A 72,089-nucleotide genomic window follows, 5' to 3' on the forward strand; every position below is an offset into this window, starting at 1 on the left:
ATCCTGTGCAAGGGTATCACCTACATCGTATTATTGGTAGCATTATCCATACCGTGTATACTCAAAAATAAGGCCGCCATCGTCAGGAGCACCGCGCTGCGCCAGCTCCCACAGCCGCCGCCAGTCCAGTCCGCCGTGAAGCCGCCCGGCTGCCTCAGTCCGCCGTTGGATTTATGCCCCCAGCTTCGACATGCCCACGTGCTGAGAGAAGCTTCTTAGAAGCTTCTCTAAAGAAGCTTCTAAGGGGGCTTCTTAAGCCCCCCTTCCCACTACCTTTTCCCCCATGAGTCTATCCACACCCCCCCGGGGACTTTGAAGAGAAGGAGGCGACATGGGAAGCCTTCATAAGCCCATCTTATCCCGGAATGCAATTCCCCTTTCCTTTTTGATCTCACACAAGCCATGCTCTAGGCGGGTTTTAAAGGCCCTCCCACTACATTGCCCATCGGTCTATCCACACACACCCCCGGAACTTGAAGAAAAAAAAAGGAGGTGACGAACCTTCTCAACGATTTTCCATAAGCCTCTTGGCCAAGATCTTGTAGAGAAGAAGAAGAGAGGAAGCCCATAGAAGTCCTTCCCCACCAATCCCCCCAAGGCCGGTCCTTGGATTTTTGGAAGAAGAAGAAGAACTCTAAAGTCCTATTCTTGCAAGGCCCATTCGCAAGAGCCCTTTTCCGCGGACATCATCGTAAGGCCCACATAATCCTTCCTAAAACCGGATTTTTCAAGGTGGATTACAGCTCTCAAATCTCCATTGTCAAGGGGATCTCATAAGAACCGTAAGGCCTTCCCAAGGCAAATTCCGCAAGTCGGAACTTCGGACAAGGAAGCCATATATCAAAGAGAGTTGCGCATACAAGGGAGGCGGGCCAAGGTCATAAGATTGCAAGCCAAGGCCAAAAGTTGAAATCCACAAAGGCTAACTGGAGATCGAATTCGCGATGGTCTCTAAAAAGATCACAAGGTGCGATGCGGGAGGTTCACCCCGAGCATACGTGGATATTTCCCGGAGTCCGCAAGTCCAGGTTTTATCTATTTGGATTCCACACAAAAGTATTGAATTATTCACGATAACTTCACGGATTAGAGGCACTCATGCATGTCAAATGCAACTAGTCAAGTTAAATGCAATTAGGACATGAATTGGCTATTTGAACATTATTAGAAATAGCTTAAGATATGGAAATTGATCATTGGTACGTTCAAAGGAATGAATGAAAAGAGCATAAGGTGTCTATGCATTTGTAGGACCTTATTAGCAAGTTTCCTTTTGTGCATTCAAAAGTGATGAGCCAAGGACAACTGTTGCCTCATCACAAGGTTGAAATTATTGAGGTACACCTTTTTACTAGGCATGGAAAGATTAATGGCATGTCCCATTTTTAGATAGATCTTCCTTGTAATGATTCATGAGGAAAAGTTAACACCCATGAGATGTTATTCGAAGAGGAATAGAAGGGCACAAACATGATCTATGGACTTGCAAGAGGCTTGATTATTTGAGGTAAGTCCTAATAGGACCTAGGGAAGTTAGTGTCCGGATTATCAGGTATTTTTGCTTTGCCAAGGAAAGATGGGGTTATTGTGAACCATGTGATGCGTTGAAGCAGTGAATCGCATGTTTACATGTATTGGTGTAGTTGTAACTATTGTTCTCCATTAGATCTAGTTTATTACCTTTGGGAAAGGTTCATCCTTGTCGCAAGACAGGTATATTGTTGTCTAAATCACATAAACCACAAGGGATTCATTTAGGCATGGTTCAGTCGATATGATAAGTATCCCAAGTGCTAACTAGGGTTTGGTGCGGCAAGAATTCGACCTAGTTTTACATTTTTTGCCAAGTTAGAACCGCAAACCCTAAGATCTTACACACATTCAGAATATCGAGTCAATTGGGTGCTTATGCATGAAATGATCTAGGGTTTTATCCTAAGGATCATTCATTCTAATGATGAAACTCCGACGGAGTTGCATATTTCTAGAACCATGGGCCAACCTAATTAGGAATGGGTTGAAGGATACCCAATAAAACCCTGTTACTCGATGGAGGTAAACTCCGTGATCGGGAAACGCTAAGCAATGGATAGAAGGATTCCGTGGAATAGATGCAATACTTGTGCACAAAGCCGCAACATTGTATAGTCTTGAGATTTGTCCACAAGAGAGTTTTTATCATCTCTCGAAAATGAGGTTGACAAGTTATTGAAAGAATTTAACTTACAAGAGGATGACTAATCATCCTGTTACTCACTTTTCTTGGGGATAATTTGCCAAGGAAAAGGAAAGTTAAGTATTTGCCTTGAAGAAAATGACCAGACAATAAACTGAAGCGACATGGTCGCTGGAACCTACCACAACAAAACCTAAAGTATTGGTAGAGTATGACCCTAACCCAAGAATGATAGGAATCTTGCCAAGTTGCAATTGATTCCAGATCGAATGCAGGTTGCATTCGGAGAAAAGAAGTCACTCCTTAACAGTTGCCAGCTAAACGACCATTGAAATTGATTGTGCTTGTAACAGTTTAGAAAGGACTGTTTGCATTGTTTGCTCAATGAACCAAAGGATGAAAATATATCTAAAGCTTCAGGTTGGTGCCTGAGAGGCAGCTTCAGTTACCCCCGACTGCCTGCCTGACCCTAACCAAGGGGGTTGTTAACCGCGCCGGGAACGTGGACCGAACCCGCCGTGAGAGGTCTCTCCGTTGAGTTCTACTTGGAGCAGGAGGACGCTTGGGTGCCAGAGGGGGCTCTGGCCGTAAATCCCTCGCCTTCCGGGCCCTGCACAAGAGACTAACGTGACTCGGGATTGGATCTCGAGGCCCGCATACTAGTCTACGGGCGGAAACTTGGATTAGTAATCACTGAAGGATTACTGGATAGCCTTCGGGCGGATTATGAATACGCCTACGGGCGGGAACTCCTTGTATTTCAAAGATAAAAGGATAAAATGATAACAAAGAAGTTGTTTGACATTGTTTTCTTTATGTCCTGTGATAAGATTACGTGAAGGAACCAGTGCATAAAAGGGTTAATCAAAGAAGCTGTTTGTATATGTCAAACTAATGTGGTAGGTAATTACATAACTAAAACAAACCGAGGAAAGTGCGGAGGATGGACCATGGGTCCGTCCTATGGATGGGTGGTCCCGGTTAGCCGGGAACTTTTCTCAAAGTCTTCGACGAACAGCAGGATGATAATCAGCATCAAAGCGAATAACGAGGATGATGACCTAGACTTACATCCTACCCGATTTACGCTGTTTTAGGGGAACGGAATGGGACTATGCCTTGTGGCAGAGAGGTCGAGCCTTGCATCCCTCTCGTTTCCCATTCTCCTTGAACCAAGTGCAGCGCGAATCCGCTTCGGTCCAGGCGCTTCTGCGTAAAGTAGTTCGCTCGGGTCCGACGCTAGTTGTTGATAGCTATTGACCAAACAGGAAAACCCAAATTCAGGTCGATCCTAAGTGGGAACGGCCAGGATACTTCCGCTACGTGGCAGACTCGGGAAGACCTAGATTGCAAAACCCGTAACATTCCATGGAAGTGTCGGGTGGAGTTTTCTAGACAACCTTTCCGATGGACTGCTAAGACGTGTCCTAGAGGGTTCCAGTGGACACGTTACAAAATTGGCAAAACCCATGTTACTTAAAAACCTGATAGAGATAACATCTCATCGGTTTGGAAAAAATTAATGTTTTATAAGCTTATCATACTTGGCTTTAAACAATTACAAACACATTCTAAAGAAAATGCATATAAATTGCCACTTAGAAAAATATTCTAAGTAATATAATAATTAACTATTCAGTGAAAATGCTCTTTCACTTGAAGGCTGAGTAGGACTTGTGGGTACCGTGTAATACCTGCACTTGTGCTTTTGCAATGAAGGGTGTACCTGTAAGAACCTATAAATGCCCTGTAGTGCCCTGTAAAATCCCTGTTTTACCCTATTTTGGTCCTGAAGATACTTAAGCCTTTGGAAACTCTTCAATCTTCAATTCTCCACTCACTATACCTATGTGAGGGATAAAACGGCATGACAAGCTCCCTACACGGGCTCAGAATCACCGGGAGGTAGGCAAAGTTCCCCCCGGGTCGGTTGGTTGCACCCCTTCGGGATCTTTGATAGTGAGGGAGTGATAGATGACTTTTGATGTCGAGAAGTGCTTAAAAATAGCCAGAAATTACAATATTAGGGGAAAAATAGACTTCCTCAAAGACGGCGGTGGCAATCAATACAATTTTAAGCGGCAATGCCCGGAAAGTGCTTAAAAGAGCCACTGGATGGAGGTCGGAGAATTTTTATAATTTTTTGGCACGACAGACAAGACCCTGGGAGATGCCCAGCAGTGGAAGACTTCAAGACGGACGGCCAAGATTTTTTAGACCACGATTCGGGTACCAGACGTGGAAAAGGGAGTGCCCGGAAGGCCAAAGGCCAAAATGCCAAGTGAAAATGGACTTTAGGAGAGCCCAAAGGGTATGACTCTGTGGGGCTCCCTTTGGGGAGCCCAAAATCAAAAAACGTGGGGGGGGGATTTGCATTTTTTTTACGCAGGCTGAAAGAAGGCACCATGGATAGAAATGGAGGAGATATGGGTTCTCGAGGGGGTCACCTTATAGAACATGTAATATACCACATGATTTCAAAAGAAAGGGTATTTTTATTATGTTGACTTACACTTTTTCAAAAACAGAAGGGGTTTATAAAGGCACCTCATGTAAAATTTACATTACGGGTATTTTTATTCAAAAAATTTCAGAAGCACACTTTTTAAGGGAGCCGGGGGGGAGGAAGGGGTGTGGGGTGTGGGGTGGGGTGGGAGGAGGATGGGTGGGGGGAAGATGGGGGGAGGGGATCAATACTTAAAGGCATATATATTCTCATGAGACAAATATTTACAACTAGCATGGGGGAGGGGGAGTGGATTCTATCATAGCTTCTCATCAATATGAATTTACCTTGTGTTCACATTAAAATTCAGAAAACTTCCAAGTTTGAGGATTATAGGCAACACACCATGTGCTTTTGTCGGGTGAAGCAAATCATCCATAGTTGTTTTCTCTCCTTGCAATTTTATTAGCCTTTCCCTTTAGGGCATATGCTAGTAAAATGGTGCATGGCAAGGTGGTGCATGGCTCCAAAAAATTAGCCACACTTTACTCAAGTTAAGTGGCTTATTATCTTGAGTAAGGTGGCCCATTTTATGAGTTAAACTATCATGGATAGTGGTCAAAATAGAAATGGTACAATGGTGTAGTAGTAAATCGCATCTTAGTATGGATAGCACCCCCCCTCTCTGTTGAGAGTGGAAAAAGACTGAATTTTTGACTTATTTTTGTTGTTTTTGAGGTCTGAATGATTGATTTTTTATGGATTTAGAGTTATGTATGGTTGTTAATGGAAGTATTTGAGAGTATTTTGGATGATATTTATTATGTTTTGGAAATCCATGATGATTCTCAGTGGAGATATGAAGCTCTGCGGCAATGTTCTGATAGGTTCTGTTTGGTTCTGTATAGCTTCTGTTTTGCTCTGATTGTCTTCTGTATGAAGCATGGATTCATGATTGATGAATATTGAGATCTTTTGAAAGCTTATTGAAGATTTTTTGATAGTATGGAATGATTTGAGTATGAGTTATGAGGTTCTGATGACCTTCTGTAGAGCCTCTGTAGAGCCTCTATCTCTGCTCTGTCTCTGTACTGTAGCTGTACTGTAGCTGTTCTGGTGTTGTACTGTAACTGTTCTGTAGACCTTCTGTAAGTCTTCTGTAAAATGTATGTGTGAATTTGGGAAAGTTTTCTAACTTTTTAAAAGGGATGAATCTAAGTTCAAAAGAGCTAAAACAAGTGGAAGAAGCAACTGCTGAAGACTGAAGAGAAGACTAAGTGACAGTGACAGTAGTGAGCTGTGAAAAGACACTGTAGTGGCTCTGGTGACTCTTCATATCAGGCATACCTCTTGGGAGGTGCATCCACGACCTAAGAAGGATTATTGAGAGTTATTATGAGAGCATTGTAGTGAGGATATGATGTACTATTGATAGAGAGAGAGAGAGAGAGAGAGAGAGAGAGTCAGAGATAGTCAATTGTATCAAAACATTGTAACTGTATGTGAGAGATTGAGAGAGAGAACTATGAAGACGTTGAAGATGAATACTATGTGATTGATTTTAATTTAAAAGATGGTGTATTCTTCTATGTTCTTTGTTATATTAATAAATTCTATGAATATGTTGAAGATTATGGTTGATTCTATCAAATCCGTGGGAGAAATCTACTATGATGTTGCATGAAGAATTGCTGTTTTCTTTGTTTTGATGATCAAAAGAATGAAATAAAAGCTTATTGATGTTACAAGATAGATTTTCTTGCAAGAGAATTCCCTTTTCCTTGGTGTTCCTCTTGGAGCTCCATGTTTTTGGTGTGCAGCCGGGGAACCTTGCCATCAACAAGCACCAAAAGAGGCTGAAAATGAAGGAAATGGCATTGCCAAGAAGAGGAGAATTCAATGGATGTTTGCAAAGTTCCTTCTTCCACTGAAGAGTTGGAATTTCTCATAATCAAAGCCACTTTCCACAAGAAGTTCATTCCACAATGGAGGAAACATATCACCATCATGATGCATGCTCTATGTGGTGGACTGTTTCCTCTTCCTGTTGTAGCAGAAACTTGCATCTTGGTGGCAAATTGTTTGGGAACAAACTAAAGAGCAGAAATAGAGAGAATGGCCATCCATGGAATATTTGGCATTCATTGAGAAGTTTTCATACATCATCAAGTGGGAGATTGTGAAGAAGCTTCAGGAGTCGTGGTCTGTGGAGGTTCACAAAGACAAGAAGGAAAAGAGTTGGAATTTGTTCATGGATGCTCAACAGCAAGATACGTGGGATGCTTGGTGCACTGACAATATTCTGTTTGTCCAATTAGCAACCCACTGGAAGTTGGTAGACAAAGTGTTTTTCACAACATACACTGTTGAAACCCTCAGAAGCTGGCATTATTATAATGACGCAACAACGATCCTAAGAAGAATGAGTTTTGATACTTTTAGAATGGAATATCTCCCCCTCTGTAGTGGTTTGAAAGCCGAGTTCAGAGATGTTGAAAAGAAGGAAGTAGAAGAGATGTTGGCCAGAGAATCCATGAGAGACTGAAGCCCTCTCTGATACTATCCTGTTGAGTCCAGACCAACCGGTTGAAGCCAACCCCCTGATGAATGACGCAATAAAGAGGTAAGCATTGGAACGAGTCCAGAGATACGTGAGAAGAGAGAAGGAAAAAATCAAAGCTGAGAACGAGCTCGCAGTAGAAGCCTCCTTTGATGCCCTAAAAGCACTCTTTACAGAAGTCCCCATGGAGACTCAAGGTCCCCTTCCTAGTTAGATCCGTCCTGCAAATATTGATGACAGGCCAGCAAATGTGGTCCCATTGCCAGTTTTTAAGGGAGAGTACAATGAAAACCCTGATCTTCATGTAGCAGAATTCATGGTAGCATGTGTGGCTAACAATACCAGAACCCCTGAGCATTGGTTAGAAATATTCTCGCCACTTTCAAGGGCGCGGCGTTTCAGTGGTACGAGAGACAAGCAGCAGGAACTTTTGGCACATGGGACGATTGGCCTTCCTCACTAAATTCAGGTGTGAAGGTTTTGAAGAGCAGATGCAAGAGGAGTTCATGAACCTAAGTCAGTCCTCTGGAGAAAGAGTAGAAGCTTATGTCTCGCGAATGGAATCCATCCTGAAGAGATGGACTAACCATCATTTGGATGAAGAAATTCAGAAAGGAGTGTCTCTTAGGGGCCTACAACCAGAAGTTCGCGAGTTCGTGGAATTGAGAAGACTAGTCAATCTGCAAGCTGCAGTGGAAGGTGCAAGATTGTATGACGAAGTTGAAGCAAGGCTGTCAATGACTCCAGGAAGAGAAGTCTTACCTCCTCCCATGCCTGGAATGGTATAGCCACCAAATGCAGTCCCAGGGATAGTTCCCTACCCCTATCCCCAGATGCAAATAGTGCCGTAGTATAATGCACCTAATCCAATGTGGTCATCACTGCAGACAAGAGTGCCTCAAATGATGGTTCAACCACAACAATAGTGGCCTCAAATAGTTCCTCCAATGGCAACTCAACAACAGTACTGGAATCAACAACCCCAAGTCACAACAGGAGCTCTAAATCAAAGCCAGAACAGAGGACCTTCTAGATCGACCCAACCAGTCTATGCAGTAATTACAGACGCTTCCCAAAACCCCACTACAAGTACTTCAAGAGGTAAAAATCTGAAGGATTACTTATCCAACTCAGTCGCAAGTATTAAGAAAGAGCTTCTGGATGTGATTACAAAGTAGCAACAGACACTGAAGGTGAATACCACCAATATATCCACTCCTGCAGGAGCTGGAAAAGACGTGATGCGCTCTAATACATGGTGCGGAAAGTGTTATCAAGCGGGACATTTAGCCACTGAATGTACCCGAAAATCAACCATTCCTGGAGCCTTCTGTTCCTACTGTTTGCGGAAGAACCATACAAAGGATATTTTCTCTCTGAAAGAGATGCATGAACGGAGACAAAATGATGAAAATGCAAGATTCAACTTGCTAGAATCCAAAATGACAACACATAATATTGGACCAAAGCCTAGGAAATTTGGTCCTAATTTCGGTCCAAGGAGGTTTCCCTCTCAAAGTTACAGAGGACGACAGTCTGACGATGGTCAGAGATGAGAGGTGGAATGTTATAGGTGTGGAGAAAATGGACATATCTCCCCAAATTGTCCAAACCCTAAACGATCTGTGGATTACAAGCCCTTATGCAGTTGATGCAAAGGTGAAGGCCACACTGTAAAGGACTGTCCAAGTCCAGCCCCTGTAAAGGCCAATGCCACTGATAGAGCCAACAGAAGGTACAAGAGCCTGCTTCCAATTTGGTAGAGTTGGAAGTTTCTATTGTTATGTGCACCAAGAAGAAGGAACCAGTTGTTCAAAATTAAAATGATTCTCCTGCTAAGACTATGAAGTTCAACCTACCTACAGAGGGATAGAGCAGTACAGAACAGAATAGTATAGTACAGAGCACTACAGTGCCACATAAAGCTACAGACATAGTCCCAGAGACAGGACCAGAGGCCCACGAGATAGAAGATACATAAGCACTTCCAGAAATAGAAGAAGTGCCGATGCTACAATTGTTAGCAGAAAAAGGAAAGATGAAAATAGGTGTCGCCCCATTTCCTAGTCGATTGGAGAAGCGTGTGGATCCTATTAAAGATTATGACTTGGTCAAAGACCCAGACACTTTTAAATCAAACCTAACATTCCGACAGTTGTTGATGTTGTCTGCCAGCTTGCTGAAAGAGATTCAAAAGTATCTTGACAAGAAGACGTGGGCTAAGGATTGCTCCTTCAACAGCGACCAAGACCAATAAGGCCCCGGAGCCTATAAAGGAAGTAGATGTGGCTAATGTCTTTCTAGATCCTAGAACCCCAAAGATTAGTGTATGGATAGAAGGATGCTTTATTTCAGATGCATTAATTGATGGAGGCTCATCAGTAAATATAATGACAGATGTGACAATGAAGGACTTAGGGTTGCAAGGAATTCAACCTACACAGTGGCTTATCAGATTGGCAGACCAAAGCAGAGTCAAATCATTGGGTATCCTCCGATACGTAAAAACAACCCTTGCAGGAAGAGACTATTCGCTGACATATTTGGTGGTTAAACCAAATTCTTATGGGACCTCATACCCTCTGCTATTGGTAAGACCTTGGCTTTTTGAAGGAAGAGCCTGGATGGACTGGTTCAAAGGAACCCTAACCCTAGGCAGAGGACCCAACAAAGCAGTGTTGAAGCTGTATGGATCACAAAAAGGCAATGGATCCACATCCATTGAAGTCATAACTGACTCCTCTAATGAGGTAACAGATGGTACATCAGGAGATGAAGAGGATGTTAAGAAAATCTTTCCTAAGAAAACAGAGGCATAGTCCCTAACAGTGGGCACTGTAAGCCAACTGCCACGGGATGTAAAATCCTTGTCCATGGGTGAACACCTCCTGCCTCAACTAGAATCAACTTTGGAAATCACCTCTCACAGTGAAATAGAAGCATGGATATATTGTTCTCCCTGTTACGTGACAGTCATAGAGACAGAGCAGAGACAGTATAGAGGCAGTGCAGATACAGAACAGAGACAATACAGAGGCAGAGCAGATACAGAGTGGATATAGAACAGAGACAGAGCGGATACAGAGACAATAATAGATACAGAGCCATAGCTAGAGGCATAAGCAGAGTCAGAACTGGTGACAGAAGCAGAAGCAGATGCAGAGGCAGAAGATCTGTTCTTCTCCTATAGAGCCACTGCAGAAGTAGAGATAGAGCCTCCAGAGAAAGAGGATGAAAATGATGAGGAAGAAAATGAAGCAGGTTATGCAAGTGCAGATGAATAATTTCCTCTGATAGAGGATGATCTTGTTGATGTCCCTATAGAGACCTCAGAGGCCGAATATCTCAGGGTACTAGATGGAATGACCAAGTATGCAGAATCTGTATAAGCAATGGATTAAAATCATAAAGATTAAGTTCACCAATGGCTCCTATTGCCCTGATCGTTCAGTCCAAAGAAAAGATGATGATGATGCCCCCTGCCAACAGAAGCCAAAGCCCTCAGAGCCACGGTCTCTAGAAGGTCCGTGCTATGTGACATTCCTGGACGCATCTTCTGAAGATGAATCCTTGAGTCTTGAAGAAATCACTACTCACACAGAAGCAAACAAAGCTCTGATATCCTTCCAGTAACCTAAACAGACGAATGAGTCATCTGTTCAGAAGGAGGACACTGGTCTAGTGGGACATCAAACAAGGATACTACTCTCTTGAAAGAGTTAGACCTCTATCCAGAAGCAATCCGTGGGACTTTTATCCGTGAAGTGGAAGGTGAAAGACAAGATACTGAGGGTACTGAACGTCACCTGAAAGTGGGTCTCAATCTTCTAGAAGAAGAATTAGTGATCCTATGAGACCTACTCAAGGAGAACTTAGACGTGTTTGCTTGGCCATATAAAGACCTAAAGGGGATTGATCCCATAGTATGTCAACATCATACTGATCTAGAGCCTGATGCCAAACCTGTAAGGCAAAGACAAAGACGGATGAATCCTAATTACTCTACTCTGGTGAAGGCCAAATTATTGAAACTTCTTGAAGAAGAGTTCATCTATCCCGTGGCTAACAGTGAATGGGTTTCGCCCATTGTGGTAGTACCCAAGAAGAACGGGAAACTTTGAATATGTGTTGACTTTTGAAAGCTCAATTCTAAGATGAAGAAGGATCATTTCCCTATCCCTTTTACAGACCAACTGTTGGACACAATGGCAGGCCATGAGCTTTATTTCCTCTTGGATGGATTCAGCGAATATAACCAAGTCCAAATCGTAGAAGAGGACCAATCCAAAACAACCTTCACCACAGAATGGGGGACCTATTCCTGCAGAGTGATGCCATTCGGGCTCTGTAATGCTTATGCCACCTTCCAATGAGTAATGATGGCTGCCTTCCAGAATTATCTACATGATTTCATTGAGGTGTATCTTGATGACTTTTGTGTCTATAGTTTGATCCGTGAGCACTAGGGATACCTAGAGCAATGTTTTGACAGATGCCGAGAGTATGGGATCTCTCTCAACCCCAACAAATGTGTCTTTGGCGTCTCCTTATGAGTTCTATTGGGCCATATTGTCTCGGCACAAGGGATTGCAACAGACCCGGTGAAGATTGAGAAGATTGCCGCTTTAACAGCACCAACAAACCTCAAGCAATTGAGAGGATTTCTTGGCCATGTGGGCTATTATAGAAGATTTATTGCACATTTTGCAACTAAGGCAGCCCCTCTGTACAAGCTCCTAAGGAAAGAAGTTGATTTCCTTTGGACGGATGACTGTGAAGAAGCCTTTAATACCCTAAAACAATGCGTGATCCAAGCACCTATTTTGCAGCCTCCAGATTGGACGAAGGAGTTCCATGTACACACAGATGCATCAGTTGAAGGGCTAGGTGCTGTCCTATGTCAAAAGGGCCCCTCTAAATTAGATCAACCGATATATTATGCAAGCTGAAAGGTCATTAATAGGAAATGGAACTATACAGTGACATAGCTTGCGTGTTTGGCAATGGTGTTTGCACTTGAGAAGTTTCGACACTATCTATTGTCAACGCATTTCAAGTTCTACGTGGATCATGAAGCCCTGTCCTTTCTTGATGAACAAAGCAGATGTTAAAGGACGACTGATGAGATGGTTGCTCCTATTCTAGGAGTTCGACTTTGAAGTAGTCACTAAGCCTGGTCGTTCCCATGTCCTAGTTGATCATCTATCACGGATCCGTCAAACAGAAAAGAGGAACAGGATGATCCAGACCTTCCTAATGCTTCCTTGTTTCTAGTTGAAATAGTTACTCACTGGTATGCAGACATAACCAATCTCCTAGCAACTCAACAATATCCTCCTGGCATCTCAAGCCGTGAGAAGAAGAAGCTTCTGTTAGAATCAGCCCCCTACACTTTGTTAGGCGGTGCAATGTACAAGAAAGGCAAAGATGAAGTGCTACGAAGATGTGTTGTAGGAGATGAAATCGGCATAGTATTGAAAGCATGCCATGACGAACCATGTGTGGACACTTTGCAGGAGAAGCAACAGCCATGAAGGCTTTGTTAGCAGGATACTGGTGTGGCTGACCCTCCATAAGGATGCATATGATTATTGCAAGAGATGTGATGCTTTTCAGCGAATGGGGAAACCCATCAAAACAAGTGCCATGCCACTTCAACCCATTCTCCCCCTAAAGCCGTTTGAGAAGTGGGGGATTGATTTTGTGGGTCCCATTGATCCCCCTACTAGACGGAAGCAGAATAGATACATCCTAGTGTGTACGGATTATGTCACAAAGTGGTGTGAAGCTAAATCCCTGAAGCGGGATGATGGTAATAGTGTCGCCCTATTCATGTACGAGAATATCACCACCCGTTTTGGCAGTCCCCTCGAGCTGGTAAGTGATAGGGGTACTCATTTCCTTAACAAAATCATGGAGGAGCTGACTAAACTGTATAAGATCCGCCATCGTAAGTCCACTCCTTACTACCCCAGAGCCAATGGCCAAGTTGAAGTCACCAATCGTATCCTCTCTGCTCAATTCCGACAAGAACGATTGCTGCATATCGTCGCGAGACTAGGACGATCGACTTACAAAGGCCCTCTCGGCGTATAGAACCTCCCATAAGGCAGCAATAGGACAGACCCCTTTCCAGCTAGTGTATGGTATAGAAGCTGTCTTTCCTATTGAGCTAGAATTGCCCTCTTTGCAGGTGGCAGTTAAAGGATGCTTGGGAGATGATGAGTCACTGCAACGTTGTCTCCTGCACTTGGAATGCTTGGATGAGATACGATAGATAGCCTTACAGTGCATGGAAACCACTTAAGCGCGATGCAAGGCCTATCATGACAGTTTCATCAAGCATAAGGAGTTCAAAGAAGGTGATCTTGTCCTAGCCTATGATTCGAGATTTGCAAAGTTTCCTGGCAAGCTCTAACAAGGGTGGATGGGCCTGTACAAGGTACTGGCCGTCAACCCTAATGGCTCTGTTCAGGTACAAACCATTGATGCCTCTGATGATCCTTTCCTCATCGATGGCTATCACTTGAAAAAGTACTTTCCTCCCTGGGGATCTTGCCAATCACAGTCGACCTACCCTCTCCCTTTTGGGCGTCGCACTGTCCTTCTTGTCGTTCTTCTGATAGCCATTACGATTCTCCTCATGAGGCGGTCTTGTTCTGCTACCCCCTCACAGAACCATCTCAACCAGACATTGTTCTCTTCTCGTCTGATCCAACAACGGTGGCAAGGTTGGTCCTGATATATGGTATTTCTACCATTCTCTTTCTTAAGAAGAAAAAAAAACACAAGAAGAAAAAAAAAGAAAAAAAATAAGGAAAAAGAAAACAAAAGAAAAGAAAAAGCAAAAGAAAAAAAAAACAAAAATGTTATGGGAGAAAAGGAAGAAATTCCCTATCATAGCAAGCCTCGTTCCAAGAAAAGGTGGAAACACCCTTGGGTGGGAAGCTGACTCTGGAAAAGATGGCAACACCCCGCAATTCAGGAGAGCTGACTCACCAACAAAATCTTTCTGGCAAGTAATTTGAAGCCACCTCCCTTGGTGCGCTGTTTCTGCAATATCAGTCCGTCTGCCCTTCTTAACAGACGACTCTTCTTACAAGTCATTGAAGTACGAGACTTGTTGGCTGCCTCCCTAGGTATCCCTCGTTCTCAAGATCTTGACGACAACAACAGCTGACATGATCTTCATCACCAACCCCTTGAGTGATATGAGCTTTCATCCTAACATGATGGGGATGTGAGTAAGGGCTGCCCTTTGTATCTATCCAAGTGTGAGACAGAGGATGGGGTGAGTGACTAGTCTTTCCCTTTAAATCAAATGAGAGGTGAGTTGTGTGAATAGAGTGTTGCACGCAGGGATGGGCCTCTCAATGCATAATGCACGATTTGTTTCTGTGCACTGCACCATAAGGCTCCGTCGCCTTCCTTCTTGCACTATATGCCGACACAGGGTGGGATGCACAGTTGCACTATCAAATGCGCACAAGGCATACAACCTCTGCACAAATGACAATGAGGATTACATCAATGGGTTTTAGGAATGAGCTAACCTCTATATCTATCAACAGAGCGTGAGACAGAGGGTGGGCCGAGTGTGACTGGAGTTTCTTCAATCAATTACTGAGAGGTGAGGATTGAGGGACGTTACGATCTTTGGAGTCAGGTATGTTCCCATTTCCCTATGCACCCACAGGCTGGGTTTCTGCCATTAGCACAGGCATATCACTCTGTTCTATACACTGCACTACAAGGCTCCCTGGCCTTCCTACTTGCACCTATGCTAGACAGGGTTGGACGCACTGATGCACCATCAATTGTGCATCCTGGCATACTCCCTCTACATCATTCCTTTGTTGATTCCAAAACCAAGTGTGAGCTCTAGGATTTCATCCTTATTTCCTTGAGTAATATTAGTCATGGGGCGAGTGCCTGCTCTTTCAATCCATTTGAGTGATCGTGAGTTGAGTGTAATATCCCTCGTCATCGACGAATTTCCTATGATTCCTTCAACCAACTACCTCCCTAGGTGCTGTCGCTTGGTCCCTGCCACGAAGGACGAAGAACATGTGTTGTGAAGACACCTTGTTACCTCTTGCAGCCGACGACGCCTCCAGACGCAACCTCGATAGTCGACATTCCTTCTCGATAATATGGGCCAAGTTTTTCTAACACTACACCTTTTGTTTGTAAGTACTGGTCATGTTTTAAGTGTGGGGATGTTTGTGGTTGGTCTGATGTGAGGGACCAAGTCCTTTATGTTTGGTTTACCCTTCCTGCTAAGGTCTTAAGTATGGGGATGCGTCCCTGCGCGTCTATGTTGCATACCCCCATGCATACACCTTGTTTTAATCATGCATCTATACCATGACTTCATTTACCTTGATGCGGTCCCTTCCCCATCCTTATGTTCCATTTTACCCTGTCCTAGGGGTTGTTCCTTAACCGTTTGCCCTTATTCTTGGTTTTGCGCTTCTTTCATACGAACGGACCTTACGTTCACTAGAAGCTCAATCCAACCTTACAGCCCTGTTCATCCCTTTGAACTGCCTATTTTTCCCTTTTACCAACCCCTGTTCCGACGCACAATTCTCAAGTTATTAATTTTTGAAGTAATTCTCGTAAATGGGACAGTTTTCCATGTGAACACATCTTTGTTGCTTCGGAACCCTGATCTGATGAGTTAGTCCTATCTTAATATCTCTCCTTGATATTTTTCCTTTTTATTCCATGTCCTTTTGTTGCACGATTCATCCGTTATTAATTTTTCCGGGTTTTGGAGTCTTTTTTGTGTCTATTTTTCACATTTTTCCATGTGAACCTGCCCTATTTTCACCGGCATTCCAGTTTTATTTGACAACCGTGTCTTGCCAGCCTTTCCCCCACTTTTTCTTTTTCCCTCCCCCCTTTTCCAACTGTCGGATTTTTAGTTATTAATTTTTCCGAGCATTTTTTAATACATTTTTCGTGTTTTTTCCATGTGAACCCCTCCTAATTTCCCCCAAACTGAGTTTTGATACACCATTCTTCTAAATCCCTTTCTTCTGGACATTTTTCCTTTTTCCTGCCTGCTATTCTGATGCAAGATTTTTCCCGTATTAATTTTCGAGTCCATTTTCAGGCCCCTTTTTGGGGTTTTCCCCATATGAACGCGTCCTATCTCGATCGGAACCGTTTTTTGATGTGATAGGGGTTGTCGGACACCTTGTTCTTAACACTTTTCCTTCTTTTCCTACTTCATTCCAATGCGCGGATTTTCCGATATTAATGCTCGTATGTGTTTTCGCATTTTTTTAAACATTTTTCCCATGTGAACACCCTGATTTTGTCCTGAAACCAGTGTTGCATGTTTCCAATATTTTCTCCTCGTCCCCCAGCCCATTTTTTCCTTTTACGGATTTTTGATCCGACAAACGGTTTGACTTTTATTAATTTTTCTTTATTTTTCCCGTTAACTGTGTTTCACGCCTCGTGCGTGAATGCACCTGTTTTTGGTTTTACACACCTCGGGATGCCCCGTGGCATCCGTGGCTCGCGCATCCCTGTCCCTTACCCCTCATGCTAAAAAATGGTGATCAAAGAGAGTGAAAGGAAGGCTCTAGTCTTGACCTAAAGAGTCCCACCCCAACGAGATTAAGTCTTGACCCAAAGAGTCCCACCCCAACGAGATTAAGGCATTGTGCCAAGGGTGTCACTTCGGACTACTCAAGGACCTAGGAGGATCACGAAGGTGATGGATATTTTCTTTGAGTTGCCCAAGAGGTCACCCCAATGAAATCAAGACATTAGACCAAGGGTGTTGCAATGGATTGCTCACAAGCTTGCAATGATCGTGAAGGCAATGATTTTTGTTTGGTGGATGTTTGTTTGGTTGACTTGGCCCAATAGTTCATACAAAAGTGAGACTCAAAGTACAAAACCACAATGAAGGGTGTGGATGTAAAGAGTAGACGAGGGTAACTGCCTAACTAGTGTGGTAGTTGCTTGGGATCTTGTATAAGCAATGAATGCTCATAATGCTCCACTTGATGAGGTAAAAGGAAACATGATGCTTAATGCATGGTTTTCCATTTGGAAGAGCTGAGTTTGAGAAGTGGTCACTATGGTAGTATCATGTTTAAATTTGAATTGTACAAAAGGGGCCATGAAAATGCACATTCGATTCAAATTTCAGATTTATAGAGGGGATATAAATACTGCCTTAAAATTTCACAAAAGGGGTATATAAACTGGTGAAATTTTTTTAAAAAGGGGTTTTTAAAGTATCCTTTGAACGCACGTTATATAGTGTGCTTCTATAAGGTGACCCCCCGAGTATGGGTGGTGGGGCCAGAGAACAACCCCCCAAACTGATCTTGGGCATGTTCATCTTCCTATCTTTGCTCTCTATCGCTCCAATCCGCTCCTCCAATGGATGCTCGGTTGTGGAGATGCAGATCTAGTCTTTCTCTCTCCTCCCTCTCTCTCCTGCAAATAGAGGCAATTCATGTGCAAGAAATCAAGAAGAAGAGGGGCTGAAGGATGCTTGTCCGGCCGTGATTGGATTGCTTCAAGATGAAGACGAGGCTGAGCAAAGAGATTCAACACTGAAGAATGGTTGCTGGTTGGTCCATGGGCTGCCCAGAATATTTATTAAAAAACCTGCAATACGCAAGACATGCGGTATGCTCCAATTTTATGAAGAAATTTGCTTGTTTTTGTTGTTTCATGGTCCAAATATTATTCATATGCGATGAATTTTTGTTTTAACCTTTTTTGCATCATGTTTGAGGGCTGTAACTACAAAAATGCAGAACCCGTCCGCAAAATGTCATTTTTAATGAAAATTAGTGGTTTTTTCCGGTTTTGAGTTGGGAAAAAGGGGTGGAAATGGCATAAACTCAGAGAAAATGTTAAGCTTCAATCCAAATAATAAGACAACACAAATAAATCAGAAAATACCTATTTTCAATGAATGATAAATAGAAAAACTAGTGAAAAATATGAAAAATTCAGGTTTTCGTGCTAAAAAAATATGGAAAAATAAGATTTATGTGCATGAATGTTTGGCGAGGTTAAAGCATGAGGTCAAGCCTCAATTTGGCCTTGTCCTTTGTGTTATAGTACGTGTTTATTGGTTTTTACATACAAAAATGACACAAAACAACCATTTACACCTATGCAATGCAACAACACCTAAACGGTGAGGGGAGGAGGAAGTTTGTGCGACGATCTAATTGCTGAAAAGATACAAATTCTGATTTCCCTCTTTGTGTATAGCATTTAGGGATCGTTCCATAATTAAATATAGGTGACTACTAGCATGAAAGTTCTGGTACTACGGAAGGGTGGTCCCGGTTGGCTAGGAACTTTTCTCAAAGGATTTGACAGCGAGGTAATAATGACTTAGAATCAATAGGGCTAGAGTCCCGATTTATGATGTTTTAGGGGAACAGAATGGGACTATGCCTTATGGGCAGAGAGGTCGAGCTTCGCATCCCTCTCATTTTCCATTCTCCTTGAACCAAGTGTAGTATAAATCCGCTTCGACCCTAATGTTTCTGTGCAAAGTAGTTCGTCTGGGGCTCGATGCTAGTTACCTCCTACGAACTTGACCATTAGGGAAACCCTGATTCAGGTTGGTCCTAAGTGGGAATGGCCGGAATGCTTTCGCTTCGTGGCAAACTCGGGAAGACCTAGATCGCAAACCCCGTGACATTCCTTGGGAGTGCCGGGCGGCGCTTTCTAGACTCTCTTCCTAATGGGCTGCTAAGACGTGTCCCACAAGTGGATAGGGGGACACGTTACAGAACTCTTCTTACCCACGGATACGCCTATGAAGTAACCTCTGGCCATACGGGTTGATCTGAACTCCCCAAGTCGGCAAAGCTAATCCCCCTTGGAAGAGGAATTCGGGCTAGTGTGCTTTCCTTTTTTATCCTATTTGGGAACTTAGTATATTAGAATTTTGATTTGATTCAATTAACTTTCTAGGTGCATCAAGCTAAACTTATATGCACAGTTACAATCATAAGAAATTATTCCTCAAGCAATATTTCTATACAAATAGAGAGCAATCAGAGTAAGATCTTAACTTAGTGGCAATTCTTTTCAACTTGGTTTTCTTCCTAGCTTCTTGGATTTCTTCTAGTTTTCCTTCCGATTTTCTTTTTTAAGTCCCCTTTTCGAGATCTATATTTCGATTAGTCTTTCTTCCTTGGATCTTTCCTTAGTTATCATGCAATCTTGCTCATAACCCTTGTTAAAGGTTGGTTGCTTGACCTTATTACAAGTCTTAACTATTTTTCTAGACATCTATATATTGTAAAATAGTTAAAATTCCTCCTAATTTGTGGAACTATGTTGGAATCTTGGGATCTCAACTTTTTCTTAGAAGCTATGTGAATTGACAAGGCGAGTATGTTCGCTAAGAATTTTAGATTTAGACTATTATTTTCAAAGGAAAGTTATATATTTCTTTTGGTTTTACCTCATGACCTAGGGCTCATGTTTCACTTTCTCATGCTAGCAAAGTGTATCCTAGGTTCAAAATAGTTAGGCACTCAATTTAATAAATTTTTATGAGCTATGTATGTGATTTAATAATTTTGACTTAATTTATAATGATAGAATTTCCTCTAAAAATAGTACTTCTAATCGTCAATTTTATTAATATATTTTAATTATCTTAATTCACTTTCTATGATCTATAAATACTAAAAAACTATTTTTTATGTTTACATGATTTATCAACACTAAGAAAAATATTTCTTGATATTTACATAATTCATTAATACTTTAAAAAATATCCTTCATGTAAATTTCGCTTTGCCTTGCGTTTATCCAATTTGTAAAATGCTAAAAGAAATATTATTGATGTAATTTTTACTTTTTCTTACATTTACATAATTTGTAAATGCTAAAAGAAATATTCTTGATGCAATTACTTACATCTAATTATTACTAAGATTTGTTGTGGATTTTTAAAATGACCTTTCCAGAATAAAAATTTGATTTTCTAGATGCACTTTGTTTACAAGCAGTTTAGAGAAGCATGTATTCAATGCATCACGATGTCATGCAATTTATCCTACTATTCATAATTTAAAAATCTACATTAATATCTCTTACTTATTTCAACATTTCATTTCATTTTAATTTTTTTAAAAAATATAACTTCTTTATCAAATATTAAAACTCTTTTATTTATATTCATAATCATGTATTAAATAAATGCTAACCTACGAAAGAACCTAGTTTTGTGTTGTGTGTGATGGCATGTCAAGGACCGTATATTCATAACTCCCATGCTTTCCACTCGAGAGTAGCCTCTCTTCGAGGCCATCACGAGTAGGGAGTCTAAGTACGCTAGCTTTGAACTTTGACATCTTTGATTAGGAGTCTCAAATGACTATGGGAATTTCTTATGATATATTTTTATTAGAAAATTTTTCCTGTCTATATTTAAACTTTAAAATTTATTATATTCAAAATATGATTTTTATATTAATGATCTTTAAATTTTAAGTTTTTACTTTATATTAAATTATTATTTTTAGTAATATTTAGGATTAAAAAACATAAAGATTTTTGTGATCTTAATGTCATTTTAGGTTTTTATTATCTTATTTTTTAAAAAATAGTTGGTTTGAAAAGTTTATTAAAATTTATTTTGAATATTTTTATATAAAAAAATATAATTGAGCTATGCTTATATGAATGAAAACTATGTTTTGACATTGAATCATTATACAATCAATTTCAAATCATTCGTTAAAAATTTAAATATTATTCATAAATAATTAAACATATAAATCTCACAAGGTCTAAAACAAAAAATTAGATATGGTAATTTGAATGTATAATAATATGTTCAAGAAATAATCAAACTAAGATACACATATATCAACCTATATAGTAGCTACCGTAGTGATTATTTTTATTTTATTATTGGAATAGATATTGTATTGAGAATGGTCGTACATGTTGCATACTTTTATGTTTACTTGATTTAATATTTTTTTAAAATAGTAACACTTAGCCTTTGTTTATATAAATATGTTTTTATGTCTTTTTTACAAAAATTGAAAGAATGGTAATATTTCAATATGACATTATAAAAATTGGTAACTAATATTTTGTTAAGATTTAACTACGTTTTTCAATTAGCAATGATATTTTATATTCTTAGTATGATGCTTTTTCTTACTTTTCTTTTTTGAAGGTGTTAAAAAAGTATATACGAGAAAATGTACTACTATTGAAGCAAATAAATATTTATCAAGTAGGTTATAGTTTATAAATGCTATAAAAAGATATTTATGACTTTAAATAAGGCTCTTTTATCATCAAAATTAAACTTAATAGTTTGTTTAGTTGTATTAGATTCTTAAACAATATTATATTGTTAAAAAATTAGTTGTCAAGTAAATTTGAAAAAATGGATGTATTATATCTATGTATTAGTGGTCCTATGTATGGTATAAATGAAATATGACTTGTGGATGTTATATAAAGTTACTTGGGACTTCTAATGAGGCCATTGCATCCTTGAAATTAAACTTTCTAAGTGATTGTAAACAAGGATTCATGTACTGAAGTTACTCTATGCACCATAATCTGTTTTTCCTAATGCCATTAGACATGATCATATGGGTAAGAATAGAAAAAGTCTAGTGTTGTTTGTAAAGAGTGATATTATTGGTGCCAATACTAGAAATGTAACAAATAACTTTGTTATTCTACCCATAAAACCTTGCTATGGTATCAAGGAGAGGGCTGAGAGGTGAGAGAAAGAAGAGAAGAAGCGAGAGAAAAGAGGAGAGAACAAGTGACGAGGAGAGAAAAATACTAGGAAGATAAAAAAGAAGAGAGAGAAGCCATGAAAGTTGAGTACAAATAGGTGAGATGAGAAACAGTTACAATTGTATTATGATAAATATGTCAAAAGTTACATGTCTCATGTAAGAGAGGGGGATTTAATAATGGGGAAATACTAGCTACACTGGCTGGTATACAAGGTGTTAGGGACTTGATTTTTCACCATCAGATTATAATACAAGTCTCCTTTCATCTTCAGCTCCTTCTCCAAGCTCTCATGGCTTCTTTCTCTCTTTTTCTAGTCTTTCTCTCTCCTCGTCACTCTCTTTCTCTCTCTTCTTGCAATCTTTCTCTCTCTTCTGCACCCTCTCTCTTTCCTCTCCTTCTCTCTCTCCTTCCTCCTTCATTACATCTCATAACTTTTATATCTATGTAAATGTAACAAGTTATTATTAATAACTCTCTCACTAAAGCATGTCTTTCGAGGTTCTTACAATCTAGCCATGCCCAAGGGTTTTCATTACCTACAAAAATAAATTTACAATAGCAAAGAAGGATGGATGAAATAGAGTAGTACTCTGATTTAAGCTATACAAAAGATAAGAAGTGTATTATGAAGAGCTATTAACTTAAATGAAGACATAAAGGAAAGCCTTTGCCATATACATAATCTAGATAGCTTGAAAAGAAATTGAAGCCTTCAAATATTCAACAAATAGACTTTGTAAAGAATAGACACCTTGCTGTAAAATAAAAAAGGCCATGCTAGATAAAACTACCATAACTTCTAATAGAAGTATGCAATAGGGCATGCCACATATCAAAACATAGCTATTGAAGAGTACTTTGAGATTATGTAGGTGGCATATTTCTAAAAAATAGGTAGATGAAAATATGTCTTAAGCTAGAGTGTTGTCTAGACCTTGTTTATAGCACAAGTGGCTCCCATGTGACTATGTCTCAACCACCAATGCATCTCGTAGATAGAAAAACTCATCCAAAATAGAATATAGTCCCCAAGAAGCTTCATCAGGTAGTGAACCCTTATACTTGAGCAAATACTCAATGATGGAGCTAGAGCAAAGCTTCTTCTCACATTGACCTATGATCTCCTTAGAAATGCACTGAATAAGTCCTTCATCCATAGGAGGCAGCTCATCAACTATTTCCACCTAGGTACCATAAAATGGTTTGAGATGACTAACATGAAATATATCATGAATCTTAGTGGAAGAGGGACGTTCTAATCTATATGCCAAGTCAACAATATGCTTCAAGATCCTATAGGGTCCATAAAATCTATGAGCAAGTTTGTTGCTTGATCCATCCTTTAAAGTAGAATATTGAGACTTGGGTACTTTCATAAAACTAAATTTGTCTCTTGGAACTCCAAGGGTTGCCTCTTCTTATCAATACATACCTTCATTTGATCTTGAGTTGTTCTAAGATTCATCTTATATTGTTGAAGAAGGGCATGCATTCTTTCCAATGCTTCATTTCCATGAGGGTTAATCTTCTCACTAAAAATAACTGTGGATAAGGACACCTTGTAGCCACACATCACCTCAAAGAGTGAAACTCCAATGCAAACATGAGGTGGATTTATTATAGGAAAACGTAGCTAAATGCAACCATGAATCCCATGTGCGCTGCACATCATGACAAAAATGACGAAGATAAGTCTCCAACCACATACTTACCCTTTTTGTTTGACCATCAATCTGTGGATAATAGGCTATAGAGAAGGAGCTAATTTAGTATCCATGGAGTTGAATACTTCCTACCAAAAGTTACCCATGAACTTGATATCCCTATCATGCACAATCACATGTAGTAATCCATTTAATCTAAAGATCTGCTACATGACTAGCAACTTGTGAAGCAGTGAATTGAGCCTTGGTAGGAATAAAATGGGATGTCTTGGTGACTCTATCCACTACTACATAAATGATATTCCAACTCTTTTTGGTAGTAGGTAGACCAGTAATGAAATCCATGGTAATCTGTGTCCATTTTCCTTCAGGGATAGGCAATGGCTACAATAAACCAGCTATCTTATGTGTGTTATCCTTATTCTACTAACAAGGCATACACTTCATTACATATTCTTTAATATGTCTCCACAATTCTTTCGAATGAAAGCTTTTTTTGATCTTATCATAGGTCTTAAATAGTCCAAAATGTCCAACTATAGGCAAAGAATGTAGCTCCTCAATAATTTTCAGCCTAAAAGAAGAAGCAGAGGGAACAACAATCTTGCCACTAAGCCAAATTAGGCAAACCTTAAGCTAATAATGTGAGTTTCCTCCATAATATCTTGCTATAAATTTTGAAGCGCATGGCTAAGCTCATCATCCAGAAGATAGGCTTCTTATAACTCCTCATTTCAATCACCATGTAACTCATTCATAATAGTTGAAATCCAATATGCCCACATTCTTGAAAGAGAACCGACTACCACATTGTCTTTGCTCCTGGTATGAGTGATGTCGAAATTATAAAATTTCAAGGTAGCTACCCACCTATGCTACTAAGGGGTAAGATTTGATTTAGTAAGGAAATACTTTAGAATCCTATGATCACTTTGAACTCTAAACTGGTTGGCATACAAACAATGGTGCCATTTCTTTATCACATGTAGAATAGCCAACGTCTCTTGATCATAGGCATTCATAGCCATCTCTTTATCTATAAGCTTACAGCTTTCAAAGGCAATAACTCCATACTCATGTAGCAAAATAGCCCCTATGCCATGGCCACTAGCATTACACTATATGGTAAATTCTCTAGAAAGATCTGAGCATACCAAAATAAGAGCAAGAGTAAGCAGTTCCTTTAACTAGTTGAAGCTATTATTTGCAAGCACATCCCAAAAGAAAGCTTTCTTCTTCAACCTTTTAGTCAAAGGAGCTACTATAGTTGCAAAATTCTCAATGAATTTTTGCAATATAATGATGATAGACCAAGAAATCCTCTAAATGAAGTAGTGGTGGTAGGTGTTGGCCAATCTTTGACACATTGCACCTTCTTAGGATCAGTATGTAACCCATTTTATACTAACAATATGGCCAAAGTACTCCACCTCAGTTTGTATAAAAGAGCACTTCTTCTCCTTAGCAAAGAGTCTTTGATACCTCAACACATCAAAAACCTTCCTCATATGTGATAAATGGTCCTATAAAGTCTTACATTAAATAAAAATGCCATCAAAGAAAACTAGGACAAATTGGAACAAAAAAGGCTATAAAATCTTATTCATTGGACTCTAGAAGGTAGTTGGAGCATTAGTAAGCTCAAAAACAGAATCACTAGGAAATGATATAATCTACAATCAAACGTAAAGGCAGTGTTAACTTCATCACCCTCACACACACACATGAAATGATATCCTGATCTCAAATCAATCCCCCTTGAGATCATCAAGAAAATCATCAACTCTAGGAATTGGATACATGTTCTTCATTGTGATCTTTTTTGCATCCCTATAGTCAATACAAATCTTGAAGGATCCATCTTTCTTCTTTAGTAAAACAAGATCGAAGATGCATAAGGTGAAGAAATAGGCTCAATGAAGCCCATTTATAAAAGTTCTTTGATTTGCTTTGCTACTTCCTCACACTCACATTTAGACAATCTGTAGGGTGGCTTATTGACTCGCTTTGAATGAGGCTCCAAATCTATAGGGTGATTCAATACTCTCTTACAATGTAATGAAGTATGTACTTAAAACAAGTCATTGTACTCCTAAAAGTAGAGCTTTCAAAGCTGGATGCTCTATCGAATTCTTGGACGGATCTTCTACCTCTTTATTTAGGTGTAAAACAAAAATTCGTGAGTGCCTCTTGTACTCCTTCTTGAGTTATTTAATGGTGATAAGCTGAAAATCAAATTTACTAAGGATTTCCTATAGATGGATAGACTATCCATAAATGTTAAACTCCATGTACAACTATGAGAAATCCATAGTAATTTTCCCTAAAGCCATCAATTAATCACACCCAAGTGCAATATCTATGGGTCCCATTTCCAAAGCAAGTAGGTTTACCTGTACCTCATAATTTTCACCTAACTCTATGAAAACTTGTGGGCACATTTGAGGCTTGCTAATTTCCTCTTCACCATTAGCCACTTGTGCTCTTATGGGTTGCTATAAATGAGTGGGAAAATAGTATAATATTCACAAAACTATATGTACTACCATTGTCTATCAAGATAAGCGCATCCTTTCTATGAATGATACCCTTTATATGAAGTGTATTAGGGTTTTTTGAACCTATCCAAGCATCCATGGAAATAGAACAATGGTAGTGGTAGTAAGAGGAAAATTTGTCCCACCATGATAAAAAGGAATATACCCACTAGGATCAAATTGAAATCCATCCACAACCTCATATAATACTAAGCAAGAGCTGATCAAGATCCTCATCATGCACTTCAAATTCAGCTTGTGCACTCATTGTGGTTCATCAATAACATCATCATCCACATCCTTATGTACTATCATATTATAATTCTTGGCCTTGACATTCTTATAAGTGCAGTTGGATGCATGATCAATCATACATTTTCATCACTTTTGAAATATAGACCCTTTTCTTTTCTTTCCTTGAAAAGATCCACAAGTATGAACTTGCCATGGTTTGTTGAATTATTTCAAGGTCTTTTGTCACCTTGCTTAGGCTCCACTTTATGGGAGATTGATGACTTTGAAACACTTTGTTGTCTTGAAGCATTGAAAGTTAATATGTAGGGGCTTTGGGACTGCTAAATGAAGTACTAGATCCTCTGCAATTGCCACTAAAGTTGCCCTATTTAACACCTTTTTGTTGTCCTAAAGAAGTCCACATAGAAATGTCCCCGCTATACTTACGAGCGTACCTCTTTGCTAGCTCAATGGCATGGAATAGTGTGGTAGGTTTTTGGGCCATAACATCAGTTGAGAAATTAGGCTTGAGAGCATATATATACTTATGCAACATTGCATCATTGCTCACACTCTCTACATACATGGTAAGATTAAAAAACTTATTTGTATACTCTAACTGATAGGCTTCTTTGGTCCAACTGATACCATCTTCTAGCTAACTTTTCTTTCTCATCTAGAGAGATAAACACTTGAGCCACCTTAGCTTTGAATTCCTCCAAACTATCTACCTATTGATTTTCCCTCTTTATATACCTCCACTATATATGAGCAAAGCCCTCAAGGTGAAGTGTAGCGAAATGAATCTTTTGGTCATTTGACCTAGGAAAATTTGTCAATGTAGGACTCTAACTTTGATTAACAAAATCTCTTTTGGTCCACTCCTCCAAATTAGTTAGTGATGAATGAACGGCCATTATATTTGATTAACAAAATATTATCACAAAGTACACTTTCAACAAAGTTGTGCTATCCATTAGTTACTTGGGGATGCATCTATGTAACTCACATTGGGGTTTAAAATATTAGAGGCACTCCTATGATAGTTGGTTTGAAACCTACCTAGAGGAATATGTGGTGGGATTCTAGTGTTTTGAGGAGGATTTGACCCATGAATGCTCAAAATAGGCTCATAAACCCTAAAAAAAGTCTTCCCAATCTCATAAGTGCTATGTGCTATCTCCTTTTGCCCAATGATACCTAGCTGAAGATTATTATTTGATTCCTAGAAGGACTATTTATCTCTACTCTCTTTGTCTACCATTTATACAACCACAAAGCATAGAGATATGAGCACTAAATTTTTCCAAAGAATATCTAATGGAAGAAGTAAACTTCTCTAAAGAATCCTTAGTAGCGGCAATGTGCTGCATGACTTCATTAGTTTGCATATTGGATTGAACCAATTTTTCAACCACTTGATCCAAGTTAGAAACTAGTTTCATATGTTTGATGGAATGCCTAGTCTCATGGTTACAAAGAGTGACATTAAGAGTATCATATGCACCATATTCTTGAGAATATTCTTCATCATCACATGCCTTAGGTATTGTCTCACATGCTTCCTTAATTTGTTGTTGAATATCATCATTGGGCTTGTTATTCCCTATTTCTACCATTCTTGCTCTCACTAGTATAGTGCAATCCTAGTAGATACCTTGATACAAAAGGGGCTATAGCTTTTTAATGAAAAAAAGCCAATGAATAACTATTTAGGATGAGCTATAATACTCAATTTTAGAATTAAAATATAATATTCTAGAAATACTTTTTACTGCTATCTAGAATAGTTTTGCACCTTGTAAAAGCACTATTTTAGTGTATCCACCTCCCCTAAGTCCAAGATAAGATCTCCCAACCCTATTGTACATTGTATATTAACTACAGGAGCTAAATACAACATGAAACACCCTATATTGGCTCTCAAAATTCTTTTAATTACTCTATAACACTAGTAACCAATTAAAGAGTTTCCCAACTGTGGTCCTAATTTACTATTTTTAGTGAAACACTTTTTGCATAAAATGGTGCATAGATCGGATGCTGTATGCTCACGTAGTGAACGCCGGAAGGTCCCCAAGAACAAAAGAACTCTACTTTTTGCACAAAACTCAAGGTAGAAATCATGCACGACATGAACAAGAGACCAATTGGGTGCAATCTCCCCCCATGCCTTGTGTGAGAGCTCCACTGTTCAAAGATGAGAGGGAGAGAGAGAGGGAAAAACCATATCCATGAGTCTTCAGGCTCTCAAAGTCTTTTCTTCATTATGCAGAATAACACACCACCACACAATACAATGTAAAGTAACTAGAGACTAACTAACTCTAGTCAAGTCACTGACTAACTACTAACCCGACTTATTTAATGTAGTCACATGGAGACAGCTATACCCAGTAGCTGTCACAGATGTCGGTTACACACCAAGACAAACTGATGGGGGTGGAGCTTGATTTCTAACACTCCCCCTCAAGCTCAAACCAAAAACTCAAACCATCTGCATCACTCCAAGTAGCTGTCTAAAGTGAATGAACTTATCTTTACCAAGTGATTTGGTAAAGATATCTGGTACTACCTAGTCTTCAGTCTTCACATGCTCCAAGTCAATCTGATCTGCTAAAACCATTTCCCTGATGAAATGGTAGTGGACCTCAATGTGTTTCGATCTTGTATGATAAACAGGATTGCTTGCTAACATGACACTGCTTAAATTGTCACAGTACAGCCTTACTTTGATATCCAAGCGTATTCCCAAGTCATTCAACAATTTCTGTAACCACATAGCTTCACAGTCCGCTAAGGTTGCACCACGATACTCTGCTTCCATACTGGACAATGCAACTATAGGCTATTTCTTACTCTGCCAACTGATCACGCTACTACCCAATCCAAATGCATAACCACTGGTTGACCTCCTGTCATACGTGCAACCAGCCCAGTCAGCATCAGTATACCCCATCAAGTCAAGGGGTTTTCCATATGCATAAAATAGCCCATGATCTGTGGTACTCTTTACATATCTCAGAATTCTCCTGACTGCATCCAAGTGTGGTTTGCGAGGCTTTTGCATGAACTGGCTGATCAACCCCATAGCATAACTCAAGTCAGGTCTAGTGATCATGAGATAGATCAAGCTGCCTACCATCTGTCTGTCCATAGTAACATTCTCAATCTCTATCCCAACATCAATTTGTAGCTTGACATTCTACTCTAAAGGCGTATCCATAGGCTTTCAATCAGCCATACCATATTTCTGTAACATGTCCTGAGCATACTGCTTCTGTAGCAGCCATATGCCTTGAGGTGTAGAGACAACCTCAATCCCCAAAAATATTTCAGCTCTCCTAGGTCCTTGACCTTAAAGTCAGCCTGTAAACATGTCTTTACTTCAGCAATCCTGCTTTCATCATCTCCTATAATGATTAAGTCATCAACATAGACCACTAGAAATACATAGCCACGATCTGTCTTTTTCACAAACAAACTATGATCAGCATCACCCAATCGGAAACCATGTTGCTGTAAATAACTACTGATGTGAACATTCCATGCTCTGGGTGCCTGTTTCAGTCGATATAATGCCTTTTTCAGCCGGCATACATGTGCTGGAAATTCTGGATGCACATAGCCTTCAAGCTGTTCCATGTAAACTTCTTCCTATAGCTCTCCATTCAGAAAGGCATTCTTTACGTCCATCTGCCATAGTTTCCAGCCTCTAGCTGCTGCTGCCAAAGCAATCACAGTTCTAACTGTAGCCATCTTTGCTACAAGGATGAAAGTCTCCTCATAATCAATACCATACTGATGCGCATACCCTTTTGCAACCAGCCTAGCCTTATATCTTTCCAATGATCCATCTGATTTACATTTTACCTTATACACCCACTTGCAGCCAATAGTAGGTGTTTTTCCCTCAAACAATTGTACTAAATCCCATGTGCCATTTTCAGCCAAAGCTGAATATTCCTCATCCATAGTAGCACGCCAATCCTCATCTGCAACTGCCTCATTAAACTTACTTGGTTCTCTAAAACCTATTACTTTCGTCATATAACCATAATGACGAGCTGAATATCTAGTGTAAGTGTATCTATCAACAGGTCATCTGACCCTCTCTGATCTCCTGAGCTGTGGCTCACTGTGAGCTTGCCTCTCATGAGGTGGCACATAACGACTCTGCCTAGCACCTGGCATCATAACAGACGGAATCCCCAATTCACTGTCTAAGCTGTCACTGCTAGATGACTCATAACCTGCAGTGAGTGGACCTGTTACTTCTTCAAAAACCTTTTCTTTTCCCTTATCTGTTCTCCCCCTCACTGACATATCCATGTTAGTGGATGCAGTAGTGTGACTACACAACCGTCCTGTCCAAGGACTCACTGTAGATTATACACCACCTGTTTGACCACTCATGGAAGTACTCTTTGCAAGAGTATTTTCAACACGACTCATACTGGGTGAGCCATCAGTAGGCATGGCAACAAGATTCCCATACCAGGATGCTAACTCATCAAACACTACATCTCTGTTTATGAGTGTCTCATGCGTAGAAGGTACATAACACTTGTAAGCTTTCCATTCCTGCGCATATCCCAGAAACACACTCTTCACTGCCTTAGGATCCAATTTCTTCCTCTTCTCATCCAGTATATGCACATATGCAATGCTGCCAAATACCTTCAAGTGCGAAATATCAGGTTTATGACCATACACCCTCCCATATGGAGTGGCATCATGAATCCCTGATGTAGGGGTTTGATTCAGCACATAGACAGCAGTCATCAATGCTTCAACCCAATAACCATTTGGTAGACCATTCTCATTTAGCATAGCTCTAGCTGATTCCATCAGGACCCTATTTTCTCTCTCTGCAACACCGTTTTGCTGTGGTGTATAGCTGCAAGTAAGCTGTCTTCTAATCCCATATCTAGCAAAATACCTGTCGAAGTAATTGGAGACATATTCACCTCCTCCATTTGATCTCAAACATGATATGTAGCAACCCAACTCATTCTCTGCATGCTTCTTGAAATCTTTGAATGCATCAAACACATCATCTTTATGCTTCAAAATATAAATCCAAGTATACCTACTAAAATCATCGATAAATGAGACATAATACCATGCACCTCCAAATGAAGCATTATGTGAAGGATCCCAGACATCAGAGTGCACCAATTGTAAAGGCCCAGTGCTGTTTTTTACATGTCTCATGAACGAAAACCGTGCCTGCTTCCCAAACTGACATGCAGGGCATACATGACCAAAGTCATTATACTTGACTTTAGGTAATCCAAGTACTACTTCCTTCTGCTACATAGATTTCAGCTTTTGTACATTAACATGTCCAATCCGCTTGTGCCAAATCTCTACATCCCGAATGGCACTCTCATCATGAGCAGACATGGCTGCCTTAAGTCCTGGAATGGTCGCATCCAAAGTAAACATCCTGCCATTTCTTTTGCCCTTGGCAATTAGCTTGCAACCATTTCCATACTCCTCAATGAAACATCCATCTTTGTTAAATCTTACTTGCAGATTCTGTTCTGCCATTTGACCCACAAACAAAAGATTCTTTGTTATGGTCGGTACATGTAATACATCATGCAAGCCTTTCTTCTTGCCATCAAGCATCATGAGAGGAACAATCCCTTTATGATTTATGTCATGTTGGGTGTCATCCCCAGTACATACATGACCATGTGTACCTGCAACCATCTCATCAAACCACTCTCCATGCGGTGTCATGTGGTTTGACGCTCCAGAGTCAATGTACCATCTATCATCTCTATCATGTCTCGATGCATTTTTGGATACATGCTGCATGGCAAAGAGTCTATCAACTTGCTCATTATGAGCACCACTAGAAGATGCATAGTGCCCATGTTGTCTGCCCTTTGCCTTCATATCTCCCTGCTTCTTGTAGCAATCCTTTGCAATGTGTCCATACCTGCCACAATAGTGGCAATCTTTGTCCTTGTTGGACTGATCAGAAGACTGCCATGAACCAGATCCACCACCTCTACCTCAGGGTGATCTCCCCCTGCCTCTAAACCCGCCAGATCCATGCTGGCCTTGTGTATTTGCACCATGCCAATTACCCTGCTGCTACTGCTATCCATAAGCATTACGAGTGTCACCACGAACTCAAAATGAACCACGACCTCTAAATCCTCTGCCACGCTAGCTAGAGTATAGCACAGTGTCTCTACTCTGAGATGCACTGGAACCTGTATTCAAACCAAGTTTGACCTCCTCATGCAGCAACAAAGCAACTAGCCCTTCCCAGGTAGGGGGCTCTTCTCTAACAGAGATGGATGTGTCAAAAGCTTTGTACTCTTTCCCTAATCCATTCAAGGCAACAGCAATCATAGCATCTTCTGATACACTTGAGCCAATGGTAGCAAGTTGATCAACTATGGTCTTAATCTCCGTGGTATACACTTGGATGCTCCTGCCATTCCTAGACATGTTGTCGAACTGCTGTTTCAACTGGATCTTTTGTGCATGTGTCATGGTTCCATAATTTTATTTCAGTATGTCTCAAGCATCCTTCGGAGTCTCACATCCAGTGATTTGAATTACCATAGCATCAGATATACATAGAGAAAACCAATGTATTCCATAGCCTATGAGCTCTTTTCTATTCGTTAGTTGGAACATTGCAAGCAATTTAGGAGCAACCTCATCTCCTATACATAGATCCCAATAACCCCTGCCAACTAAAAAGTTCTTCATTCTGAATTTCCATAATGCAAAGTTCTTGTTGTCTAACTTTTCTCCAACTATCTGAGTGATATTGTCAGTCCCATGTGCATTACCCATGATGCAATAGACTGTCTATCAAGTGCCTGACTCCCTGCAAGTCAATAAGTATCACTGACCAAGTTCAGCCCACAACAGTTTATGATAGTTTTCTGCAATTAATTGCAGGAAAAAACCAGGGTATTTCAGTCCACTGATAAACCAAAAGAGCCCACAAACAAGTGGTCTTAGTTGTAGGTATAACTGTCAATACATAAGCTATGTACTTGCTTCAGCTTAAGCTTCTGCAACCTCACTGCCAGGGTGAATACATGTAGTCTGAAAACTATAAACTGTGAGTAACCAACAGCAATTCCAAGGTCAAAACTGAGTGGTATTCATGTCATACATGTCCCAAAACTTCCCAGATAGCTGCTAGTACATTTGGCAGTCAAGACATAAGCATAGAGGCACAAAACAGTGCATAACCAGCAAGTATAGGTGACATAAATTTGCTTACAGATAACCAACAACCAATGTTCTGGCAACCAAGATGTAATTCAGCTTCAAAAGTCCTCAAGACATGTCATACATTTACTTTGTAGTGGCAAGTTCAATACATGAGCATTTGGGTAGGCATAGACAACTTGTCCTCATTAATCACTGTCAAGGAATACATGACTGTTCATAACCAGCCCAAGCATTGTCAAAGCAATTATTTCAGGTCCAAATTTGAGTATTCAGCAACATCCAATGCTTTCCACAATCCTCCATACATTCAGCATGCATATGTCAGTTCATATAGGTGATAGAAGCTCCAAGGTGACATGTATTGCTTCAGTAAGATACAATGCTTGCTATTCACTGTGTATGACAATTTTCAGCCTGTCAATGATTTTCAAATCTGAGTATTTTGAGCAAGAAATCTCAGCTCCAAGACATTTGATCCAATGTATACATGCTTTGACACATTCTTGTGCTTCAAAGATGCCTAGGCTCCTGTATGTCAATAATGACTGAATGCATGCTGTCCATTCATGTTCACAGCAGTTCAAAATTGATTACAGATCTGTGTCTGTTACTCTAGCTTATAACAGAGCTCCCACACAAGCATTTACCTCTTGTACTCTTCAGATACCTTCAAGAGTGAGCATACATGCCTTATGAGTCTTGTCCAAGTGTCCCATTGATGTTTGACAGGTTGCAGTCCATCCAGCTCAACAGGCCCAGTTCACGTTGATTCAGCAGGGGTTGCTGCTATATACAATGGTTGATCTGAGCCTATACAAGGCTTGCATAGGCTCAATAGAGCCTTTCATATGCTCCAGCAAGGTCTCCAATAGCCTCTTGACCAATGGCTACTCTTCTTCAACAATGTATACCTCTGTGTGACCAAAATAGTGAAAATGACAGTCAGTCCTCTTCTTTTTCCAGCCCTTCAGGTCAGTCTTGAAGTCTTCTTCTACAATGCTCTACTCCACAAAGCCAAGTCTTGTGGGGATGCTCTGATACCATGTTCAAATATGAGAGGGAGAGAGAGAGGGAAAAACCATATCCATGAGCCTTCAGGATCTCAAAGTCTTTTCTTCATTATGTAGAATAACACACCACCACACAATACAATGTAAAGTAACTAGAGACTAACTAACTCTAGTCAAGTGACTGACTAACTACTAACCCAACTTATTTAATGTAGTCACATGGAGACAGCTATACACAGTAGCTGTCACAGATGTCGGTTACACACCAAGACAAACTGATGGGTGGAGCTTGATTTCTAACATCCACAAAGCATGTATTTTATGTATTAATCATCTTTAAGCTCAAATAATAGCTCAAATTACAAAATAGCACGCTTTTGGCTTTTGAGTTTGCTTTAGTGCCAAATAGAAATAAAGCTAATGGGCGGGCGCCCAAAGAGTCAAGCATACCCAATATAATGTCCAAATACAAATATCATAATCGTGCGTCCATGCACATACAAAATAATAATGTAACGTGTCCACTAGAATCCTCTAGGACACGTCTTAGCAGTCCATCGGAAAGGTTGTCTAGAAAACTCCACCCGGCACTCCCACGGAATGTTGCGGGTTTTGCAAACTAGGACTTTCCGCGTCTGCCACGTAACGGAAGTGTCCTGGCCGTTCCCACTAGGATCGACTGGAATTGTTTGGTCATTTTACTAACAGCGACTAGCGTCAGACCTGATCGAACTACTTTACGCAGAAACGCTAGGTCTGAAGCGGATTCATGCTGCACTTGGTTCAAGGAGAATGGGAAACGAGAGGGATGCAAGGCTCGACCTCTTTGCCAAAAGGCATAGTCCCATTCCGTTCCCCTAAAACAGCTTGAATCGGGTAATCGGTAATTCCGAGTCATCGTTCTCATTACTTGTTTCGGTGATGTCGATCGTCCTTCTGTTCGTCGAATGCTTTGAGAAAAGTTCCCAGCTAACCGGGACCACCCATCCGTAGGACGGACCCATGGTCCATCCTCCACACTTTCCTCGGCTTGTTTTAGTTATGTAATTACCTACCACATTAGTTTGACATATAACAAACAGCTTCCTTGATTAACCCTGTTAAGCACTGGTTCCTTCACGTAATCTTATCACAGGACATAAAGAAAACAATGCCAAACAACTTCTTTATTATCATTTTATCCTTTTCTCTTTGCAATACAAGGAGTTCCCGCCCGTCGGCGTATTCATAATTCGCCCGAAGGCTATCCAGTAATCCACCAGGGATCACTAATCCAAGTTTCCGCCCGTAGACTAGTATGCGGGCCTCGAGATCCAATCCCGAGTCACGTTAGTCTCTTGTGCAGGGCCCGGAAGGTGAGGGATTTACAGCCAGAGCCCCCCCTGGCACCCAAGCGTCCTCCTGCTCCAAGCAGAACTCAACGGAGAGACCTCTCACGGCGGGCTCGGTCCACGTTCCTGGCGTGGCTAACAACCCCCTTGGTTAGGGTCAGGCTGTAAAATATTACACGGCGCAGCGAACAGAATCTGAGAAAGAGATAGAGAGTACACAACAGATAAGAGGAGAATCAGTAAAATTCTTTAACTCCAAACAACTGATACAAAGATGGCTCTGTCCACCCGTGCGCTTCCACTGTGTGAAGCTTAGATGGCGATCTAGACAGAAGATAGGTGAAGAGCTTAAGGCTAGCTGGAACAACAACTCTGACTGGGTGAAAGATGAGTGTAAGATGGCTGCAAAGGGGTTTAGCTTTTATAGCCCGCGAAGGTCGTTAGGTCGGCCTGCTGACCGACCTACCATATGAGCCTCCACTAGTCGGCCAGGGAATATTCCAGGGAATATTCCCTTTACCATCGGGCCGGGGGCGCTGCCCCCGGACCCCCGCCAGGGGGGCCGCTGGCCCCCCTGGGACCCCCCAGCCAGGGGCCGCTTCCGCGGCCCCCGGACCCCACAATAGGGGCCCCTTTTAACTCCCTTACCACGCAACTCAATGCAATGTGCCTCGAGTTGCTACCAGCTTAACCACTCCGTCTAACCCAAAGATTAGACCCACAACAGTCACCTTTTTGCCATCCGGTCACATAGACCTCATCTGATATACAAGTCAGGACTCAACCAATGTCCGGGCTCACATTTGGCTTCTCCTCATAATGGGGGCCTTACAACTTTGAGCACCATGGATCATTGGTAGCACCTAATGAGGGTGGGGCATTGATCATATCTAACACCCCCCCTCAATGTCCACCCATAGGTGAACTATCTCCTCGGCCCAATGCCGAGTCTCTGAAGATGAACTTGAAGCAGATCCTTCGTAAGTGCTTTGGTGAAGATATCTGCTCCATTCTCCTCTGTTGGACAGTAGACCAATTCCACTATCCCATCCTCCATCAAATCACGCACATAGTGATACTGGATCTCTATATGTTTGGTGCGTGCATGAAACACTGGATTTTTGGCAATGGCGATGCAACTCTGATTGTCACATCTCAGCACAGTTGGTTCTTCATCCTGCACTCCCATATGCCATAGAATCCTTCTCAACCATACGGCCTCACATGCAGCAAAACAAGCTGCCTTGTACTCTGCTTCGGTAGAAGACAATGCCACTGTTGGTTGCTTCTTACTAATCCAAGAGAAAATTCCTGAACCCAAAGAGAAACAATAACCAGAAACTGACTTCCTGGAATCAATGTCTCCTGCCCAATCTGAGTCACAGTTCCCCACAAGAGAAGTTCCGAAACTGTATGTGATACCATAGTCAAGAGTTTTCTTCAAGTATCTGAGCACCCGCATCCCAGCCTTCCAATGACTCTCATGAGGTTTGTTTGAGAACCTGCTCAAAACACCAACAGCAAAACTGATATCTGGTCTGGTGTTACACAAGTAGATTAGACTGCCGACCAACCTCCTATACCTCCCAATGTCTGCTAGTGCTGATGTATCCTCAACGGATAACTTTACATTCACCTCCATAGGTGTAGCTATCTCCTTGCACTCGGTCATGCCAAATGCCTTCAAGATCTCCCATGCATACTTCTTCTGAGAGATGAAGATCTTTCCTGGCTCTTGCCAGACTTCAATCCCCAAACAATAGTGCAGCAAGCCCAAGTCTGTCATTTCAAACTCAAAACTCAAAGCCTTTCGAGTTTGGTTGATCATATCTTCATAGTCACCTGTAATAAGAAGGTCGTCCACATATAGGACAATCACTACAGACTTTTTACCATCCCTGTAAACATACAAGTTAGCATCTGAGGCACATCTTTTGAAGTTTAGGTTTAAAAAGAACCTATCTATCCGCTGGTACCATGCTCTGGGGGCTTGTTTCAGCCCATACAATGCCTTCTTCAGTTTACACACTTTGTTCTCAGAATGGGGGGCCTCAAACCCTGGTGGCTGAGCCACGTACACCTCCTCCTTGAGGTCACCATTTAAGAACGCTGACTTAACATCCATTTGGTACACTGGCCACTTCTTGTGGGCAGCCACTGCAAGTACCGTGCGAATAGTGGTCATTCTGGCAGTTGGGGCAAATGACTCTTGAAAATCAAACCCTTCAACTTGTGAAAATCCTTGGGCAACCAGTCTAGCTTTGTACTTTTCTAAGGTACCATCAGCCTTGTACTTTACCTTCCAGATCCACTTGGTGCCAATAATCTTCCGCTTTGCTGGCCGATCCACTAGCTCCCAAGTGTCATTCTTCATTATGATGTCATACTCCGCCTGCATAGCAGCCTTCCATGATGGATCTGCAAGTGCTTCTTCTAAGTCAGTTGGCTCCTTTACTTCTCTCATAATCTCAACCATCAAGGCCATGTTGACTATGTGAGCAGAAGCCCTCCTTTGCTCCTCTATTCTCTGAGACCTCCTTGGTCCGTCTGCCTTCTCCTCAACAGATGCAGGCATAGGATTATTGTGGTCATAGAGCTGCTTCACCCAGCGCGGCAATGGCTTTTCCGGTGGGGTGATGTCAGGTTGGTGAACTTTTTCCTCATCATCTGAAGATGAAGCTTCCTCCTCCTTAAGGATAGGGATAGCTCTCGGGACAGGTTCATAGTGGACTACTTCTTCGCTTGATGATAAAGTGGAAGACCTTGCCTTCTCCTCCTCCACTGTATGCGGCTCCTCCTTGAACACCACATCACGGCTCGCGATGATCTTCTTTGCCTCTTGGTCATATAACTTGTAAGCCTTCTGCTCATCACTATAACCCAAGAAGATACATTTTCTGCTTTTTGGTTGTAACTTGTTTCTCTTCTCATCTGGAACATGTGCATAACATTCACATCCAAAAATTCTGAAATGTGAAACAGATGGTTTCTTACCAGTGTAAGCCTCATGAGGTGTTTTTCCCTTGAGAGCCTTTGTGTAGCTCCGATTTAGAATGTAGACTGCAGTATTAACAGCTTCAGCCCAAAAATGGTTAGGCAATCCCTTGCCCTTTAGCATGCATCTTGCCATCTCCACAATGGTACGATTCCTGCGTTCCACAACACCATTCTGCTGAGGTGTGTGAGGCATCGTCAATTGACGCTTGATCCCTTTGCTCTTGCAAAAGCCTTCAAACTCCTTTGAGTTGAACTCACCACCACCATCTGTTCTAAATTTCTTCACACTTTTCCCTGTTTCATTCTCAACAAGTATTAGCCATTCTTTAAACTTACCAAAAGCTTGAGCCTTATCACGAAGGAAGTACACCCACATCTTCCTACTGTAGTCGTCGACAATCAACATAAAATAAGAAGATCCCCCCAAGGCCTGTGTAGGCATCTTACCACACAAGTCAGCATGCACCAACTCTAGAGGAGCATGTGCTCTATTCTTGCTTTCTTGTGGAAATGCCTTTCTCTGTTGCTTGCCCATCATACAAGCTTCACATGGTTCCTTCAATTCAGTTATTATAGGTAGGTGAGCAACCATACCTTGCTTTTGCATCTCTTTCAATACTGCAAATCCGATGTGTCCAAACCTTTCATGCCAAAGCTTACTTGTGCCCACTCCAGCGGTGGCTGTAAGAGCACTTAGCTCATACAGGTTGTTCCTCCTTTCTCCTTTGCCAACAATTGTGCCAGCACTATCAATAATTTCTGCACCTGTCTTCTTGAACCTTACTTCATGACCAAGATCAGTTATGGCAGCAACTGATAAGAGATTTCTTCTGATTTCGGGAACATACAACACATTTGAAAGCTTTTTGACTTCACCATTTGCAGCAACAAAAGAAATAGTACCTGTGCCCGCAGCAGGGCATTTAGCATCATTTCCAACCGTCACAGTGATGGATTCTTGTAGAGGCTGCATAGAACTGTATAGACCTTTCTTGTTGGTCATGTGACGGGAGGCCCCACTATCCAACACCCAAGAGTCAGTGGTAGATTCTTCTTGCGCCGAGGAGCACACTTCCTCAATGGTCGCCATGAATAATTCCAACTCTGCTTCAGCCGTATTGGCTGTCTCTTTCCCTTTAGTTTTAAGGGTACCATTCTTTTCATCTGCCTTCTTGACACGACAATCTGCAATTGCATGTCCTTTCTTCTTACAGTAGAAGCACTCTCCTTGAAACTTCTTCTTGCCGCCCTTTTTCTTTTTGTCACCATCATTTTTGGTGGAGGAAACACCTTTGCCTTTTGCATTGGCAGAGAATGCAGCATCTCCATTGTTGCTTCCTTCTCGGGCTTTCAGCCTCAACTCCTCCTCCATTAATAATGCACAAAACTCCTCAAAAGTCAAAGCTTGAGGTCTCACCTGAGTATTAAGGGCAGTTACTAGTCCATCAAACTTTTGTGGACAAATCCGAAGACACCTCCGAGCTAGCTCTTCGCTAGTCTTTTGTATCCCAGCGCCAGCCATCTGGTCGCGCAGATTCTTAATCCGAGTGATGAATGCTTCAACCGTCTCTCCTTCAGCAAACTTCTCCGCTGCTAGTTGATTCTCCAAGTTTTGAATCCTTGTTTGGTTTCGTGTTTCATACTGACTCCTTAGTACATTCCAAGCCTCTGACGCTTTGGTTGTATGCTGAATCAGAGTCAAAACACTGTCAGAACAGCTTGTAACTAAGGCACACAATGCATCTGCATTCCTTCGTTTCCAAGCTCGTAGGAGATCTGCATTCGGAGGAATCATCACACTAGGATTTGATGGGTCGGGGGTAGGCTGTGGTTCTGCGTCAGTCCCCAGCACAGTCTCCAGAAGCTCATAAGAATCACGGATAGTAGTAATTTTGAACTTCCACAAGGTGTAGTTTGTACCATCTAACTTGCCTTCGCTGAAGGTTGGTGGACGAATCCTCAGTGTTTGAATAGCCGGTACAGCAGCACCACCTCCTGCACCGCTTCCTGATGCGCCAGAACTGCTTCCCGGAGTCGACATCGTTTCTCTTTGCTGTTGAAGCCTTTGCCTCTTGCACTCTCTCCGATCTCTAGAGCCCCCTGGGCTCTGATACCATGTAAAATATTACACGGCGCAGCGAACAGAATCTGAGAAAGAGATAGAGAGTACACAACAGATAAGAGGAGAATCAGTAAAATTCTTTAACTCCAAACAACTGATACAAAGATGGCTCTGTCCACCCGTGCGCTTCCACTGTGTGAAGCTTAGATGGCGATCTAGACAGAAGATAGGTGAAGAGCTTAAGGCTAGCTGGAACAACAACTCTGACTGGGTGAAAGATGAGTGTAAGATGGCTGCAAAGGGGTTTAGCTTTTATAGCCCGCGAAGGTCGTTAGGTCGGCCTGCTGACCGACCTACCATATGAGCCTCCACTAGTCGGCCAGGGAATATTCCAGGGAATATTCCCTTTACCATCGGGCCGGGGGCGCTGCCCCCGGACCCCCGCCAGGGGGGCCGCTGGCCCCCCTGGGACCCCCCAGCCAGGGGCCGCTTCCGCGGCCCCCGGACCCCACAATAGGGGCCCCTTTTAACTCCCTTACCACGCAACTCAATGCAATGTGCCTCGAGTTGCTACCAGCTTAACCACTCCGTCTAACCCAAAGATTAGACCCACAACAGTCACCTTTTTGCCATCCGGTCACATAGACCTCATCTGATATACAAGTCAGGACTCAACCAATGTCCGGGCTCACATTTGGCTTCTCCTCATAATGGGGGCCTTACAACTTTGAGCACCATGGATCATTGGTAGCACCTAATGAGGGTGGGGCATTGATCATATCTAACACAGGCAGGCAGTCGGGGGTAACTGAAGCTGCCTCTCCCTTAAGGCCTTCAACCTGAAGTATTTAGATGTATTTTCATCCTTTAGTTCATTAAGCAAACATTGCAAACAGTGCTTTCTAAACTGTTACAAGCACAATCAATTTTCAGTGGTCGTTTAGCTGGCAAACTGTTAAGGAGTGACTCCTTTTCCCCGAATGCAACCCGCATTCGATCCGGAATCAATTGCAACTTGGCAAGATTCCTATCATTCTTGGGTTAGGGTCATACCCTACCAATACATTAGGTTTTGTTGTGGCAGGATCCAACGACCTTGTTGCTTTAGTTTATTGTCTGGTCCTTTGCAAATACCTAACTTTCCTTTCCCTTGGCAATTATTCCCAAGGAAAGTGAGTAACAGGATGATTACTCATCCTCTTGTAAGTTAAATTCCTTCAATAACTTGCCAACCTCATTTCGAGAGATGACAAAAACTCTCTTGTGGACAAATCTCAAGTCTATACAATGTTGTAGCTTTTTGCACATGTATTGCATCTAATTTCACGGGATCATTCCACCCATTGCTTAGCGTTTTCCGGTCACGGAATTTACCTCCAGCCGAGTAACAGGGTTTTAGGGTATCCTCCAAACCATTCCTAGTTATGTTGGCCCATGGTACTAAAGATAAGCAACTCCGTCGGAGTTTCATCACTTTGAACGAATGATCCTTAGGATAAAACCTTAGATCATTTCATGTATGAAAATCCAATTGATTCGACATTTCATGAACGTGGGTAAGATCTTTAGATTCGCAGGTTTTGTCTTGGCAACCAGTGTAATGCTAGGTCAAATTATTATTGCACTAACCCTAGTTAACACTTGGGATACTTATCATATCGACTCAATCATGCCCATATGAATCCTTGTGGTTTAGTAAATTCAATTATGCTTGTCTTGCGACAAGGATGATCCTTCTAAGGTAATAAACTAAATCTAACGGAGGACAATAGTTATAACTCCACCAATTCGCGTAAACATGCGGTTTATTGTATTTACGCAACACATTGTCCATGATAACTTTATCCTTCTCTGGTGCACGATAATCTGGGTACTAACTTTTCCTAGGACTACTAGGTCTTACATCAATAGTCATACCTACAACCTTGTTGTCTACACTTTGGCATCTTATGCTTTGACTCCTAAATGCGGCTCTTAATGAATGTCATTTTTCGCATGACGACTACGCAATACACAACATTCTCCTAGCTACGAAGTAGTCAATGAAACTCATCCAAAGCTAGTGTTAACTTATTCCATCTTACATGCTATTTGCAAGTTCATAAGATCATCTTCGTACTCTATTATTCCTTTTCGGATAATACCTTATGGGGTTAACCTTGCCTCATGAAATCATTACGAGAAGGATGTTGCCTAACATGCGGCACACGCTTAATTCTACCATGTCTAGGACGAAAGATAATGCACTTATAAATCCCATTTCCTTGCCTAGGATTAGACTCATTACTTTGATAATGTACCAAAACTACATGCAACTAGCCTTCTACTCGTTCAAATTCATGACATAATTCAACCTTGCCTAATGTTTCAAGAGATGCTTTATCACATGTATTTCTTTCCAATTTCTGTATGCATTAAAATTAAGCGTAAAAATGCAATTTCCTTTATGAGCTAAGCGCGCCTAATCATGCGAGAATAACTCGAAAGAACCTGGACTTGAGGACTCGGGGAGATGTCCACTTGTATATTCGGAGATGAGCCTCCCGCGGTCGCACCTTGTGATCTTTTTGGGGCCATCGTAGACGTGGATTCGACTTATGATTTGCCTTTGTGGTCTACGGATTGTCTTGCCTTGGCATGCAACCTTCCGACCTTTGCCTTTCCTCGTAGGCGGAAGATTTCTTTACGGGATGTCGCTTGCGGCAAAAGGGCTTTAAAGACTTATTGCGAAAAGCCTTTTCCGACGGTCTAGTGGGGGTCCTTACGGCTTCACCTTCCCCTCTTCAAAGTCCCGGGGAAGGGTATGAATGGTCTTTGGGAATTGTGGTGGGAAGGGGGCTTAAGGAGGCCCCCCCTTAGAAGCTTCTAAAGAAGCTTCTAAGAAGCTTCAGCTTCTGCAGGACACGTGGGGGGGAAATCGTGATCAGCGTGGGCGGCGGACTGGGCGGCAGAACGACTGGTGGCTGGGCGCAGCGTTGGCGGACTGGCGGCAGCTCTGGCATCTGGCGGCAGCGCGGCGGCTCCTGCTCGATGGCAACGACCTCCACCTCCCACGTTTTGCCTCTCTCCTTCAGCTCCTCTCCCACAGTTTCCTTTCTCCCTCCCTCTCCCCCACACCCCCTTGATGGGGGGTGTTTATATAGGCATGGGGGTGGGGAAGAGGGCCTCCACACACGTGGAGGACTCCCCTCATGCAGTCCCCCACTTCACTCCTTCTTGGCCATTCCCCTCCCACTCCCTCTCCTCCAGCCATGCATCGGCTGGGGGAAGGGATAATAATAAAAAAATTTGCCTTGAATTTATCCATTTGCCCTTCCCAAGCGGTTGTTCCCTTGCGGTTTTTTGGTCCTCAACCCCGGCCTTTAATTCTTGACGTGGGACCTCATTTTCGAGCGTGCAGGGTGTGGATTAGGTTACCAATAATCACAAAGTAGGGAAATACTCTTGCACAGGGTTTACACGGCGTGCGGGAAGTTAATATTTACGGTACGCGGTACGCGGAAATATTACATTCTCTCCCCCTTAGAAGAATCGAGATGTCCTCATCTCGAGATAAACTGGGGGTATTGAAGATTGAGAGAGCTTTCATCCATCCAGGTAGCATCCTCTTCGGGGTAATCTTTCCACTGGACGAGGCATTCTCTCAAGGTTCTAGATCTCAACTGTCTCTCCCTGACATCTAAAATCTTTTCCGGTCTTAGTTCAAGGATTCCTTGACTAGGCATTACAATTTGTTGGTCATCAAGTACATGATTTGGGTTGGGTACATACTTTTTTAAGAGACTAATATGGAATACATTGTGAACTTTTAGGTTATCAGGAAGTTGCAGTTTATAAGCATTGGGTCCTAGGCATTTGAGGATTTTATATGGTCCACAATACCTTGGACTTAGCTTCTTGCATTTACCTAGAGATAAAGAACTCTTTTTCGGCCGTACACGAATGAAGACCATGTCTCCTTCTCCGAAGACCCTCTCTTGGCGCTTCAAATCCGCATAAGCCTTTTTTCTATCTTTGGCTGCTTGTATGTCTTGTCTTATTGACCTTATTTGGTCATCCATGTCCTCCAACATTTGTCTTGAAGCTTCCACTCTTAGGGTAGGATCTGAAAAATTTAGGGGACTTCGGCAATCATGACCATACAATGCCTGAAAGGGAGTCATTTGAATGCTCTGCTGGTAAGAAGCATTGTAAGCAAATTCTACTAACGGCAAATATTGAATCCATCTCTTTGGCTCTCGACAGCAGTAAGCCCTAAGCATATCCTCAATGATTTGATTTACTCGCTCTGTTTGTCCATCTGTTTGGGGATGGTAGGCAGTGCTAAAACAGAGTTGAGTCCCAATAGCTTCAAAGATAGCTCTCCAGAAGTGAGAAGTGAAAAGAGAATCTCGATCGCTAATGATCCTTCTAGGTAACCCATGTAGCTTGAATATTTCTTTGATAAACACTCTTGCAATATCGGAGGCTTTATAGTTTGTCTTTACTAGAATCAGGTGTGCAACCTTAGTAAGCATGTCAACTACAACCATAATGGAGTTGTATCCTCCTTGGACTTGGGGTAATCCCACCACAAAATCCATACTGATGAATTCCCATTTCATTTGGGGAATGTCAAGGGGTTGTAATTTCCCTGGCATCATGACATGTTCAGCCTTGATACGTTGGCAAGACAAACATTCGGTGACATATTTGAGGACGTCACCTTTGAGCCTCTCCCAATGGTAGCTTTTCCTAACTGCATTAAGAGTTTTTGCATAGCCAGGATGTCCTGCGAAAGGGGAGTCATGAGCTTCCCACAATATCTTCTGCTTAAGTGACTGGCTTGCTGGTATACATAGCCTTGTTCTGTAATAAACAAGTCCATTGTCAATAGAAAATTCATGATACTTGGCCTGTAACTTCGGATTCTGATCCTTGGTAGATATTTCTTTTATCATAGCTTGGTAGGCCAAGTCATGGCATGCTTCCTCTCTAGCCAATTCGAGTATAGGGTTGCTTGGCATGGATACCTTTGTAGCCAGAGATCTGGCCGTTGATGGATTCTGCAAGATTAGGGAATTTAGGAATGCCTTGCGACTGAGTGCATCAGCAACCACATTCTCTTTCCCTGGTCGATACTTGATTTCGAAATCATATTCCTCCAATACTTCAATCCATCGACGTTGCCTCATGTTGAGCTCGTTCTGGGTAAAAATCCATTTGAGACTCTTATGATCGGTTACTAGAGTGAACTTATTTCCCAACAGGTAGTGTCTCCAAAGCTTTAGAGCATGGATGACAGCTAATAACTCCAGATCATGAGTGGCATAATTCTTTTCGAGACTCTTCAATTTCCTTGAAGAATATGCTATTGGATGACCTTCCTGCATAAGAACACACCCCAATGCAAGAATTCTAGCATCAGTTACTACCTCGAACTCCTTATTGAGATCAGGAAGTCTCAGAATAGGTGCTGATACCAAACATTGCTTCAATTGATCGAAGCTATTTTGCTCGGGAGTTGACCATGTAATAGAAGTCTGCTTCTTTAGTAAGTCGGTAAGAGGTGCTGCAATCAAAGCATAGTTTTTGATAAAGACCCTATACCATCCTGTCAAGCCAAGAAAACTGCGTATCTCTTTGACGGATAATGGCATTGGCCATTCAAGCACATCTCTGACTTTGGCTGGATCTACTGATATCCCTTCTGATGATACTATGAATCCTAGATATTCAATCTGACGTTTGAAGAATGCACACTTCTTCATTTTTGCATACAACTTATGAGACCTTATTGTCTCCAAAACAATCCGTAGTTGAGGTTCATGATCTTCTTCCTGTTTAGAATAGACTAAAATGTCGTCGAAGAAGACAAGCACGAAATCATCAAGATATGGCCTAAAAATATCCTGCATTAATCTATTGAAAGTGGCAGGTGCATTTGTAAGTCCGAATGACATAACCAAGAATTCAAAGTGCCCATATCTTGTATTGAAGGCCGTTTTTGGAATGTCCTCATCCTTGATCCTGATTTGATAGTAGCCTGACCTGAGATCAATTTTGGAGAAGATCTTTGCACCTTGAAGGCGATCAAGAAGCTCATCCATTCTAGGAATAGGGTACTTGTTCTTGACTGTTGATTGATTCAACCCACGGTAATCAATACATAGTCGAAGTGTCCCATCTTTCTTTTTCTGAAATAGGACTGGAGCTCCCCATGGTGAATTGCTAGGCCGGATGTAGCCCTGATCTAACAGTTGCTTGAGTTGTTCCTTCAACTCAATAGCTTCCGGAATAGACATTCTATAAGGTCTCTTTGCAATTGGCGCAGCTCCAGGTATTAGCCTTATTTCATGATCAACTTCTCTTGGAGGTGGAAGTTTAGTTAATTCCTTAGGGAATACGTCAGCATATTCTTTTAGCCAAGAGGGTCCCTCATGAGACTCTTGCTTTTGATCTAACTTGTTGAGTTTGATCAAGTAAATAGGTAATCCTTTCCTAACCCCTTTTATGATCCGCGATACCTTGGCTAGCTGGATTCTCGGCACTCCTGCCTCACCTTGAGTCGTAACAAACTCTCTGTCAGAGTTTCGAAAGGAAACTTGACCCTTTCCACAGTGGATGTGGGCGTCATTGGGCTTAAGCCAATCCATCCCGAGTAGACACTCATGGATGCCTAAGTTCATGACTCTAAATTTGACTGAGGTTTTCTTTCCTCCCAGATAGAACTCCTCCTTAGCAGTTTGCCTAGCACAAGTTACCTCACGACCGTTTGCCAATTCCACAAGTAGGGTAGGTGCTTCTACTGTGGGTATTCCTAATCTCTTAGCACATGCTGGTGAGATAAAGGAATGTGTACTGCCACAATCAATCAAGGTTTTGAACCCTTTACCTTGATAGTCCGACGGTGTTTGAATTACCGAGAACTAGCGATTCGGCCCCTTCTTGTGTAGAGCGGCATGGACCGTCGCTCTTTCGAAATCCGCTTCCATAGTCGGATCTTCCTCTTCCTCTGCTTCACATCTTTGCCTATTGGTAATGCAGGCAGCTCTTCTTCTTCCACGGGTGGCGGCTCCCTGCCCGCGGCCAGCATTTTGACGGTGTCCCTCGCTAAGCTTGGGACATTCCCTTCTGAAGTGACCAAGTTCGTTGCAGTGGAAACATCGGAGGTTTCGGCCATTACTGTGAGTAGGAACAAAGTTGTTGACGTTATTTGTCCTTGCTTTCTTCCTTTGTCCCTGATTGTGGCCTTGAACTCTCTTAACCTGAGGTCTGAATGCTCCTCTGCTTGGGTTGCTATAAGTCCAATTCTTAATACTCCTTGGTTTAGCTTGCACTTCCTGAATTATAGGTGCCGCTCGAATGAGTGCATCCTGAAGATCTGATGGTCGCATAGATTCGAGACGGGTATTTACAGGTGGATTTAAGCCTGCGCAAAATTTGGACACCTGCTGTGTCGTGTCCATTTGTGGCGCATACTTTAAGAGTGAGACAAACTTAGAGTAGTATGCGTCAAGAGTGAGTCCTAACTGTTTTAGCTCATAGAACTCATTCATTTTCTGTGTACGATATGCGGGTGGCAAATATCTCCCTTGCACGGCTTGCTTTAACTTCTCCCAGGTAACGGACCCCTCTGAAATCCCTTGATCCCTGCACCATTGTTTCCACCATAGTCTGGCTTCACCGGTGAGTTTTAATTTGGCGAGCATGGCCTGATTGGTTGGTGCAGTGCCAGCGGCTTCGAAGTAGTCCTCCATAGATTCAATCCAAATCTCAGCGTCTGACTGGACGAATCTGCCTCTCCCGTCAAACTCGGGTGGCTTAATCTGTTTGAGGAGGAACTTCTTCTCCTGGATCACAGTCGTACTTGCCGTAGGGGGTGAATTTGGAACCTGTACCTGGGGTTGCGCCTGAGTAAAAGTTTTCTTAACATTATTATATAATAATTGACATTAGTTATCTTTAGTTCAACTATTTTGTAACTCATGAAGCTACTTAACTTTTTGCAACAACTTTGATGCACAATCGGATAGTGATAAAAGAAGTCCTTATTTATATTTATATAGCGTAGCCCCATACAACATCTCGAGTGAGGATAGTCCAATCATTACATTTAGTTTGGGGAGAACAACATAGTATTGGATTTGTCTACAGGAACTGTGTAATAGTAGGGTTTTGGATCATGTATCTTTAGGAATCGATAATTCATCGGAAGTTCGGGATATCCTTTCCGCTGGAATCCATACTTCCCATGGCGGCCCAATACCTTAATTCTATCAGTTGGAATTACACGGGTTACTTCCTCATATACATATGAGTTTAATTCAACTCTACGACCCCGAATATGCAAGGTCGAATTTACGTGAGCTTCCACAAAAATGAACAGCTTCACGACTTTCAAATCTTCCAACCACTTGATCCTCTTCAAGTTGGTCTGTAGATAAGCGAACCGGTGGGCAGCTATGTAGTAGATTCTTGAAGACCCAGTCCATCTTCGCTCTATATATAGAGGTGATGGATTATAAATCTGCTCCAAGATGTTCATCATTTCAATTCTCTGCCTATAATGCGGAGAATGCATTGCAGTCATGAACATGATCCGGAACACCAAAAACTTGTTCCACGCCTCGTAATTCTGCAAGACAGTATTGAAGATGAGAAAATGTTTGGACAGGAACAATTTCTTTACTTCACTTCTAATGAAATCTTATGAAAACAATTCCATTGTAAGTCGGCTCTGATACCAACTGTAACGTGTCCACTAGAATCCTCTAGGACACGTCTTAGCAGTCCATCGGAAAGGTTGTCTAGAAAACTCCACTCGGCACTCCCACGGAATGTTGCGGGTTTTGCAAACTAGGACTTTCCGCGTCTGCCACGTAACGGAAGCGTCCTGGCCGTTCCCACTAGGATCGACTGGAATTGTTTGGTCATTTTACTAACAGCGACTAGCGTCAGACCTGATCGAACTACTTTACGCAGAAACGCCAGGTCTGAAGCGGATTCATGCTGCACTTGGTTCAAGGAGAATGGGAAACGAGAGGGATGCAAGGCTCGACCTCTCTGCCAAAAGGCATAGTCCCATTCCGTTCCCCTAAAATAGCTTGAATCGGGTAATCGGTAATTCCGAGTCATCGTTCTCATTACTTGTTTCGGTGATGTCGATCGTCCTTCTGTTCGTCGAATGCTTTGAGAAAAGTTCCCGGCTAACCGGGACCACCCATCCGTAGGACGGACCCATGGTCCATCCTCCGCACTTTCCTCGGCTTGTTTTAGTTATGTAATTACCTACCACATTAGTTTGACATATAACAAACAGCTTCCTTGATTAACCCTGTTAAGCATTGGTTCCTTCACGTAATCTTATCACAGGACATAAAGAAAACAATGCCAAACAACTTCTTTATTATCATTTTATCCTTTTATCTTTGCAATACAAGGAGTTCCCGCCCGTAGGCGTATTCATAATCCGCCCGAAGGCTATCCAGTAATCCACCAGGGATCACTAATCCAAGTTTCCGCCCGTAGACTAGTATGCGGGCCTCGAGATCCAATCCCGAGTCACGTTAGTCTCTTGTGTAGGGCCCGAAAGGCGAGGGATTTACAGCCAGAGCCCCCCCTGGCACCCAAGCGTCCTCCTGCTCCAAGCAGAACTCAATGGAGAGACCTCTCACGGCGGGTTCGGTCCACATTCCCGGCGCGGCTAACAACCCCCTTGGTTAGGGTCAGGCAGGCAGTCGGGGGTAACTGAAGCTGCCTCTCCCTTTAGGCCTTCAACCTGAAGTATTTAGATGTATTTTCATCCTTTAGTTCATTAAGTAAACATTGCAAACAGTGCTTTCTAAACTGTTACAAGCACAATCAATTTTCACTGGTCGTTTAGCTGGCAAACTGTTAAGGAGTGACTCCTTTTCCCCGAATGCAACCCGCATTCGATCCGGAATCAATTGCAACTTGGCAAGATTCCTATCATTCTTGGGTTAGGGTCATACCCTACCAATACATTAGGTTTTGTTGTGGCAGGATCCAGCGACCTTGTCGCTTTAGTTTATTGTCTGGTCCTTTGCAAATACCTAACTTTCCTTTCCCTTGGCAATTATTCCCAAGGAAAGTGAGTAATAGGATGATTACTCATCCTCTTGTAAGTTACATTCCTTCAATAACTTGCCAACCTCATTTCGAGAGATGACAAAAACTCTCTTGTGGACAAATCTCAAGTCTATACAATGTTGCAGCTTTTTGCACATGTATTGCATCTAATTTCACGGGATCATTCCACCCATTGCTTAGCGTTTTCCGGTCACGGAATTTACCTCCAGCCGAGTAACAGGGTTTTAGGGTATCCTCCAAACCATTCCTAGTTATGTTGGCCCATGGTACTAAAGATAAGCAACTCCGTCGGAGTTTCATCACTTTGAACGAATGATCCTTAGGATAAAACCTTAGATCATTTCATGTATGAAAATCCAATTGATTCGACATTTCATGAACGTGGGTAAGATCTTTAGATTCGCAGGTTTTGTCTTGGCAACCAGTGTAATGCTAGGTCAAATTATTATTGCACTAACCCTAGTTAACACTTGGGATACTTATCATATCGACTCAATCATGCCCATATGAATCCTTGTGGTTTAGTCAATTCAATTATGCTTGTCTTGCGACAAGGATGATCCTTCTAAGGTAATAAACTAAATCTAACGGAGGACAATAGTTATAACTCCACCAATTCGCGTAAACATGCGGTTTATTGTATTTACGCAACACATTGTCCATGATAACTTTATCCTTCTCTGGTGCACGATAATCTGGGTACTAACTTTTCCTAGGACTACTAGGTCTTACATCAATAGTCATACCTACAACCTTGTTGTCTACACTTTGGCATCTTATGCTTTGACTCCTAAATGCGGCTCTTAATGAATGTCATTTTTCGCATGACGACTACGCAATACACAACATTCTCCTAGCTACGAAGTAGTCAATGAAACTCATCCAAAGCTAGTGTTAACTTATTCCATCTTACATGCTATTTGCAAGTTCATAAGATCATCTTCGTACTCTATTATTCCTTTTCGGATAATACCTTATGGGGTTAACCTTGCCTCATGAAATCATTACGAGAAGGATGTTGCCTAACATGCGGCACACGCTTATTTCTACCATGTCTAGGACAAAAGATAATGCACTTATAAATCCCATTTCCTTGCCTAGGATTAGACTCATTACTTTGATAATGTACCAAAACTACATGCAACTAGCCTTCTACTCGTTCAAATTCATGACATAATTCAACCTTGCCTAATGTTTCAAGAGATGCTTTATCACATGTATTTCTTTCCAATTTCCGTATGCATTAAAATTAAGCGTAAAAATGCAATTTCCTTTATGAGCTAAGCGCGCCTAATCATGCGAGAATAACTCAAAAGAACCTGGACTTGAGGACTCGAGGAGATGTCCACTTGTATATTCGGAGATGAGCCTCCCGCGGTCGCACCTTGTGATCTTTTTGGGGCCATCGTAGACGTGGATTCGACTTATGATTTGCCTTTGTGGTCTACGGATTGTCTTGCCTTGGCATGCAACCTTCCGACCTTTGCCTTTCCTCGTAGGCGGAAGATTTCTTTATGGGATGTCGCTTGCGGCAAAAGGGCTTTAAAGACTTATTGCGAAAAGCCTTTTCCGACGGTCTAGTGGGGGTCCTTACGGCTTCACCTTCCCCTCTTCAAAGTCCCGGGGAAGGGTATGAATGGTCTTTGGGAATTGTGGTGGGAAGGGGGCTTAAGGAGGCCCCCCCTTAGAAGCTTCTAAAGAAGCTTCTAAGAAGCTTCAGCTTCTACAGGACACGTGGGGGGGAAATCGTGATCAGCGTGGGCGGCGGACTGGGCGGCAGAACAACTGGTGGCTGGGCGCAGCGTTGGCGGACTGGCGGCAGCTCTGGCATCTGGCGGCAGCGCGGCGGCTCCTGCTCGATGGCAACGACCTCCACCTCCCACGTTTTGCCTCTCTCCTTCAGCTCCTCTCCCACAGTTTCCTTTCTCCCTCCCTCTCCCCCACACCCCCTTGATGGGGGGTGTTTATATAGGCATGGGGGTGGGGAAGAGGGCCTCCACACACGTGGAGGACTCCCCTCATGCAGTCCCCCACTTCACTCCTTCTTGGCCATTCCCCTCCCACTCCCTCTCCTCCAGCCATGCATCAGCTGGGGGAAGGGATAATAATAAAAAAATTTGCCTTGAATTTATCCATTTGCCCTTCCCAAGCGGTTGTTCCCTTGCGGTTTTTCGGTCCTCAACCCCGGCCTTTAATTCTTGACGTGGGACCTCATTTTCGAGCGTGCAGGGTGTGGATTAGGTTACCAATAATCACGAAGTAGGGAAATACTCTTGCACAGGGTTTACACGGCGTGCGGGAAGTTAATATTTACGGTACGCGGTACGCGGAAATATTACAAATAAATAAATATCCAACACCTTAATAAATAGGCGCAAAAAAATATAGGCGCCATGCCTAAGGTATGCGCCCATCAAAATATAAGTGATAACTCGAATACACGCTATCCTCCAATGCTTTCCTCCGCCATTGCTGCTATCTCTACACATCAGCTGAAGTATTCACAATCGTTAGTAAAATAATACAATTAAACCTACAAAAGTGAATACCTAGCAGTTTTCAGCTACATAAATAAATCAACTGGTTAGAAATCAATCATATCCTTAATTTATCACGAGTGCGCACTCTAAACTCATAAATGTTTATTAATTTAATATGTATTTTGCGGAATCACCCGCTATGGAATCACCCATGTACACACTAAATTAATGAAATGCCCAAAAAGGATAGGCGTCCCCATCAGCTTCTCGCACAAAGAATCCACTTTGTGTATGAGCCCCGGTCAATAAAGTTTACGGAATCCACCATGGCACGGAATCCACCGTGAAATATGCCTCCTGGCATCATAAAATCTATACCCAATCTCGGATAACCGACAACACATGTAGATTACTATAAACTAGCCCAAATCAAGGTCCAAATGCCCTATTACCACTGAATATACATGTCCCTTGCTATATGGGGTATAATGTCTAAAAACATTTATATAGTAAACCTATGATAACATGTATAATCCCTGTAATTAATCAATGGAGTCCCAATCAATGCATTCTAATTAAGCAAATAAGAATGATATGCATAATTGAAATTTTTTTCAGACTTTAATGATATGCAAGATTTGATCAATAAAAATTTTGAATCAATAAATAGGGATTGTTTGAGGGTCTTATCGATGCATTCTAGCGGAACTGATTGATTGCAAATACTTATCCTTTATAATATTTCTTTCTTGGGCAAAGAGAATCATACAACCAAATCATGTTTATGCATCAAGACAATGTAAATGACATCCATGATGAAATAGGGCTTAAATGAATATTGAATTTCAATGAAAAGTTTCTAATCAATGAGAATAACACTAATCTCTAATCTATTGATCAATTCAGAGAATTAATTGATTAAGAATCTCCCATCAATGAGTGGACAATATTGAGAGATTTTAGAGATTAAGCAAGTAAAAAACATTGATCAAGCTTGAAGAATATGATTGATTCACTTGAAATCAAACTTGAGTTCAATGGTTGAAAAAACTTTCATAATCCATCATAAAGCTCCAATTATCCATAAATTTCAGCCCACACAAGCTTGAAGTAAATTAAATCTATGAAGAATCAATGCCCCTAGCTTGGCTAAAGACTTAAATTTCAAAGATTCTAGCTCTTTGAACAAAAGCCCCAAAATATAACTCCATTATGAGCTTCAAGAGGCTTATTGTATTTAAATCTTTGAAATATCTTTAATCTTGAAGCCAATCATGATCCCAAATGGTACTAGAGGAGCTTTGGAGGTCAAGAAGAGCTAAATACTGAAGAAATTGAAGCTTCTAAGCCTATGGCTATGGCTATCCTACTATGTATTAGGGTTTTAGAGAAGGAAGATGAAGATTAGAGGCTTCAAAAGGCTAATCCCTCTACTAAGTATGATACTAAACACTAGTCCAATGAGTGGGCAAGCTCAAGGTGAGTGATCATTGCCTACTATGAGCTGGAGAAGAGTAGCAAAAAATTAGCACAAATCATGGCACATTAATCAAGCCTACTTCTATTGTCATTAATCCATCATTGCTCACATTGTGGTGCTCTATCTTATTCTTAGAAAGTGAAGATGCATTGCCCCAAGGTCAGAGAGTAAGAGGAGATCATTGAAGAGCAAGAGATTGAATTTCTTGGTAGCTACTTTAAAAGCTTCAACTAAAAGCTTGAAAGAGAGAGGGAAGAGAAAGCCTCCCTTGAAAAGTAACTAGACTTTTAACCAAAAATAACTTTATTCCCCTTGTCTTTAACCATTTTGCCTCCAAAATGGCCTATTATGGATGCACGACCTGCCATTTCATCCAAGATGCATCCAACATTGTCTTTAAGTACTCCAATTAGCTTTGACTAGTTGTCCTTGGTCATTGCACTTGTCCATTTCCAATCTAATATAGAGTCCTTGAATAACCAAAAGATAACTAGCCTACGGAAGAAATCTAAGAAAATATTAAACCAAATGGATCAAAGACCACTGCTTTGATACCACTTGTCAAGGAGAGGACGGAGAAGGGAGAGAAAGAAGAGCAAAAGATAGAGAAAAGAGAAGAGAGAATAAGTGATGAGGAGAGAGAAAGACTAGAAAAATAGTAAAGAAAAGAGAAAATCCATGAAAATTGAGTACAAATAGTTGATATAAGAGACAATAATTGTATTATGATGAAGATGTCAAAATTTATATGTCTCATACCTGTTATACCTATGTTAGTGTGACAAGGTATTATTAATGACTCTCTCACTAAAACATATTCCCAACTTCTTATAATTGTCAAGGAGAGGACTAAGAGGTGAGAGGAAGAAGAGTGAAATAGAGAAAAAAGAGAGTGAGTGAGTGATAAGGAGAGAGAAAGACCAGAAAGAGACTAGGAAGATAAAAAGGAAGAGAGAGAAACCATGAAAGCTGAGTACAAGGAGGTGAGATGAGAGACAATAATTATATTATGATAAAGATATCAAATGTCAAGGAGAGAATTAAGAGGTAAGAGGAAGAAGAGCAAAGGAGAGATTAGATTAAGAGGTAAGAGGAAGAAGAGCAAAGGAGAGATTAGATTAAGAGGTAAGAGGAAGAAGAGCAAAGGAGAGATTAGAAAGAAGTGACAAGGAGAGAGAAAAACTAAAAATGGAGATAAAAATATAGGAAAAGAAGAGAGAGAAGCCATAGAAGCTGTGTACAAGAAGGTGAGACAAGAGACAATAAATGTATTAATGTTCCAAAAGATGTGAAACTTTACATGTCTCTCCCTTTTATACCAGTGTCAATGTGATAAGATATTATTAATAATTCCACATTAAACATATCTTCTTCCCAACTTCTTACAATCCATCCCGTTCGAAACGTTTTTGTCCACAAAAACTAACAGATAAGAGTTGGAATGGATGGATGAAACAGAGTACTACTCTATTTTTAGCTATACAAAGTATAAAAATGAATGAAGATTGAAGACAGATGGATTGAAATGAAGTCATGGAAGTAAGCCTCAGCTATATATATGATCCTGAGTTTTTCAAAAGAGTTTGAAGCCTTTAAGTCTTCAAGAAATAGGCTCAAAATGAAGAAGACAACTTATTGTAAAAAATAGACCTTGCTAAACCAAATCTATTATAACTTTTGGTAGAACTATCCAAATGAGGTGTGCCACATGTCAAAACATAGCTCTTGAAGATTAATTTGAGTTACATAGGTAGTACATTTCTAAAAATTTTACAAAACAAAAACTATTCTAAAACAAACTGTTGTCCAAACCCCATCTACACCATAATTGGCTTCATAGTAATTATGCTTCAGCCCCACCAATGTATCCCATAGATAAGGAAACTCATGCATGTCATGAAGAGGACAGGAGAGAGGGAGAAGAAGAGAGAGAGTGTGTGTGTGCAGAAGAGAGAGAAAGACTATAAGAAGAGAGATAAAGATCGTGATGAGGAGAGAGAAAGATTAGAAAGGGAGAGAGAAAGACAAAAAGAGAGAGGAAGAAGCCATGAAAGCTGGGAGAGAGAGGTGAAGATGAAAGGAGACTTGTATTATTATCTGATGGTCAAAAATCCTATCCCTTACATCTTTTATATCGGCTAGTGTGGCTAGTATTTTATCCTCATTATTTTATTTCCTGTCTCTTACATTCTATCCCCACCCAAAGGTTTTTGCCCTCAAAAATAAGTTGGGCATTTATTACAAAAAGAACAGGGTAGGGGCAGACCAGAGTACTACTCTGCTATAGACATTACAAGGGTTATCTGATGGAATGATGGCTAATCATTGATGTATAAAGGATCACTAATCAAGTATGATATATAGGTATGATTGGGGAATGATAAATTTTAAATCTTGACCCATATTCTCTAAGAAGACGAAGCTTGCAGGAAGTGGACAATGTGTTGTCTACTACAGGACCTTGGTGTAGTAAATCTGAGATAACTTTATGTAGAGAACTCTGATCAAGGCATGCTACACATCAAAATGGAGCTCTTAGTAAGTGCTTTCAGCCCATGTAGGTTGGGTTTGTCTGTTCAGAGTTTAGAGTAAAATCTGGTGTAAAACAATGAGCTGTCTGCAATCTTCCCTGCACTACAATATGGCCATAGATAACCAATCTTCAACCAAAAGAGTCTACCAAAAAGAAATTGCCCGCAAGATGGATGCTAGTATAAATGAGATCCCAAGCAATCCATTAACCTCCTGGATCAAAAGGTATTCCATCATAATGATTTTCCAAGAGAAGAGAATGGCCATCAACCACATACTCCAATCCACCCGAGTCAAATGGATACAAGGAAGTATCCCCATAATCAAGTCCATAATCATATCCATAGTCTCCCGGATCATAGGGAAGCACAATGCCATCTTCATCTTCATGTATGCCCAAATCATGTATTACATCATCATCAGACATATACAAGTCATGGTAACCATGATCAAGGTACTCATTATCAAATGTGTTCAATGGCTGTTGTAAACCTTGATTAAGTGTAAACTGATGCTCAAGAAGGTCACCATGAGTTTTCTCCAAGAGTCTAAAACCTTCAGCATAACCATCTGCTTCTGTGAGTGCTTCATGTGATTCTTCAACTAATATGTCATGAGCTTGTATATCTTGCTCTTCATTGTTCCCTTCTTGTACATCTTGCTCTTCACTGTTTCCTTCTTGTACATCTTCTTCTTGCTCTTTTCCCTTCAATTGAATCGCCAACCACTTAGAGAAATTGGCATTAAGAGTGTCCATGGTGACTCTCGTGTGACACATTTCCTTCATCATCTCAGTATGATTTTCCTTCATCATCTCAACATGGTTTTCTATACTGTGTACATCTTCTTGTTGATCATGTTGCTCATTATCCCCTTCTTTATGTTTAGCTTGCTCATTGCTCCCTTCTTCAACATTAGCACCTTGAAAAGAACTCATCATTACATTTGGGTGATCATGAGGTATGAACTGATTGGGATATAGGATACCATGGTAGTTATGAACTTGTTGCTCATCAAAGCTAGACGAGTACTGATAAGCATGACCATTATTGTCATGTTCATAAGAATTGGGCTATTGAATTAAGAAAGGTTCACATGTACAATCATGACTATGTTGCTGAAAAGGTGGATGGTCATAAGCATAATCATGTTGCCCATAATAGCCATTCTACTGCCAAGGTTCAATGAAATGATACTCTGCATTATGACATGGTACATCATATATATAAGCATTAACATGCTGTCGAGATGTACTTGCATACTGCTCAAGTTCATTTGCATGTTGTTGCTATCCATATTCATAAGATGCATGCAGATCATAGTGTGTACCATTAGCATATACATGTTGGCCATAAGCATAAGCATCTGGTGCATAATGCCCATGAGAATACTCATCATGCTGTTGATAATAATCAGGGTGATGAGAATCCATACTTGATTCAAGTCTTGCTTCTTTCTCTCTGTCTGCCTTCATAAGAGCAATATATTGATCAATTAAAGCTCCAACTTTAGCAATATTAGCATGTGTTTGAAGCCAACCTTGTTTAGTAGAGCTGGAGCTATTTATCTCAGTTGCCATTGTAGTCAAGTTGCTTTCAGAATATTCCAACGCATGGTAGAAGCCAACTACAGTAATATCATGTGATCACGAATCCTCAAAGAATGCAGAGGTATCTCATGATTCTGCAATTGACTGTAGGCCTTTTGGGTTCTCTGATACCACTTGTCATGAAGAGGATAGGAGAGAGGGAGAAGAAGAGAGAGTGTGTGTGTGTGCAAAAGAGAGAGAAAGAAGAGAGAGAAAGACTATGATGAGGAGAGAGAAATACTAGAAAAGGAGAGAGAAAGATAGAAAGAGAGAGGAAGAAGCTATGAAAGCTGGGAGAGAGAGGTGAAGATGAAATGAGACTTGTATTATTATCTGATGGTAAAAAATCCAATCCCTTACATCTTTTATACCAGCTAAGTGTGGTTGGTATTTTATCCTCATTACTTTATTTCCCCTCTCTTACAATGCAATATAGATTTGGGTCTCTAAGAAGCTTCTTCAAGTGGTAAACCTCTCCATGTAGTCAATTATTCAATGATAGAGTGAGAGCGAAGCTTCTTCTCATACTGGCCTATGATAGAGCAAGAGCAAAACTTCTTCTCACTCTAACCTATGATAGCCTCAAGGATGTACTTAATAAGACCTTCTTCATTGATAGCTCGGGGGGTTCACTATGTATATATTCTCTATATGACATGGGTTCACGGCCTATTTATAAATATCCTAACCTGTGAATTTTTCTTGAATAAAACACAACCCTTTTCTATTCAATCTGTAAGTAACCCCTTTATATGACACCCTTTTGTATGTAAAAAATGTATAAAAATGGTGTTTTAAAAACCCCTTATTTTGAACTCACGTTATATATACATATATTCATGACTAACCCCCCCCCCCCCCCCCCCCCCCCCCGAGATCGTAGATGGTAGCTCATCAATTATATTCACAGGAGCAACATAGAAAGACTTGAGTTGAATAATATGGAATACAATATTATGAATCTTAGTAGAAGAGGATAGTTCTAGTCTATATGCCAAGTCTTCAATTCGCTTCAGGATTCTCTAGGGTCCATAAAACTTATGAGAAAGCTTCTTATTGGATCCATCCTTCAAGATGAATAACAATACTTGGGTACTTTCAACAAAACTAATTCTCCTTCTTGGAACTCTAAGGGCCATCTCTTCTCACCTATATACATCTTCATTTGATCTTAGGCATTTCTAAGATTCATCTTATAGTATTGAAGAAGGGTCTGCATTCTTTCCAGATCTTCTTTCCCATGAGGATTGATCTTCTTATTGAAAATGAATGTGGGTAAGGGAACCTTATAACCATACATAGCCTCAAAGGGTGAAGCTCCAATACTAGCATGAGTGGAGTCATTGTAGGCAAACTCAACTCAACACAGCCAAGAATCCCATGAATGCTGCACATCATGATCAAAATGGCGAAGGTAAGTCTCTGATCACTTGTTTACCCTTTCTATCTAGCCATCAGTCTATGGGATGATAGGTTGTAAAAGGATACAAGTTAGTCCATAGAGCTGAATACTACATGCCAAAAGTTATTGATCATGAAATTTGAATCTCCATCATGTACAATCACCTATGGTAATCCATGTAATCTAAAGATATGCTCCTTAAACTAATTAGCCACCTATAAAATGGTGAAATGTATCTTGGTAGGAATAAAATGGGCTGCCTTGACGAGTCTATCCACCACCAGATATATACTATTCCATCCCTTTTTAATAGTAGGCAAACCAATAATGAAGTCCATGCACTGTGAGTCCACTTGCTCTCACGAATAGGCAGTGGCTACAACAAACCACTTGGCTTATGGGTGATGCCCTTATTCTACCTATTGACAAGTCATATACTTCCTGACAAAATCTTTAACATCTTTCCACAGTCCTTTCCAAAAAAAAGATTTTATTAATCTTATCACACATCTTAAAAACTATAAAATGTCATGCTAAAGGTGAAGAATGCAACTCCTCCATAAATTTTCTGTAAAAGAAGAAGTAGAGGGAATAATAATCTTGCCATTTAACTAGATAAGCTGATAATGTAAGTTTTCCTCCATGAGACCTTGCTATAATTTTTGAAAAACATGGCTGAGATTATCATCCAAAAGATAGACTTCCTGTAATTCTTCAATCTAATCACTATGTAGCTCAGTCATAGTAGCTGAAACTTTACAAGCCCATATGCGAGAAAGAGAATCAGCTACTACATTGTCTTTGTCCCTCATATGAGTGAAGTCAAAATCATAATTTTGCAAAGTACCTACCCACAAATGCTCCTTAGGAGTAAGATTGGATTGAGTGAAGAAATACTTTAGGACTCTGTGATTACTTTGAACTCCAAAACAACTGCCATACAAATAATGATGCCACTTCTTTATCACATGTAAGATAGCCAACATATCTTGGTCATAGACATTCATAGCCATTTTCTTATTTGTAAGCTTGTGACTTTCAAAGGTAATAACTCCATGCTCTTGTAACAAAATAGCCCCATGTGCCTCATCTCCTCTGGCATCACATTGTATGGTAAACTCTTTCAACAAATTTGAGCAACATACTAGAATAGTAATAGAAGTAAGGAGTTCCTTTAATTGGTTGAAGCTAGTATCTGCAAGTGAATCCCAAAAGAAAGCTTCCTTCTTCAACCTATCAGTTAAAGGAGCCACAATAGTCGCATAATGCTTAATGAATTGGCGATAAAATGAGGATAAACAAGAAACCCTCTAAGTGAAGTAGTGGTAGTAGGTGTTGGTCAATCTTTAATACACTAACCTTCTTGGGGTCAGCCTGGATCCCTTTTTCATTGATGATATGGCCCAAGTACTCCACCTTAGTCTATATGAAAGAGCAGTTCTTATCCTTTAGCAAAGAGTTTGTGATGTCTCAAAACATAAAAAATATTCCTCATATGTGATAAATGGTCTAGTAGAGTCTTGCTATAAATCAATATGTCATCAAAGAAGACTAAGAAAAATTCAAAGAGGAAATGCTATAAAATCTTATTAATCAGGCTTTGGAAGGTAGTTGGAGCATTAGTAAGCTCAAATGACATTACTAGAAAATGGTATAGCCCTCGATTGGTCCTAAAGACAGTCTTAATTGCATCACCCTCTCACATATGGATCTGATGATACCCTCACCTCAAGTTAATATTGGTAAAGAATATAGCCTGGATATTTACAAATAGGCCTTAAACACACGTGATGTAGAGGATATACATATAGTAACTTCCCCGAGCCACCAAATATGCACAAATACTTTCAAATTTAATTATGTAAAATGAATCTTCATATTATCAATTCGAGGGAATATATCAAAATAAGATTCTGATTTTGAAATTCATTCCTCTAGATTAGATAGTGAAGATAATGACCCACTGTGCTTTTCCAAAATGATTTTATCCTCCCTTTCATGAAAAGATTGTTGTCGCAAAATAGATTGCTCATGGTTGGGCATTGAACCTCCAAAATAATATTGTACTCTTCCAAAAGGTGGTTGAGAACTAGTGTGAAACCTTCTCAAATGTTAGAGAACCTCTAGGGGGTTGAGGATTCAACCCATAAGGTTGGGAATTAGTACCATTCATATTACCCAAATAAGCATCATTCCTTTGTGAACTCTCTCGTACTTCATATTGACTATTTAGAATGCCCCTTTGTCCAATGATTCCTTGACTTTGACCATTTTGATTAGGTGGCTAAAGTGGGATTGACAGATGACTATTCGAATGAGCTTTCTCCCTAGCTTCCTTGGTTCCCATTTGCATTTGCATCCACCATTGGGATAATTGATCCATTATTTGAGCATTGGATTCTACTAATTTATTAATAGAATCCTTCACTTGGGCAGTGGAATCCATCAACTTCTCAATGGAAGACTTCATTTGATTAGTAAACAATACCATCTATTCAACTCTCTATAATAGCTCCATAAACCTTTGAGCATGTCTACTCTCATGTTCACACATGGTATTATTAAGTGCACTAATTTAACCTTGCATTTGAGGCTCTTTAGGACTCTCTTGAGGTGTATTTTCTAGCATAGAATATTTGATTTACTGAGCATATTCATCCTGGGCCTTACTCTTTCCCTTATGACATGCCATAGTAATGCAATCCTATAGTACCCCTATCAAAAAAATGCCTATAACTTGAGCTAGAAAAATATGATTCTAAAAATTCTTAGATAAGCTATAGCAAGTCATAACAAGTTTAGGACAGAAAATTCTACAACTCAATCTCTGGGACTAAACTAACCAGGTTTATATCTTGTTTAACATGTAAGTATCTTGTTTTCACCTGTGAGAGAAAAATGGTAGTGGCTAAGGGCTTCCAAACCCTATGGGGAGCTGGATACGACTTGTGAGCAACCTTTCATACCTACACCTATACTTTAATGATGAAGATGGTACATATAATGACATGTATATACCCTTCAGTGTCTTGTAAAGTTCCTATTTAATCTAGTTTTGATCTTCAAGGTACTTGAGTCTTTGCGAATGCTTCAATATTCAATTCTCCACTCATTGTACCTATGTAAGGGATAGATCGGTAAAACAAGCTCCTTGTGCAGGCTCCAAATCACCAGGAGATGGGCAAAGTTTCCCTTAGGTTAGTTGGTTGCACCCCTTCGGGATCTTCAATAGTGGGGGAGGGTCACCTCTCTATTGTCCCACTATCTTCCCTAGCATCCACCTTTTTCCTCAATGGGAATATCAACATGGAAGTAACATGTTACTCTAATCAATGGACATGATATGCATTATTGAAATTTTCATTCAACTCTTTCCACAAACAGCAAGAGGATTGAAATTGGAAAAATGAATAGGAAAAGGGCCTTACCATACAGCAACCCATTGCTGACTTACCCTTTACAATGGATTATGATATATTTTTTCATAAATCAATAATAATTAGCAAATTAATGGATTAGAGTAAGTGATCTAATCAACCAATTGGGCTTTAATCAATGGGATTGAATGGTATCTTGCAACTTCAAGGAAGTGCTTCTAATTCACTGATTGAATAAAGTATGAATTAAGTAAAAAATGATGTATGCTCCAGGAAGAGCTATCCTGAATCCCATATGCACAGTGAGGAGAGTGGAACAATCCAATTTCTATAAAAAATTATACTTGACTATCACTTTCATATGGAATGAATACAATGTCATGATGCTTTGTACTTTCAATTAAGTGTCTTGTCTTTGTCAGTCCTACACAAGATTGTGTTTATGAGTCCAAGCTACCATCTTGGAACCTAATTCACTTGTGTAACAATTGGTCTCTACTTGTCTATGTCATGATGAGCTTGGTCTTCATCTTCCACTCGCCATAGCATCTCCCATGCTCTAGATCTGCAATCATTATTGTGGTAAGAATGACCATATTTTCAGTGAATGTTTTCACAAGAAAATAGCACATTAGATGCAAAATGACCACCACAAATGTAACGTGTCCGCTTGTCCACTTGTGGGACATGTCTTAGTAGCCCATCGGGAAGAGAGTCTAGAAAGCACCACCTGGCACTCGCAAGGAATGTCACAGGGTTTGTGATCCAGGTCTTCCCGAGTCTGCCCCGAAGCGGAAGTATCCAGCCATTCCCACTTAGGACCAACCTGAAGTCAAGGTTTTTTTTTCTATCAGCCAAGTCTCTAGGAAGTAGCTAGCGTCGAGCTCTAGATAAACCACTTTGCATAGAAACAACAGGATCGAAGCAGATTTATGCTACACTTCGTTCATGGAGAATGGGAAACGAGAGGGATGTGAAGCTCAACCTTTCTGCCCATAAGGCATAGTCCCATTCCGCTCCCCTAAAACATCATAAATCGGGATTCTAACTCTACTGACTCTAGGTCTTCAGAGTTTTGTTATCACATATTTTGAGAAAAGTTCCCAGCTAATTGGGACCACCCTTTCGTAGGATGGACCCAAGTCACATTCACCGCACTTTCCTCGGGTTGCTTAGTTATCTAATTACCTACCACATTATGTTTGACATGCAAAAGCAGCTTCCTTAATTAACCAAATTAAACACAGGTTCCTTCATGTGACTTAGGCACTAACAGAAAAAAAAACAATGTCAAGCAAGTTCCTTTTCTAAATATTTGATCTTTATTTATCATAGTCTTGGAATACATCAAGTATCTTTCCCGAAGGCTATCCTAGCAATCATCAGGATTGTTGCTCTAAGTTTCACACGTAGACTAGTACACAGGCCTCGAGATTCCATCTCGAGTCACGTCAGCCTCTTGTGCAGGATTCGAAGGAAAGGAATTTATAGCCAGAGCCTCCCCTGGCACCCAAGCGTCCTCCCGCTCCTAGCAGCACCCACGGAGAGACCTCTCGCAGTGGATTCGGTCCATGTACCCGGCACGGCTAACAACCCCCTTGGATAGGGGCAAGTAGGCAGTCATCAGAGGTAACTGAACCTGCCTCTCCCTCCAGGCTATTAACCTGAAGCATTAAGTGTTTGGCCTTGAATTAGTTTTTGGAGCAAAGAAGTTCAAACAATGTACCTAAGTGTACAATCACGATCATTTATGTGGTCATTCGTACGACCAACTGCTAAGGTGTGATTCCTTCTTCTCGAATACTCCTAGCATTCGATCCTGGATCGTTCGCAACTTGGCTAGATTTCAAGGGCTTGGCAAGCTAGGTTTCTTATTTACCTTTTTTCCTTGGGTTAGGGTTTATACCCTACCGACCCCAATTATCATTACCTTAGGTCTCCTTGTACTATAGTCAAATAGATCTTGGACAACCCCATCATCCTTGGTTGGTCAATTTGCTTCTCGGAAATTCACAATTGCCCTAAGTTTGACAAATTAGTCCCCAAGAGAGAGAGTTGTAGTAGGGCAACTACTCGACTCTTAACGAATCTAACTTGTAATTAGATCTCGCCTTCCTTGGACTAAGATGTAGTAGTAGAATCTTATGATTTCGTTGCAATAGCATATAACCTTGCAGATTTGTTGCACGAGATAGGTAGCAGTATCTATCTTGAGGAATTACATCTCCTGTCATATGGCATTTTTTGATTAAGAATACCTTTGATCAAGGTATAGGATTTGGGAGTCCCATTGACCCCAATCCAAAACCCTAGTCCCACTAGGCTAAAGATTGATTTGGCTCTAGGATTTCTTGTGAGATTTTAACGTTTGGTCCTTCGATCTTTAAGATGAGAACCTTAAGATCATGTCCTTTTCCCTTATGGACCCTTTTTCCCTAGTAAGATTGTCTAATCACTCAATCCGATGATTGTCTAAAATTATCCTCTCCAAATGACCAAGGCGTAGGCCTTGATCGATAATCCAACGTAGAGTTTAACCTATCGATTTATCTTGGACTAGGGAAACATCCTAGTTCCATAGTCTAAGGTCGTAATGACAATTTGCAAGCAACTTGCTTGGTCACTTAACATCCTTTGTTTGCAATATTACTAGTGTTCATGTCCTAAGACCTAGTACCCTCTCTCACTTGCAACATAGAATGATCTAAGTACGAGAACGTTGGATTAACTTTGCAAGCGCAATACTAAGCAAAATTTTAACTTAACTTAACCTATCTCTTCATATTGAATGTAACTATCATTTCATGTGCATTGCATCCTATATGCTTTTCATCAAATAAAATATAACTCTTTTTCTTTTCATACATTTACTTATGCATGCGAGTTGCTTATGCATGCAAGTTATGCTATGTAAATTTACAATGATATTGAAATAAAAATATAATCTTTTCTTTTCCCATGCAATTCACGCGAATAAGAATGCAGTTGCTTATGCAAATTCTAAATAAAATATAACTCTTTTATTCCTCTCCATAGCAACTATCTATTCTTTAATTAAACATCCTTCTATGAATTAACCTATTTACGGTCATCACAAGGGATTTTTATTACACAAATGCATTGTATACAACATAATTCATTCTTGCCAACGTAAATTACCCAATGCAAACCTTCCAATGCACAAGAACATCGCAATATATATTTAACCTATATGCGAGATGCAACTAGGACATTATTGCATAAGTGCATCTTTTAACACATGAACTATATATTCAAAAATGCAATATCCTTTCATCATGATGGTGCAAGAATTATAAGTACCTTGACATGCAATTTAAAACTTTATCGAACATTCATATGATCTTTTTTAAAAAAAAGCACTCAATTATAGTAAATTTCCAATGCAATTAAGTTTTCCCTATGCGAATTTATACTTAATGCACCCATATCATGTGGAAATGAAGAAGGTGAATTTGATGGAACCTGAACATCCGCAGGAGGGGTATTATCGATTCCTGCACTTTGGATGGGGATTCCTACACGTGCTCCTCCTGCTCCCGCATGTGCTCCTTTTGTGTGGTGGGGCAAAAGCCAACAAGTGTAGGGCTTTATCATTTGAGGGGGGGTGTTGAGAAATGACAAATGATGTATGCTCCAGGAAGAGCTGTCCTGAATCCCATATGCACAGTGAGGAGAGTGGAGCTATCCAATTTCTATAAAGCATTGTACTTGACTATCACTTTCATATGGAATGAATACAATGTCATGATGCTTTGTACTTTCAATTAAGTGTCTTGTCTTTGTCAGTCCTACACAAGATTGTGTTTATGAGTCCAACCTGCCGTCTTGGAGCCGAATATGTTATCATGAGCTTGGTCTTCATCTTCTACCTGCCATGGCATCTGCCATGCTCTAGATCCACAACTTTTGACACATTAATGGGCTGAAATTTAATAGAAAGTTTAGAATTCTTTAATCTCTCAATCAATTGGATGAAGCTTAGTAATTGGATAAAGGAGAGGATTAAGAACTAAAGAGAAATGCCTCTTCCTAGCTTGATGAAGGCTTGAATGATTTGTAAATGCTTGATGAAGCCTCTGGTTGCTCAATGTTACTAAAATAATCTTCGATCCTTGTGCATTAATGCTTAGAAGAAATCTTGAAGTTTCAAAAGCTTAAGATTGAAGCATTGAACCAATTTTCCCCAAATCTTGACTCCATATAAGCTCTTGAGGTTGAATCCTTGACCATTCTTATTCAATCCTTACAATTTGTTCAAGATTCTTTACTAAAATGAATCCCAGGGCTAAAATGACGAAGATCTTCAAGAAATTAAAGAGAAATTGAGTCTTAAGTTGAAGCTTGAGTTGAATCTTGAGCTGAAGCTTTCATGGTTGTCCATGGACTGTACAGTTAGGATTTCGAGAGAACTCAAAGATGTAGAAGGGAGTGCAAATCTTGATGATTCTGATGAGGGATTCCACTTGTTGAAGATTGGAGCACTCAAGCTTTGATGCAAATTAGTTAGGGAAGAGAGAGATTGAGTAGGAATCATCTTGAAAATTGTGCCAGAATTTTTTGGGTTATCTTGCCTACCTGGATAGTCACTAATCCCTTCACAATGGTTGTAGCTTGAAGCTTATGAGATAAAGCAACCGATTTTCAACTTGGATGAAGTCTATAGGCTCAGATTTAAGAAGAGATATTGGTGTGAAACTTCATGGAACTTACAATAGGAAAGCTCCAAGAAAGAGGAAAGAGAACCCTCTCCTTGAAAAGTAACCACAATTTGTTTCTCTTCCAAGTCCGATTAACTCCTATTTGACCAAGTTGCCTTCAAATTATCCTATAATGGATGCACAACCTACCATTTTAGCCATGGTTTGGCCAAATCTCTCCAAGATCTTTGTCACATCTCTAAGATTAATCTTTGCTTCAAGTAGAAGGCATGCAAGTACTTACCATGTGGCTCTTGTATCTGTTGTCCAAGGTTTAATGGAGGAAATTTGGAGAAAATAAGATTGAAATGAGAAAATCAAATTGACCAAATGCCTATGCTCTAATACCACTTTTCAAGGAGAGAATTGAGAGAGGTGAGGGAAAGAAGATCAGAGGAGAGAGAAATACATGAAAGAAGAGAGAGAAGCCATAGAAGTTGTGAACAAGGTGAGCCAAGAGACAATAAATATATTAATGTTTCAAAAAATGTAAAAATTTACATATTATCTCTCCCTTTTATACCAGTCTTAGTGTGATAAGTTATTATTAATAATTCCACACCAAAACAACTTCTTATATAAAAAATTACATGTCTCACGCTTTTTATGCCTATGTCAGTGTGACAAGGTATTATTAACAACTCTCTCACTAAAACATGTCTTCCCAGCTTCTTACATAAGGCTAGCTTGATTTAGCAATATTTTCTTACATTTGATGTTTCTTGAGAGCTCTGGGAACTTTTTGTAGATAAGTTTTTATCACCTTCACTTATAGGGAATCCACCCCCATTTCTAGCATATTGAGTTATATGTGTCAATCACAAAAGCCTTTTGTTTAGGACCATAGCAAGTTTTTCAGATTATATTGTAGAATATTAAGTGAGATTACCTTTTATGGTAATTTCTATGATCCGTACATATGTAAGGACCTCTAAAACTTGTCTGTGAAGGGGGCTTAAAGTCGAAAGGTTTATAAAGGTTATAATTATCCTTAGAAAAACAAAAAGAAAAAAAATTGAATGAACTAACCGTCAAACCAATTGAGCTACTATCAAATCAAACATCGCCACCATCTCCTCAATCTCATCACCACTGCCTCAAGATAATCATACCCTCCACCAAATACCAAACAATTCCATGATCAAGTGAAAACCTTGATGATATTGAGAAATGAGAAGGAAAGAAGAGATGCCATTCTCCTAAGTCCAATAGCCTTAAGCTTAGGCTATAAAGCTTGAGCAAAGGCACATACATATGTTGATCTTCTTATTTGCCCATTAGTTACTAATATGAAATGAGAGAGAGAGAGAGAGAGAGAGAGAGAGAGAGAGAGAGAGAGAGAGAGAGAGAGAGAGAGAGAGAGGGAGGGAGGGAGGGAGGGAGGGAGGGAGGGAGGGAGGGAGGGAGGGAGGGAGGGAGGGAGGGAGGGAGGGAGGGAGGGAGGGAGGGAGAGAGAGAGAGAGAGAGAGAGAGAGAGAGAGAGAATAGAAGGAAGGAAGATAGGAGTGAGAGAAAGAGAAGAAGAAGGAGAAGGTAGGAGGAAAGAGGAGAAGTGAGAGGAAGAGAAGAAAAAGGAGAAGGTAGGAGGAACAAGGAAGAGTGAGAGGAAGAGAAGAACAAGAAGAGGTCATCAGCATCGACAAACACCATGTGAAAGAGCACCACTTCTAGCTTGTAGAAACTCTATTCAAACTCTTGCCTAGAGCATTCATGGAACAACTTCTTTTCCTCCCTACAAGGTCTCCATCTTGCAAGGAATCCACCTAGCTACTTAAGATTTCCAATCATATCTTTAAGACAAACAAAGCTCAGAAGGCTAGCATATGAGGATCTTATTTACAATGGCCTCGAAGAGACAATAATTTAGAGCACAGAGCATGAGAGTTATAAGCATAGTCACGAGCATAGATAGCACACTATTGGGGAATGAAACACAAACCCAAGTTCCTATGTAGGTTATTGTTTGTTTATTATAAGGATACAAAACATAAATAAAATGTCTTTCAATATTTGATGAAAAATCTATAGCTTAATAAATAGGCAAAAAATGAGAATTCAACAAGGAAGGAATGTTAGAATAGAATGAAGCTATTAATTTAGATTTCAATTTTCAAAAGATAAGATAAATTGTATGACATCATAATGCATTGAATTACACTCTACTTCAGCTACATATAAACAAAATGCATCAAAATAAATCAAATTTTAATTTAGAAATATCCATTAAAAAATGCACAATAAATTCATAATTAAATAATTTCATTAAGGTTTTTCCTTAGCATTTAAAAATTATACAAATATGGAAAAATATTTTTCTTAGCATTTACAAGTCATGTAAATATTTAAAAAAGTGAAATAAGATAGTTAAAAGTAGATCAGTAAATTTGTTGAGTAGAAGTGCCCTCTTTAATAGAGAAAATATCACCATTATTAGTTAATTTTAAATTATTGAATTGCATATGTAGCCCTTAGAAATTATTGAAATACATAGCCATTAGAAGTCTAGGATATTCCAATCGACTCACTTTACCAACATAACATATTGAAGTATGAAACTTAGCTCATAAAGTAACCAAAAAGTGAATATGATCCTCTTTTGAGGAAATAAAAGCCTAAAATTAATCCTAGAGAAAATACTCATCTTGCTAACTTATTAGCTTCCAAGCTATAAGTTAAGATTCCAAGGTTTCAACTTACTTTCCACAAATTACGACAAATTCTAATAATATCCTAACACACAGAAGCCTAGAAAAATAGTTAAGACTCGTAATAAGGTCAATTGACCAACCTTTAGGTCAAGGAAGTTTGTGAGAAAATACCGAAACACATTGGAAAGATTAATAAAAACCAAGGAAGGATCCAATGAAGAAGACAAATTAGAATCGTGATTTCAAAGGGAACTTAGTAAAATCCAAAGGGGAACTAAGAGAATTCCAAGAAGGGAATGAGACCAAGTTGGAAAGAACTACTACTTGGTTAAAACCTTATACTAATTGCCTCCCTATTATATTAAAAAAAATGCTTGAAAAATAATTGCTTGTACTTGTAAATGGTGCATACAAGTTTACTTGATACACTTAGGAAGAAGTATGATTGAATTGGTCAAAACCCTAATGTATCAAATTTATAACAAGATAAAAGGGAAAGAAAGCTAGATCTCCCCCAAGGCTAGCTATGGATCCCTTCACCAAGGGGGATTGGTTTTTTCCACCTCAGAGATATAGCAAGAGGTCACTCTGTATAGGGGATCCTTGGGTAGGAGGAGTTGAGGGTGCAGCAAGGCTCTAGCCAATATGCTCTTAAGCTCTTAGGAGCTATCCAAACCCCTGCATGACTGAGGATGGAGTTCTTGAGGACCCCAGTACTAGTTAGAGATGAAAATCTAGGTAAAACAAAGG

This window comes from Lygodium microphyllum, chromosome 18 (assembly GCF_053477565.2).
Source record: "Lygodium microphyllum isolate KBCC chromosome 18, Lygodium_microphyllum_v1.1.10, whole genome shotgun sequence".
In the NCBI taxonomy this organism is placed as follows: Eukaryota; Viridiplantae; Streptophyta; class Polypodiopsida; order Schizaeales; family Lygodiaceae; genus Lygodium; species Lygodium microphyllum.